At 34.0% G+C, this 70,357-nt stretch overlaps 6 protein-coding genes, 2 long non-coding RNA genes and 1 pseudogene across 14 annotated transcripts; 4 read left to right on the top strand and 5 right to left on the bottom strand.

The window, feature by feature from the left end:
* Positions 1-15,530: 15,530 nt before the first annotated feature.
* LOC120190713 (dof zinc finger protein DOF2.1-like) lies at positions 15,531-17,809 on the top strand. Of its 2 annotated transcripts, none has more exons than XM_039193760.1 (2): positions 15,531-16,038; positions 16,329-17,630. In XM_039193760.1, exon 2 carries the CDS (start codon positions 16,524-16,526, stop codon positions 17,487-17,489), a length of 966 nt encoding a protein of 321 aa, XP_039049691.1. In that variant the 5' UTR covers positions 15,531-16,038; positions 16,329-16,523; the 3' UTR covers positions 17,490-17,630. The 2 variants fall into 2 exon arrangements, with proteins under 2 accessions (XP_039049691.1, XP_039049690.1); XM_039193759.1 differs by lacking the exon at positions 15,531-16,038 and adding an exon at positions 17,640-17,809 and having other exon boundaries at positions 16,282-17,525.
* Positions 17,810-25,300: 7,491 nt separating this feature from the next.
* On the bottom strand, positions 25,301-27,095 carry LOC120190714 (annotated as a pseudogene).
* Positions 27,096-33,530: 6,435 nt separating this feature from the next.
* Positions 33,531-37,778, bottom strand: LOC120190210 (PHD finger protein ALFIN-LIKE 7-like). The gene is made up of 5 exons (XM_039193322.1): positions 37,342-37,778; positions 37,198-37,230; positions 35,680-35,908; positions 34,034-34,160; positions 33,531-33,952 (listed from the first exon to the last, which is right to left on the bottom strand). Exons 1-5 carry the CDS (start codon positions 37,436-37,438, stop codon positions 33,689-33,691), a joined length of 750 nt encoding a protein of 249 aa, XP_039049253.1. The 5' UTR covers positions 37,439-37,778; the 3' UTR covers positions 33,531-33,688.
* LOC120190212 lies at positions 34,810-52,817 on the top strand. The gene is made up of 3 exons (XR_005522600.1): positions 34,810-34,939; positions 41,940-41,949; positions 52,807-52,817. It is a non-coding gene; the product is annotated as an uncharacterized LOC120190212 (long non-coding RNA).
* On the bottom strand, positions 39,737-42,018 carry LOC120190211 (START domain-containing protein 10-like). Its single transcript, XM_039193323.1, has 5 exons — positions 41,661-42,018; positions 41,283-41,562; positions 40,633-40,791; positions 40,398-40,547; positions 39,737-39,929 (listed from the first exon to the last, which is right to left on the bottom strand). The coding sequence occupies exons 1-5, from the start codon at positions 41,696-41,698 to the stop codon at positions 39,813-39,815; spliced, it is 744 nt and encodes a 247-aa protein (XP_039049254.1). The 5' UTR covers positions 41,699-42,018; the 3' UTR covers positions 39,737-39,812.
* On the bottom strand, positions 43,495-49,905 carry LOC120190209 (probable leucine-rich repeat receptor-like protein kinase At5g49770). 2 transcript variants are annotated; one of them, XM_039193320.1, is made up of 19 exons: positions 49,434-49,905; positions 49,056-49,176; positions 48,893-48,964; positions 48,630-48,704; positions 48,460-48,531; positions 48,074-48,238; positions 47,911-47,985; positions 47,617-47,688; positions 47,456-47,527; positions 47,281-47,349; positions 47,074-47,148; positions 46,866-46,937; positions 46,610-46,747; positions 45,948-46,432; positions 45,699-45,854; positions 45,482-45,618; positions 44,828-45,047; positions 44,459-44,694; positions 43,495-44,195 (listed from the first exon to the last, which is right to left on the bottom strand). In XM_039193320.1, exons 1-19 carry the CDS (start codon positions 49,513-49,515, stop codon positions 43,716-43,718), a joined length of 2,874 nt encoding a protein of 957 aa, XP_039049251.1. In that variant the 5' UTR covers positions 49,516-49,905; the 3' UTR covers positions 43,495-43,715. The 2 variants fall into 2 exon arrangements, with proteins under 2 accessions (XP_039049251.1, XP_039049252.1); XM_039193321.1 differs by lacking the exon at positions 48,460-48,531 and having other exon boundaries at positions 43,496-44,195; positions 49,434-49,904.
* Positions 52,818-54,660: 1,843 nt separating the features above from the next.
* Positions 54,661-63,054, top strand: LOC120190588 (citrate synthase, mitochondrial-like). Of its 3 annotated transcripts, none has more exons than XM_039193631.1 (20): positions 54,661-54,743; positions 55,159-55,215; positions 55,312-55,374; positions 55,649-55,690; positions 55,953-56,018; positions 56,255-56,320; positions 56,447-56,560; positions 56,654-56,717; positions 56,832-56,914; positions 57,562-57,611; positions 57,699-57,776; positions 58,338-58,466; positions 58,649-58,691; positions 58,875-58,961; positions 59,669-59,770; positions 60,681-60,788; positions 60,894-60,944; positions 62,565-62,638; positions 62,763-62,814; positions 62,904-63,054. In XM_039193631.1, exons 2-20 carry the CDS (start codon positions 55,165-55,167, stop codon positions 63,000-63,002), a joined length of 1,422 nt encoding a protein of 473 aa, XP_039049562.1. In that variant the 5' UTR covers positions 54,661-54,743; positions 55,159-55,164; the 3' UTR covers positions 63,003-63,054. The 3 variants fall into 3 exon arrangements, with proteins under 3 accessions (XP_039049562.1, XP_039049564.1, XP_039049563.1); XM_039193633.1 differs by lacking the exon at positions 54,661-54,743 and adding an exon at positions 54,856-54,940; XM_039193632.1 differs by lacking the exon at positions 54,661-54,743 and having other exon boundaries at positions 54,996-55,215.
* Positions 63,055-64,162: 1,108 nt separating this feature from the next.
* Positions 64,163-66,808, bottom strand: LOC120190052 (NADH dehydrogenase [ubiquinone] 1 beta subcomplex subunit 3-B-like). 3 transcript variants are annotated; one of them, XM_039193180.1, is made up of 2 exons: positions 66,508-66,808; positions 64,163-64,354 (listed from the first exon to the last, which is right to left on the bottom strand). In XM_039193180.1, exon 1 carries the CDS (start codon positions 66,733-66,735, stop codon positions 66,514-66,516), a length of 222 nt encoding a protein of 73 aa, XP_039049111.1. In that variant the 5' UTR covers positions 66,736-66,808; the 3' UTR covers positions 64,163-64,354; positions 66,508-66,513. The 3 variants fall into 3 exon arrangements, with proteins under 3 accessions (XP_039049111.1, XP_039049110.1, XP_039049109.1); XM_039193179.1 differs by having other exon boundaries at positions 64,163-64,350; XM_039193178.1 differs by having other exon boundaries at positions 64,163-64,338.
* Positions 66,809-67,642: 834 nt separating this feature from the next.
* On the top strand, positions 67,643-68,610 carry LOC120190441. Its single transcript, XR_005522617.1, has 3 exons — positions 67,643-67,738; positions 68,364-68,436; positions 68,506-68,610. It is a non-coding gene; the product is annotated as an uncharacterized LOC120190441 (long non-coding RNA).
* The last annotated feature ends 1,747 nt before the right edge of the window (positions 68,611-70,357 follow it).

Raw genomic sequence — 70,357 nt, 5'->3', positions numbered from 1 at the left:
TTGGAATGTATATTTAATCAAATTGTCCTTATTATATATTTGTATAATATTACAAGTTGTAAAATATTTATATATTTTCTTTAAAAAATTAAATTCATAATATTTCTATAACTTTTTTTACAAAATTAAAAATATAAAAAAAGTTTAATGAAAGGGTAAAATTTTATTTTAACCCCTGAGCTTCATATAAAATTTTAATTATAGATTTTTTTTGTAAATCTAAAGTAATTTAAGGATAAATTTGTAATTTAACCTTCGTAGAATTTTTATTATTCAATGACAGAATAATGTTATTTTTGAAAAAAATAAAAATTTAAGGGCATTTTAGTCCAAAACACCGATAATGTTACAATATCTAAGGGACGGGAAGTAATGACATTCCCGATAATATACCCTAAAAAATTTACTATTAATAATAAAACATTATCGGGAATATGGATTGTAATGCTTGTAGTGAGTCCATGTGTGAGAAAAGAGGCAAGTGCTGCAGAAGGTGGGTCTGGAGAGAGAAAAGGCAAAATCAACCAATGGAAGCGGCCTAAAACAAAACAAGCCCAGAGGAAGACATATTGGCCCATTCAACTCACAAGACTCAAGTCTCAAAGGTAAAAGGAAAACAAAGGTTGACACAAAAGTGGAGGCTAGAGGAGCAGTTGTAACCTCTTTAGTTCCACTTCCATCACGTTATTGTATTTATTTCTAGACTTGTCAATAATTTCCCTTAGTAAAGTCATCACGAAATTGTGAGATAAATAATTAATTCCGCCTACTGAGTTAATGTAAGTTTATTTTGGTGATTAATTTAAGGGTTTATCAAATGAGATGAATTTACTATTTCTTTCTTTTTAACGGAAACCGTTAGTTTTTAAAAAGAAAAAAATCAAAATTATAATTAATGTTTATAATTGTAACTATAAACTAAATACATAATCAGAATATTTTCTTATAACTTATAACACTAGAAACTAGTCAATTGAGATTGTAGACACCCGTTTTTGTCCGGGTCTTTTCTATCTAATTATTATTATTATTATTATTATTATTATTACTATCTAATTATTATTATTATTATTATGCTTATTTTTATTAACATATTAATACAATTTTTGCAGGCCAATTATTGAGGCCCGATCAGCTAACCTACCCATGAGCCCAATTACAACATTTTCCAGGCCCAGTACAATGACCAGAAGCCCACTTGGATGGCCCAGTAACTAACCCTAACTCTAGGGTTTCTCCTTCTCTGCTTCAGCCGTCCCTCTCACCAGCCGTTGGATCTGGACCTAAATCAATGGTCCAGATCAGGAGATATTTAGGGTTTCAACCCTAATCCCCTAACTACTCAGCCACCGCCTTGAATTCCTCAATTCCCAGCCGCCGCTCAAGCCAGATTCCCATTACCGAGCCGTCGTCGAGTTCCCGAGTCACCAAGCCGAGCCTCCCTTCCGATCGTATCTGATGAACGCATCAACAACAGTGACCAAAATCCGAACGCATCAACAACAGTGACCAAAATCCCTCAAACAGTGAAAATGGACATAAAATCAAAAAAAAATCCAAAAGAAATCTTATCCTAATTCTAGGATATTATAACCCTACGAAAATCAATCGTCCATCAAATATTAGCTACGCATGCAAGACTAAGAGGAAGACCATAAATTGAAAGAAAAAACGAAAAAGGAAGACGGGGAGGAGATTCGGAAAAAAAAAACGATATTCGAAAAAAAGAAAATAACATATAGAGAAAGAAAAGGGGAAGTCTTACCCTTGTAGATCTATCCCTTATCAACCTCACCAGAGCTTGAAAAACCCTGAATCGAAGGTAAAACGTTCTTTTTTCTTGAATCTAGGTTTGGATTAAAAGGGGTTCTCGGTTTTTTTGGTGGGGTGAAGGGTTGGGTTTTCAAAGGAAATGAGGAAGAAAGAGGATTGAGGGTCTTTAGGGGTCGGTTTGCTCCCCATGGCCACCGATACGGTGGCCGGGGAGCCTCTGTTTTGTTGTTGCGGCGAGGGAGAAGGGAGAGTAGAGAAAGGGAAAGGCAAAAGGAGGCTGAGAGAGGGGTTTGAAAATGATTTAGGGTTCGGTTGGTAACCCTTAAATTGGGATTATATCCCATCTTCAATACGGCGTCGTTTTAGGCCTAGGGAGGGAGACCAAGTGTTGGGTTTAAGGGTTAATGTCAACTTTGGTCCTCGTTATTTTGTAATCTCATATGCGTTTTTTTTCCATTTTTGGGGTAAATTACAGTTTAAGTACCTTGAGCTTTGTAATGCTTGTAATATGATCCTTAATGAAATTTCATCTTTCTAGTTCGATCTCTTTATTTATTTCGTGTTTCGTTTTAATCCTATATGATTAGTATTACATTTTCTAAGTGTTTAGATTTTTGGTTGCTTATTTTGTATAGTGTTCGTTTTAGTCATCATTTACATGTTTTATGTAATTATTTGACTTTGAGCCTTTATCTTTACACTGTTATAAACTAGTCACTATTCATGTTTTATATCATTTTGTCTATATTTGATTCTGGTTTTAATATTTTCAAATATTTCAATTTGATCACTGATTCAATGTATTTTATAATCTTTGTGTTATTCGAATTTGGCCACTACATTTGTAAATATTTTATTTTAGTCATTGTTTTAGTTTTTTTGTTTAATTATTTTTTAATTCTCCATGTTTCTGTGAAATTTCATTTTAGTCCTCTATATTATTTTTGGGTTATCTTCATTTTGATACATGTATTATTTAATATTTGTAATTCGGACTTTGGTTTTTTTACTGTTTAGTCCCATTAGTTTCTATTTCTTTATTTTGGTCCCTAAATTTCTTTTTCTTCTGTTTTTTAACCTATTCAATTTCTGTATTTGCTATTTACTCCCTTAAATTCTTGTATTTACTATTTTAGTACATCAAGTTTATGTTTTTCTTCCTTTTGATCCTTGTAATTACAAATATTTACCTTTTGATAATCTTATCTTGGTTTATAATATTTCTTTTTTATTTTAGTCATTTATGTATGATTTTATTGCACTTATTATTTGGTTATTTGTATTATGTAAATAATGTTCTTAATTTCATTTAATGTAAATATTTTATCTTGTATTTGCAATTACATTTGTTTATATTACGTTTTTATCCATGAATGATTATTGATTTTATTTTCAAGTACGTATGCGTAGAATGAGCGTGGAAAGTACCACTTGATCGAAGTGGTGTGATCCGGTACGGCATTTTAACGACATAAAAATTTGAAATAAGTCGAGTATATTTTGCTAATTAATTTGTTCAAACGATGCAATGTGTGTTATTTTAAGTGACAATTTATTTTATTTTATGTGAATGTAAATTTCAAATTTTTTAATTTGTATTCAATTCACGTTTAGTTAATCAATTTACTCGTATGTAAACATCGTTTTTAGTTATATTTGATTCGTATTTTTTTTACATAATCAATGGTAGAATATTCTTTTACAAATGAGAAATAGTTGAAATAGCTTTCCCGACGGAGGATTGCAAATTTCAAGATTTCTTATCGAGTTAAAAGATTTTCTTTAAATAGTTAACTCGAAGCAAATTAATTAAATTTCAATAAATGGATCGTAATTTAACTTTATATTCGATTTATAATTTCCACCATTTTACGACAACCTGTAAGCGACACAGTACCAATTTTGGGCGCTGTGGGGTGCTAATCCTTCCCCACACGTAACCGACTCCCGAACCTGTTTAAATCGAATCTTTGGTAAATGCATACTAGTTTTCGTCTTAAAAAACGATTTTTCTTAAAATTGTTTTAAAAAAGACATTTTTAGGTATTCGACCTACCTAACCCAAAGGTCGATGGCGACTCTATTCAATTTATTCCAAATTAATTCCAAATCACCAATTTTTCCAAAATTAAAGTCATAATCGTTTTAAAAATAATATTTAATTGTTTTTTTTGAAAAATGGTTATGACAGCTTGGCGACTCTGCTGGGGACTTTTTTTTAGAGAGTCAGACTGTATGTCGTTTACATATTGTCATCTTGGTGGAAATTATGATTTCTAGTTTTTAGTTAATTTATGATCCATTTATTGAAGTTTTTAATTGCTTCATTTTTAATTATCATACTAACATTTTATTTTATTTTATTTTTTGCTTTCAGCTCTGTCCAAGTTTTTGTCGAGTTTTTTTCTTTTCATTTTGAGTCAAAGGTAGGTATGTTCCTCCTCACACACATCACATCATGTACATAACATAAGCTCTAGACACGAGCTTCGATCCAAATTAGTCGGGGTGATTGCTTTACTCTCGTAAGAATTTATTCTTCGTATGAGTTTTAGCAAATAACCCATGGGATACATATCTTATACCTTCGTAGGGATTTATTCCTCGTATGGGTATAAGACATTGAATCCCCTCGAATTGAACTCGTTCCGTTAGAAACCTGTACTGGGTGAGGATCGAGGGTCTGGCATCCCAAGGGGGCACCGACATCAAGGACAATTCGAGTCCCTTTTTTCCGTTAGAGCCGAAACCAAGCATATAGTGAATCGTCGAACGATCACCCTAGGTATAGTCGTACCGAACCTTTGTCCGTTAGTAGGTACCCAAAATAGGTGTACACGAAGGAGGAACGATTCTAAACCTTAACCTTTTAAATTTGTAGAATATTTTTTTTCCGAATAAAGCATGCGAACTAGATACCATGCAGTTAGGACCAATTTCTTGAAAATAGATCATTTTGGGTAGATAGCATGTCCGGGTAGGATTGTTATTTAATTGAAAGCATGTTTGGGTAGATATCATGACGGGGTATGTGTTATATCCATCTCTGAATTACATTTTTATTTGTATCAATTATTTTACATGTACTAACTTATTTTTCTCTTTTGTTTGTGTATACTAACTTATTTCTTCTCTTTTGTTTGTGTCATTTTGTCATTTGCATTGCATTGCATTGCATCATCATAATGCAAAAGTGTTGATCCGTAAGGGGATATTCGAGAGAAAATTTTCACAAGAAGAGATAAAAGTTTTCAATCAAGCGATCGCATACACAGACATGCATCGAGGGCTAAAAAGAAGTCCAGAGTACAAGAATGAGATTTTCTCGAAGATCGTGCATCATTCGAGACTGATATGATAATCCACTGATCTAAGGAGTAATCCAGCAGTAGATTCTCATCCACAATTATTCCATCGTTAACCATCAGGGAGTGAAGCACAAACTTCAGCATAGCCGAGGTATTGATGGAGTTAGTTTACAGAGTATTGAGGGGCATCGGTTCCAAGTACAAAGATCCGAGACGAAGCAGTGAGCTCGAAGATCGTGCATCATTCAATACTGAGATGATGATCCACTGATTCAAGGAGTAATCTAGCAGTGGAGTCTTATCTACAATCATTTCATCGCTAGTTATCAAAGAGCGACACACCGACCTCATTACCACCGAGGCATTAACGGAGTCAGATTACAGAGCGCTTGAGGGGCATCATTATTGAGGACGAAGATCCGATATGAAGTAGTGATCCATTCCAGGCTCACCATCTAAGCGAAGACATGTTTGTAAATTGGATTGTCTTGTAATGTGAAAACTTTTATTTCTGGTGAAGACTATTCTAGGATATTCATCGTTGGGGTCAACATTTTTCCATCTGCATTTGCATTTTTTTATTTTGCATATATATTTTATTTTTAAGCATTTTCATATGCATCATTCATAAAAACATGAGATCAATTTGTGGAGAAGTCAGTGGAAGTAATCCTGATCACGTGACCATATTGAGAATATAAACAAGAAGCTGAAATCAACACGATAGAAGCTTGTTCGATTGAGTCTTCCAGGATGGTTTGAGAAAAGAGTCATCGTTCCCTGAGGTCTACGATGTTGATCCAGTGCACAATTCCCACCTAAGAAGCTCCAGACATTCCACCGAGAACTGCAAGACACTAAAGCACAAAATCCATAATATGATTTATTCAGGGGTATCCTAATACTAAGCCAGAGAAGTCATTGCATCAACCACTTGCATCCATAGAGATTGTTTTGTTTGAACTCGTTTTTGTTCTTTCTTCAATATTTGCTTAAATATTTTTAATCTTTGATGACTGAAATGATGCTACCTTCTAAGGTTAAATAATTGAACAAATTTTAATCTTTAGTTCTTTGAATATCGAATGAATTACATATCCTTTTAATTCTTCAAGAATTATAGATTTTTGACATATGGCAAGATTAGACCCTTTTTTATCATGTCTAAAACCCAAAATAAAATCTCTCGATTTTTTTACCCGAAATAATTCCTGGTCACTACCAAATAACCAATTTTTGACATTCTATCTCTTTGAGACCTTGAAATATTCTTTTCGACCTTGAAACATTCCCTCTCTTTGAGACCTTGAAATATTCTTTCCACCTTGAAACACTGTATTTATTTTTTGAGACACAAAAGTCATACCCATACCTTTCTTTGAGCCAATAAAGTCATCATCGTCTTCTTAGACGTAGAACCAACATTTTCTACCAATAAAACCTACAGACATTGAGTACAAGATGTTCACTTGAACATAAACCTTCCTACAAAGAAGACACAGTGTGGGGCATCTCGCATCAATTTTCTGAAGACGAGCATGAGCAATTGAGACATGTTGAGAGCAAGAAGCGACGAAAAAAATAGAATTCATTCAAAATAATTCTATCATGCATTAATTACTGTTTCCATTTAAATAAAAATTAATCCTGAAAATCTATCCCCCTGGGGATACCTCTTCTGCAAGGACTTCTGTGTATGAGATGATGAACGGCTTTCTTTCTTTATCCCTTCACAAAAGGAGAAAATATATCCATTGTGTCCCCTTTGAGCCTGAATGATATTTTCTTTTGATTCAACCCTAACCCAGGATCACCCTCCACACTGGGGGCAATGTGAAGGAAATCTGAGTGAAGAAAATTGCTCCAAATGAGATACCGAAAGGTGAACCAAATACATAGTGCAAAGATCATATTAAAGCGAAGAGAAAAGAAGAGCAAAGAGCAAAGAGAAAAATCAAAGCAAAAATCAAAGAAAAAAAGAGAAAGTGGACAAAGAGCACATACAAAGAGTCTCTCGACTCAAATGGCACATCAAGTTTCAAACTATGAGATTGATCCAGAATTAGTTCACCAGAAGATCATAGAACATCAAGAGAAAGACATGCGAGTAGATTCAAATTGAGCAAAACAAGATCGAAGGCATCAGAGTTAATTGATCCTTGGTTCAAATACCCTTAAAACACATGTTTGGGCCTTTTATCCCTTTCTTTCATAACCCTGAACCATGACCTACATTACGTGCCTTACAAGTCCCTTCTAATCATACATGGATTTCTAAGCGGAAGAGACTATCCTCATATTTCATCTCGCCTATCAGGATTAATATTTTACTTATAAAGGTTTTCTAAAATCTTTAATGCATAATAGAGAAAAATAACTAAGGGGGGTTCAAGACGTAAAATTCTGAGTAACGTCTTGAAACCAAAGGAGGATTCGAGTTGAAAACCTGAAAGGGCGGCTCGAATATGAAGATTATTACATAGGAGACGATTGCTCAAATCCCTTGATGAGGCATCACACAACATAAATGAGAACATGAGAGTTGGGAGTCAGAGAACACTTCCAATAACTGAGTACAGAAGCTACTCCATCAGATCAGAGAACATCAAATAAATGAGAACACTATACTTTTAACCAAAAATAACCACTTGAGACTTTTTTATCCTTCCTTACTTAACCATCTCTCAAAGATAGCACTGATCTTGACACTTGTCAAATAGCTATAATTTATTGAAGGATTACAATTGTAATTAATTCTTTGATATCCAATGAACTCTTGTTCTATGATTTGTCAATTGTGAAACCTTAAAAGGGGCAATATTTTCAAAACTTTTGATTAAACATTTTTCAAAACTATGGATATTTTCAGACTTTTGAAAATAAAAGAATAAGAAAAACATTTTTCAAACAAGATAATCTCTCTGGAGGCGTATTTTGGAATTCAAAAAAAAATATCTATATGAAGCTCAAGATCGAAGCTGGGGCAAGAGAAGCTAAATTTTAGGGCAAAATTTGATGGAATAAACAAATGGTCTCAGGTCAAGGTTTGTAAGAGTACACATTGGTGGAAATACAAACAAACTGAATCAATGATAGAGTGAAGACTGCTTTTGCAACTATTCTCCTTCCGGATCGAGAAAAACATACATATATACATACGTATATACACATACATACATAATACATAAAATTTGCATCAAACATTTATCATCATATATATTAAAGACATTTTTCTCCTCACTTGAGGACAAATTGGACAAAAAATCAAATAAATTTCATCTTGACATCCATCATAACATCCAATACAGTCAGTCAAAAATGCATCATTTTGATCTCTCAGGAAATCAAAGCTCGGAAATGACCAGATGTCTAACTTGCAGAAACAATGATTTGGGCTTCCTGAAGTCAACAATCAAGACATTTCCTCAACGTGCATGAACAAACAGACTTTTTATCGCCTTTGAGGGTGTTTTTCTTGAAACAAAATTTTGTCTCACTTGAGATATTTTTCCACAAATTTTGAGAATTTTAAAACAAATTGCGTCTCGCTTGAGACATTTTTCCTTTGAGATACAAATTTTGAATTTGATTCACTAAAAACAAAATTAATCTCACCTTAGATTCTTGTTTCTTTCAAAACAAATTTCGTCTCGCTTGAGACCTTTTCCCTTTGAGATCAAAATTTCGAATTTGTTTCACATTAAACAAAGTTGATCTCACTTGAGATCGTTTTCTCAAAAACAAACTTTGTCTCGCTTGAGACAATTGCTCTAAAAACAAATTTTGTCTCATTTGAGACTATATCTTAAAGCAAATTTCGTCTCGCTTGAGACATCATTTTCTCTCATAATACAAATTTCAAGGTTGTTGTACTTCAAGCAAAATTAATATCACTTGAGATTTTCAAAGCTGATTTGTCTCGCACGAGACATTTCCCCTCTTAAATCCTGAAATTGTTTCATTTGAAACAAAATAAACACTTTTGAAAACACCTTTGAGATTATTTCCATATAAACAAAATCGACAATATTTGAATCTTTTAAAACGATTTTTTATCTCTTAAAGACAATTTCTTTTGAAAAAATCTTTGAGTTTGTTCCTCTTGAAAAAAATCTTTGAGTTTGTTCCTTTTGAATAAAAATCTTGGAGTTTGTTCCTTTTGAATAAAAATCTTGGAGTTTGTTCCTTTTGAATAAAAATCTTGGAGTTTGTTCCTTTTGAATAAAAATCTTTGAGTTGTTTCGTTTGAAAAAAAAATCTTTGAGTCTATTTATTTTGAAACAAAGTTTTGTCTCTCTTGAGACAATTTTGTGAAAAAAATCTTTGAGTTTGTTTCTTTGGAAACAAAATTTTGTCTCTCTTAAGATAATTTCTTTTGAAACAAAAGTCTTTGAGTTTGTTTCTTTGGAAACAAAATTTTTTCTCTCTTAAAATAATTTCTTTTGAAAAAAAATCTTTGAATCTGTTTCTCTTAAAATGAATTTTGTATCTCTTGAGACCGTTTCTTTTGAAGTAAATCTTTGAATATGTTCATTTTGAAAATCTTTGAGTTTGTTTCTCTTAACAAAATCATCTTTGAGTCTATTTCTTTAAAAACAAATGTTGTCTCTCTTGAGACAGTTTCTAATGAAAAACTAACTTTTGAGATTGTTTCATTTGAAACAAATTTGGTCTCACTTAAGATGTGATCCATCTTTGAGTCTGTTTCTTTTGAAACAAAATTTTATCTCTTAAAGACAATTTCTTTTGAAAAAAATCTTTGAGTTTGTTTCCTTTGAAACAAAATTTTGTCTCTCGAGACAACTTCTTTTGAAAAAAAAAACAAAAAAAAACACCTTTGAGATCGTTTCTATTAAAACAAATTCTATCTCACATGAGATAGTTTCCTTTCAATGTCCTATTTGAGTCGTTTCCTTTGAAACGAATTTTGTCTCTTAAAACATTTTCTCTTAAAACAAGATCATCTTTGAGTTTGTTTCTCTGGAAACAAGGTTTTATCCCTTAAAACAGTTTCTTTTGAAGAAAAATCTGAGTCTATTTCTTTGGAAACAAAATTTTGTCTCACTAAGATACAATTTTATGAAAAACAAAGTTTTGTCTCTTATGACAATGTTTTAAAAAAGAAAAAGAAAAAAAATCATTGAATCTCTTCCTTTGGAAACGAAATTTTGTTTCTCTCGAGACAATTTCTTTTGAGAAAAATCTTTGAGTTTATTTCTTTGGAAACAAAATTTATCATCTTTGAATCTGTTTCCCTTGAAACAAACAAACATCTTTGAGATCGTTTCCCTTGAAATGAATTTTGTCTCATTTGAGACGGTTTCCCATGAAAAACCAATCTTTGAGAATGTTTCCCTTAAAAACAAATTTTGTCTCGCTTGAGACAATTCCCTTTAAACGTAATCTTTTGAGTTGTTTCATTTGAAATGAATTTTGTCTCTTTCGAGACAGTTGCTTTTGAAACACATTATCTTTGAGCTTGTTTTTCTTGAAACAAATCTTTAATTTGGTTTCTCTTGAAACCATAACTCCTAAAGATGGCCAGCCGTCCTCATCATGTAGGAACCGTGTCATCCCCAGACCAGATCTCCTCATCACGTAGGAGCCGTGTCAACCATAGATAACCAGCTGTCCTCATCACGTAGGAACCGTGTTATCACCTTTAGATGGCCAGAACTCTTCATCACGTATGAGCCGTGTCATTCCCAGACCAGATCTCCTTATCACGTAGGAGCCGTGTCAACCATAGATAACCAGCCGTCCTCATCACGTAGGAACCGTGTTATCACCTTTAGATGGCCAGAACTCTTCATCACGTATGAGCCGTGTCATTCCCCGACCAGATTTCCTCATCACGTAGGAACCGCGTTAACCTTAAAACGACCCGAACCCTTCATCACGTATGAGCAGTGTCGTCCCCACCAACAAAACTATCCATTTTTTTTAAAACCAAAAAGGGAGAAAACCAGACAAAAACGTGATGTCTTGTCATCTTTGCCCTATTCTTGTTAACACAAGAATGTGCAAAGAGGGGCAGCTGTAGACACCCGTTTTTGTCCGGGTCTTTTCTATCTAATTATTATTATTATTATTATTATTATTATTATTATTACTATCTAATTATTATTATTATTATGCTTATTTTTATTAACATATTAATACAATTTTTACAGGCCAATTATTGAGGCCCGATCAGCTAACCTACCCATGAGCCCAATTACAACATTTTCCAGGCCCAGTACAATGACCAGAAGCCCACTTGGATGGCCCATCAACTAACCCTAACTCTAGGGTTTCTCCTTCTCTGCTTCAGCCGTCCCTCTCACCAGCCGTTGGATCTGGACCTAAATCAATGGTCCAGATCAGGAGATATTTAGGGTTTCAACCCTAATCCCCTAACTACTCAGCCACCGCCTTGAATTCCTCAGTTCCCAGCCGCCGCTCAAGCCAGATTCCCATTACCGAGCCGTCGTCGAGTTCCCGAGTCACCAAGCCGAGCCTCCCTTCCGATCGTATCTGATGAACGCATCAACAACAGTGACCAAAATCCGAACGCATCAACAACAGTGACCAAAATCCCTCAAACAGTGAAAATGGACATAAAATCAAAAAAAAATCCAAAAGAAATCTTATCCTAATTCTAGGATATTATGACCCTACGAAAATCAATCGTCCATCAAATATTAGCTACGCATGCAAGACTAAGAGGAAGACCATAAATTGAAAGAAAAAACGAAAAAGGAAGACGGGGAGGAGATTCGGAAAAAAAAAACGATATTCGAAAAAAAGAAAATAACATAGAGAGAAAGAAAAGGGGAAGTCTTACCCTTGTAGATCTATCCCTTATCAACCTCACCAGAGCTTGAAAAACCCTGAATCGAAGGTAAAACGTTCTTTTTTCTTGAATCTAGGTTTGGATTAAAAGGGGTTCTCGGTTTTTTTGGTGGGGTGAAGGGTTGGGTTTTCAAAGGAAATGAGGAAGAAAGAGGATTGAGGGTCTTTAGGGGTCGGTTTGCTCCCCATGGCCACCGATACGGTGGCCGGGGAGCCTCTATTTTGTTGTTGCGGCGAGGGAGAAGGGAGAGTAGAGAAAGGGAAAGGCAAAAGGAGGCTGAGAGAGGGGTTTGAAAATGATTTAGGGTTCGGTTGGTAACCCTTAAATTGGGATTATATCCCAGCTTCAATACGGCGTCGTTTTAGGCCTAGGGAGGGAGACCAAGTGTTGGGTTTAAGGGTTAATGTCAACTTTGGTCCTCGTTATTTTGTAATCTCATATGCGTTTTTTTTCCATTTTGGGGTAAATTACAGTTTAAGTACCTTGAGCTTTGTAATGCTTGTAATATGATCCTTAATGAAATTTCATCTTTCTAGTTCGATCTCTTTATTTATTTCGTGTTTCGTTTTAATCCTATATGATTAGTATTACATTTTCTAAGTGTTTAGATTTTTGGTTGCTTATTTTGTATAGTGTTCGTTTTAGTCATCATTTACATGTTTTATGTAATTATTTGACTTTGAGCCTTTATCTTTACACTGTTATAAACTAGTCACTATTCATGTTTTATATCATTTTGTCTATATTTGATTCTGGTTTTAATATTTTCAAATATTTCAATTTGATCACTGATTCAATGTATTTTATAATCTTTGTGTTATTCGAATTTGGCCACTACATTTGTAAATATTTTATTTTAGTCATTGTTTTAGTTTTTTTGTTTAATTATTTTTTAATTCTCCATGTTTCTGTGAAATTTCATTTTAGTCCTCTATATTATTTTTGGGTTATCTTCATTTTGATACATGTATTATTTAATATTTGTAATTCGGACTTTGGTTTTTTTACTGTTTAGTCCCATTAGTTTCTATTTCTTTATTTTGGTCCCTAAATTTCTTTTTCTTCTGTTTTTTAACCTATTCAGTTTCTGTATTTGCTATTTACTCCCTTAAATTCTTGTATTTACTATTTTAGTACATCAAGTTTATGTTTTTCTTCCTTTTGATCCTTGTAATTACAAATATTTACCTTTTGATAATCTTATCTTGGTTTATAATATTTTCTTTTTTATTTTAGTCATTTATGTATGATTTTATTGCACTTATTATTTGGTTATTTGTATTATGTAAATAATGTTCTTAATTTCATTTAATGTAAATATTTTATCTTGTATTTGCAATTACATTTGTTTATATTACGTTTTTATCCATGAATGATTTTTGATTTTATTTTCAAGTACGTATGCGTAGAATGAGCGTGGAAAGTACCACTTGATCGAAGTGGTGTGATCCGGTACGGCATTTTAACGACATAAAAATTTGAAATAAGTCGAGTATATTTTGCTAATTAATTTGTTCAAACGATGCAATGTGTGTTATTTTAAGTGACAATTTATTTTATTTTATGTGAATGTAAATTTCAAATTTTTTAATTTGTATTCAATTCACGTTTAGTTAATCAATTTACTCGTATGTAAACATCGTTTTTAGTTATATTTGATTCGCATTTTTTTTACATAATCAATGGTAGAATATTCTTTTACAAATGAGAAATAGTTGAAATAGCTTTCCCGACGGAGGATTGCAAATTTCAAGATTTCTTATCGAGTTAAAAGATTTTCTTTAAATAGTTAACTCGAAGCAAATTAATTAAATTTCAATAAATGGATCGTAATTTAACTTTATATTCGATTTATAATTTCCACCATTTTACGACAACCTGTAAGCGACACAGTACCAATTTTGGGCGCTGTGGGGTGCTAATCCTTCCCCACGCGTAACCGACTCCCGAACCTGTTTAAATCGAATCTTTGGTAAATGCATACTAGTTTTCGTCTTAAAAAACGATTTTTCTTAAAATTGTTTTAAAAAAGACATTTTTAGGTATTCGACCTACCTAACCCAAAGGTCGATGGCGACTCTATTCAATTTATTCCAAATTAATTCCAAATCACCAATTTTTCCAAAATTAAAGTCATAATCGTTTTAAAAATAATATTTAATTGTTTTTTTTGAAAAATGGTTATGACAGAGATCATACAAGAACCATATAATAAAAAGGTTAAAAACTCAACCAAAATACTCTAATAAAGATAGATACGAACAAAATTGATTACATCAATAAACGAACCTCAAAAGGAGATAGATACTACTAAAAGACCACCGAAAAATTACATATTAAAGTCAAGTGACATTAGAGGCTATCCATGAGCGCAACCACATATCTCAATCCAATCTAAGGATCCAAAGCATAGAAAATCAACATGATAACAGATAAGCACCATATTAATCAGTCAAAGTGTCGCCAATTTCAACCCTAAGAATAAGATAAAAACGATAAGAACAGTCAAACGACCGAAACGTGCCATATGGCAGAAGAAATCATGTCATAAAGGGAAAAACGTGTCAGAGACATAATTATATAAAAACTGAAAATCAAAAGAAATGTAAATATGTAATATAAGAAAATAAGTGAAAAGTAAGAAGTACCGGCGGCCGACAACCAGTATTAAAGTCAGTGTCATCACCAACTAAGCAAAAATAGAAAAAGGAGTGAACGACGCAAGAAAAAAAACCTTAGATGAATTTACTCTTAACACAATAATCATGTCAGTAAATAATTAAACATCATATCTAAATAAATTTAGCGTAAAGTACAAAAATAGTCCCTCGATTATAGGGTGTTACTTTATTGAGTCTCCTACTATTAAAAATTACAAAATTATCCTTTAACTATAAGATGTTACTTTGTTGAGTCTCCCTACTATTAAAAGTTACAAAATGCTCACCTGACTATTCATATGTTTCAAACTCATTTTTTTGTTAAAAAAAATTGATGGAAGTCTAAGCTAGACGTTAACATGTTAATTGAAATATATTAAAAATTGATCTCAAAATCTCAAACGACTATCACATCTCAATCAGCATGCTAACGTCTAGCTTAGACAATCGTTAATTTTTTTTACTAAAAATGACGAATTTGGAACATATGGATAGTTGAGAGACTCAACAAAGTAATTTCATATAATCATGTGACTATTTTGTAACTTTTAATAATCGGTGACTCAACAAAATAAAACTCTATAGTCAGGGACCATTTATGTACTTTACCCATAAGTTTAAAAATAAAATATTTATTTTATTTTATTATTTTATATTGATATTATTAAATGTTGTAACTAAAATTAATAATTATAATTAAAAAGTAAAATAAAATCTAATTCAAATTAATAAGTACCGTGAGTCATAAATCATTTCAAGCACAAAGAAATAAAAGAGGGAGGCTGTCAAAGTTACCAACATACTCCTTCGATAAGGTAAAGAATTAATAACAGAAATAATAGAAATAAATAAATAATGCAAAATATGAATATGAAATTATGAATAGAATAATGGTAGTAGAGCATAGAAGACTCTTGCTAGAAAAAGATGAAGATAGAGAATGCAAGACCCAGGGGAGCGACATAGGAATTAGGAAAGTGGGATGAGAGAGAAAGACAAACGAAGTGAGAACAAAACGAAAGGAAACAGTAGACAGTTAAGCTGTCTGACACAGCCCACCACACCATTGCCGACCGCCACGGCACCCTTTGCTTTGGCCGCGGCGCCTATATGCCCACTGCTTACTGGTCCATTCCCTATCATATTGTCTCTCCTCTATCATTTCTCTTGAATTCCCTGTCCCTCCCTCCCTCCCTCTCTGTCTATCCCCCAAAAACGAACATTAAAGATGACTGAATCAAGGTTTCGCGTGCTGCTCTAATGACCTTGATGATGATCGATCAGGTGAAGCTAGCAACCAGTGCGTTTTGTTTGAGATGACTACTGAACTCAAACAAACCTATTCCTCTGTCTCTTAAAACATCTTTCACTTAGCTCTAGATTGAGACCTGGGGTTAGTGGACTTTTTCCACGCCCGACACTCGTACAGATTCCCTTCTGTTTCCTTCTCTCGTATAAGCAGGTCAGCCACTCCTCAGCTTTCTACACATTCGAAAGTGTATGTATAAATTTATCTATACATAAATAAATTATTAGTGGAGATGGAAATCTGGCAAGATTTTTCGTTGGGTTTTAAGGGGATACTTTTATAAATTCAGATTCTTGATTATCGTTTGCTTGTTTTTTTTTCTTAGAAAAAATTGAAAAAGTAATTGAGACTTGGGGAAGAGCATGGTTTTGTCGAGGCGGGTTGGTGGGTAGGGGTTATAGGCATTTACACAAGTAACGATCGCCGTGGTTTTGTTTGTACAGTGGAGATTCTCAGGAGCCAGAAATAGACACGTAGAGTTATTATAGGCTTTATATCTGAAACGCCTCTCTATCAATTTCAAGACTCATCTCAAGACCTACATGCACCCAGGTTAATCTCGGTTCAATATCAGATTAACGGAAAAGGGTTTTATAAATCAGTATCGGAAAGAAGAGCCCGCTTCAATAGATAGAGTGATGCAGCAAGATAGAGGAGGAAGAGGGAGTGAGCAAGGCATGAAGCAGAACCAACAGCAAGATCAGAGATTGAAGGCGTTGACGGGAGAGAATCAGCCGAATCCACCTGAAAAGTGTCCTCGTTGCGAGTCTCTTAATACAAAGTTTTGTTATTACAACAATTACAGTCTCTCGCAGCCTCGTTATTTCTGCAAGAATTGTCGAAGGTATTGGACCCAAGGTGGAACACTTAGGAACGTTCCCGTAGGAGGTGGTTGCAGGAAAGGGAAACGAACAAAGGTTTCTTCTCCCGGCGAAAACTCAAGGTCTCATCCACAGATACCTAAGCAGCAAGCAGCTCAGCAACACAACATGGCATCACCACAAAGTATGATCTCTTCTAACCCTATGATCAGTGTAAGTGCTGCTCTGAGAACCAAGGAAACCGGTAGTTTGGCTTCATCGTCTGCTATTTCTTCTGTGGGATCGTTTTATCCTGGTGCTGGATTCTTATCTTCTTTGGCTGCAATTCAGTCGATGAGCCAACCGCAACCGCAACTTTTTAATCAACCTCTCAATCAGGCTCTAAGCATCGGTGGTGAGCTGGGTGGTTCATCAAATTTGGGTCTTTTGCAAGAATATGGTGTCCCTTCTTTCGGGTCACATCAGCATCAGTCAATTCAGCTAACCCAATTCTTTGCTATGGGTGATAGAGATCAAAAGACTGTAAACATCTGCCCATCTGATGAAGAAAGGTTGATTCAGTCTAGCAGCTGGCCTTCTGCAGGTAACTCTTCTCAGCAGAATTGGCATCAAAGTTTCATCAACAACCATGACCCTACAGTTTCTGAAGCGGCTTTGTGGAGTATCAACAACCGCAACAGCAGCACAAGTAGCCATGGGAATACAAACACCAGCAACACTACGGATGCTTCTTTGAATCCAAACCAATGGCCTGATCTTCCAGGTTATGGCACTCCTCCATAATGATCTTTCGTCAGCCATTGCCGTAAACGTCCAAAGGTATACAACTTTAAAACTCTAAAATGGAAATTCATTTTTCGCCTTCTCTATGCAGAAAGCCATCGAACTTTCAGCCTCACATGTTGAAAATTGCATCTTTTATTGTCTGTCCAGCTGCTTTCGTTGGGTTGGTTTTAATCTGGTTCAACTTGAGGACACCAATTCAGAGAGAATCTTCTAGCGTGGGTTTTGATTCCTGTAAATGAAAGAACAGTACGGTCAATAGCCATTTGCTTTCTTTCTTTTTTTCTTCTTTCCAAATTACAGATCCTGGGTTGTGCTTTTACTTTAAACTTTCGACTTCGAGTATTCTTAGACGGAAACATCATCTGAGTTGGGTTTTGTTGATGTTCTTTTAAAACTTTTTGATAGTATTATAATAATGGGGAGTATATAGTTGAAAGCTCATGTTTGATCAGGGCTGAGCCTTTTTGTTTGATTGTTTCTTTACCTTGTGCGTTATTAGTTTCCATTACATTCCATTCAGAAACTGAAAAAAACAAGTGACAAAATAGTAACTTGCTTCTAGTGAAGTAGGGTTTGCAATTGGAAGAAGACATGGATATGGTGGAGCTGATGTCTTTTGTAGAAGTAGTTGAACTTAAACTAGATGTCTTAGTGCATGTGGATGTGGGTAGCTGAGACAAACAAGATCAATCACTCCTTTTAACAATTCCAAGTGCCATCTATCACTCTCTCTCTCCACTCTCTTACATCACATGCATCATATTGTTTTCATGATATGAAAGACAATATTATTATGTAATGGTACGGGGTTGAAATTGTCGATGTGATCCCTTCATCATCAACAGTCATGTATTTTGGATTTGGTGGACACACAGGTATAACAGCAACATTGAAAACACTGTTTCCAGTAAGCAGAGAATATGAAGCACTTTAATCTTTAAAGTGATTTTTTCCCGTCTTCAACCTTTGACCTTCCCTCCCCGATACGTAGACAGACTAATTATTCAATCAATAAGAAGGAAAATGATGATTAAATGAACGAATCCATCGGTGGGAGGAACTGGCTATGGTGGTTTCCAAGTAAACTAAATCTCTGTTCTGCCATTATATATCTCGCCAGAGAATATGAAGATTTTACATAGTGATGAACTCTTCGTTATACCCCTTAGAGGGTGTTTGATTCAAGGATTGTGGGATTTTCATGGGATGGAAATTCCACATTCCCATGTTTGATTGGCCGGTAATCTCATTCTCAGTAATGTTTTATTTACAATAGTAGATTTTTTGGGGTATATTATCGGGAATGTCATTACCTCCCTTCCCTTAGGTATTGTAACATTACCGGCGTTTTGGACTAAAATGCCTTTAAATTTTTATTTTTTTTCAAAAATATATTTCTTCTATCATTGAATAATAAAATTCTACGAAGGTTAAATTACAAATTTATCCTTAAATTATTTTAGATTTACAAAAAAAATTCTATAATTAAAATTTTATATAAAGTTAAGGGATTAAAAAAATTTACCCTTTCATTAAACCTTTTTTATATTTTTAATTTTGTAAAAAAATTTATATAAATATTATGAATTTAATTTTTTAAAGAAAATATATAAATATTTTACAATTTGTAATATTATACAAATATATAATAAGGACAATTTGGTCAAATATACATTCTAATAATCTTTTATTCCTTTAACCAAACACGGTAATCTTACATTCCTGCTAAACCAACCAAACACAAAATACAACATTCTCAATAATCATATTCCCTGATAATCTTTTATTCCCACTGGTAATCTTATATTCCATGAACCAAACGCACCCTTATAGGCTATTGCTTAGTTGCTGCCGTACACCGCACCACCATTCATTTTTTTTTAGTATTAGAAACATATTTAAATACTATAAATATAGGGCAAAGTACACCAAATATCATTGAATTCGGACGTTATATCATTTATATTATAGAATTTTAATTTTATCGATTATAATATTAAATTTTAATTTTTTTACTTCAATTATATTATTTGATTGTTAAATTTTAATAGCACAATGACATGAACATATCTCTCTGTTACTATAATGATCTGGATTAAATGTCCTTTTGGACGAAGATTATCGATATTCAAAACAATGTTATTTTATTAAATTATAGGGGTGTATTGATTTTGTAAGTAAAATTTTCAAACATATTACTTTTTTGGCATTGTACTTCTCGACCATCGTTAGTTGTCAGGGACGTAAGTTTATATTATGGGATAAATTTCTAAAATTTTAAAAAGTGGCGATCTTGTAAAATTCTAGAGGTTGAAAATAGATTTTTAATAGAAAAATATATGATAATTTTAAATTTCTAAGGAGTCAACTGTCCCCATTCGTCCTCCTCGATTCATCCATATCATCAGTTAATTATCATCACCACTGGTAATTTTTCTTGACAAAATCAGTACCAAACAATTCATCTTTCACTTTTTTTCTTCTTCTCATGGTTTGATTTTTCACAAAATCCACTTAAAATTAATAAAAATTTATTTGAAAGTTCGACGTATTAATCCTCTGTTCTCTTCCAATGACCATCCGATGAGCTAGTTTTGAGGTATGTTGTTTTGTTTTCTAAAAACAATGATTCTCATCGTTCGAATTTTTGAACAAACACCCCTCAAAATCTCGAAAATCTAAGAAATCCTCCAAACCCCTAAAATGATAGATTTTTCTGTTTAATTTCATCGATTTTGTGTGAGTTTCATAAAAAAAATCTTATGAGAAGAAAGAAGAGTGAAATATGAACGTTTTGATACCAAGTTCGCCGCATAAGACGACTAGTGACCAATGTTGATTGACTACTGACAACGACTGAAAAAATACAGTGTAAAAAATGAATATATTTAAAAGTCCAGTAGCAAAATCGGTATACCTTAAAGTTCAATGCCTAAAACGATGTCGTTTTATTCATGTATTCACACTGTTTGGATTTTAACGACCTAGTAGAATAACTGAAGCGAACATCAAAGTTTAATATTATAATTGACAAAAATAAAAGTTCAATAGTATAAACAATAAAACTCTAAAATTCATAAATATATTATAAATTTGAAATTTATATTATCTGCATGCACATTTATAGTGTGTTGTTTGTTTCGAGTACACACATTTGAAGTCGAGGTTCATTGGAGGTTTAACACAAATGCAGCGTCTAGATTTAACACCACATCGACATTTCAATGATGTCAAGTGCTGCTGTTGCTACTAGCCATTAGGTTTGGGGTCCCAGTTTAAAATTTTTTTTGACGATCATTTTGAATAGATTAGAAGCATGCATTAGTGGGTTACTCCACTTCATATCAAATATCGCATCGGTATATGGTATGGGGACTGAGAAGGACCCATTCATCGTCCATCTCTTGGTCAGTCGTTGTTCAACTGGACAAGTGGTCCTTGTGGACTACCCTTAGCCTTTGCTTTTCCTTTGCCAATTATCATCATTCTCCTCACCAAATAGCTTGATATGTCCCAGTCTTTCGCTATCTTTACTGGTAAAAAGATAGGTCAATGTCATTGCCACTTTCATGAGACTAACCTCTTTATAACCATATACACCCACATTTTATTTTTGGATAATAATGGTAGTAAACATATTGTATTTTACGTTAATATAATTAAATTAAGCAAATATATTTATTATTTTACGGCATGGCATCTTCTTGTGGATTATTGTTTAACAAATTATTGAAAGACTATTAGAAGTAATGATTTCAGTGGATTTGAAAAATATTCTCACCTACATCTATATCCATGTGTTCATACATGAGCTCTAACATGATTATATAAAAAGCTTTATGTTTACTGCATAAAATCTGGCAAAGTTCACGAAAAACTCTTTTTTACCCCATAAATAATAGATCCAGAAATCAATTGCATATATGAATTTTAATTCTATATATATATATATATATATATTACTTTAAAAAGACGATTTACTTCTCTTTTTCTGTCACTTATAATCCATGTATTATGTAATTAGTAAGAGCCAATATATAAGTATTTGATATATATTTTTATATATAAGGAAAATAAATTTGATGATAAAATAATCTTATTTGATGAGTATTTTTATTTAAAGAAATCCAATCATCAAGTAATATCTAACAATTACAACTATAAGTTAATTTTTTTAAAAAGACAAAAATTAATTTAATTACTAATTAAAGTCTGAATCAATATGTAATACCATGTATGTGCCTTTTCTACCTCTTCATTTCCCTTTCATTATATTTGGATGAGAATAAGAAGAAAAATGTTATATTTTGTAAACTTTAGGTTGAAGCAAAGCATTTTTCCTTAAATGGGGAACCAAGGGGAATAGCTTAGCAAAAAAGGCACTAAAGAGATGTGGCTGGTCCATGCATGCACATGCACATGCACCATCCCCCCTAGAAAACTGAAAATAATGAGTTATTTCTCTAGACCCCAAAGTCCCAAACTATTTTTTAATACGACAAAGTATTCAATTTCAAAGAAAATAAAATGAAATGAAAAGACCAGGGTCAAAAGCGCGTACGTAATTCTCGGCTAAAGACTGTGTGTGTGAATGTTTAAGAGTAACACAACAAAGTCCATAATCCTTGTCGATGTTTTGAAGAAGAAAGGTTGGCCGAAAATGAACAAGAAAAACCAGAAATCTTAGGGTCGTTGCTTGGAAATAAAGGGTTGACGCCATAATAAACCGTAAACGACCCCAAAATCACACGCATTCTTTGCCGAGTGATTATACGCAATAGACTGTGTCAAAGTTGGATAGGGATGGGAAATGAGATCAGCGACAACTGCCCATGTTTTTTCGTGGTATTGGCCTACTTGTCGTCTTCCCTATGGCTTCCAAAAGAATGATTTGGCCAGCCTTGCAATACAGTATTTGACAAGTTAAAATTAAATAATTGCTACATGGTAATGTAGTTAGTGGATTTTGGAACCTTTTGATTAAGACTGGTTTTGATTATTTAACGACGGAGCTCTCTTTGTCAATTAAAATTAGCGTAATTCACTGAGATCCTTACTCTAATTGTCTTCTTCTAATCATATCAGATGGTGGAGAAGCTTGTGTATAGCAACACAAAGGGAAATTTGTTGCAAACTGTTGGGCAATTGAAAAGATGATTTCAGGCAGGAAAAGTCTGCTGATTGGACCCCAATATAAATAATTGAAATTACATAAGATGTGTTTGATTCAATATTGGGCCAAGCGATAAGCCGACAGATGAGTTATGTTTTGAGAAAAGCCCATATTTCATTAAAAAAACACAATTTTGTTATAAATCCGTTTTGAATATGTTAAGGATAAATCAAGTTTTACATTTTTTTTTATGAATGATGATGTGGTACAATCTCATAGTGTCATGTCATATCCTTTAAGTTGTATACACATGAATGGATTCGGATACATAAAGCCACCAGGTGTTGTTATCCCTAACCGAAACAGATAAGTCTTGTCTATAAAACCCAAGCTTCGTTTTAGATTTACGACTGATTATTGCCTTTGATTTAACACTATTAATCTTGCACTTTATAGCTGGCTATGCTTTGAATAATTGGTTACAAGTTGCAAGTGAAGTTAATGCAGAGATGAGCTCAACCACAAACACTCAGCTGCTTTTTCTTTTAAGGATAAATTATCGTGGTTTTGTCAGACCATGGAATCTGAAACATGCAACTAAATCTTAAACTGAAATAATAGATTATAAGTTAAGGTGATAATGGGAGTAAGAGATTGGTCCCCCCAGACACTGTTTAAACTCCACACTACAAGTTGTGGACGAAAGCAAGGGAGCATGATGGCAGCCGCAGCACTGTCTTATTCTTTTCCCAGAGAGTAGCTACTCTACTCACCCCACTGGCCACTATAATGTAACATATCAAAATCGCTCACTCTGGGTTTCTTAGGCTCTAAATTTAAAAATTTCGCACCCAACACCATCCAGCCGCAGCACCTGAATTGATCCGAATTTAGAAAGATCTTATTCGACCCGAGATTGATTTAAATTTTAAGATAAAAATTCGTATCCATCCCAATCTGATACAAATATGAAAAAAAAGCTTATTTTTATTCAATAAAATATATAATTAAATGAAAACTTATATAGATAGAGGATATTATAGCAATTATCTCCAAATGTACATAATTTTTTTTTGGTATGACCAAATGTACATAAGAAAATTATACCAATGTCCCAAGTCGGGTCAGAGAATTTTTACCCTAAAATCAAACTCAATCGGGCACGATCTCATCTTTTATAAAACTCGACTCAATCCAATCCGAACACGATTTAATACAATCAAGATTAATTAAACTTTAACGATTAAATGAAATATGAATCACACGTTTATAATACTTAAATAATTATTTTTTATTTCATGATCATCTTCAAATTCAAATTATAAATAAATAAATTTTTAATATTAATATTAATATTTTCATTTTCATTTTTTATTTAATAATAGGTTCAAATAAACTTTTACATTTAATTTATTTGATGATTAATTAATATGGATCGTCCCCAACAGGACTCTGTAGATCAAATACCAATGATTAATTCAAAAAAATTAATTAATCTTAAATTTTAGTTCTATATTATATTTGTTTCGGATCTAACACCCCAACCTTAGAGCATGCTTTTCCCAATTAGCTACACAATATTCACCATAGTAAACCTATATATATTTATATATATATTAAAATTTCAAGTGCATGTACCGCTTTGTTTAGTTTACATAATTAAGCTGCAAGAGAAATCTTATATCTTTGGACACAACGCTTTGTGACAACCTAAACTGAAAAAAGCTGATTCAGGTATGAAGCATATATGTGATATAAGATGTAATGGTATTCCGTAAACATCGATCAACCTTTATGTCACAAAAAAAAAATTAGCTGACCCTTATTCCCATATGTAATGGGGTAGGGGGAGGCAAGATAGTAAGTTGTCCCCAACGTCAGGTTAAGAGCAGCTTCCGTAAGAGACCTCCAAATTATGAAATGCCTTCAGTAGCCCATAAGGATTTTTAATAGGATTTAGTGAAGCCATTATCATTATGCATTCAAAATCAAACTAGTAATCTACTATTACCACTTCCATGGCTTTCTTGGGCATGCTAATCAGGATCTAGCACTACTCCTATGGAAACGTGTTGAGAATCCTAAAGCGTATTGATGTTTGCAGCCTCGCCAACAAAATAAATATAAAATAGGTGAGTTCCAACAAGGGCAAAAACCATCACTAGATGGCATAGAAAATAGCTGAGTTCCTGAGCTATTATAATTACAAGTAAATCTAACATTTAGATTATAAAATTGAATTCCCGAGCCATATATAGGTTCAAAACAAGTTTTGTACAGAGGGGGAATTTGGATGCATCCAAGCAGCTAAAATCCAACAGTGGACCTAACTCTCGTTTGCTCAGTTGCTGTCCCATCCAAAACTCCCTGCCGTAACTCAACCGCTTCTTCATGTCTGTAGTCTTTACTCTTTAAATCGACTGTGCTGCTAAACCAGCACATGCACTAATGCCACCCTACTAAAATCCAATCCTTAAACGACATATATCATGTCCATTCCCAGTTTGCCTTGAATCTTAATGAATCCATCAGGTCTTACGTTAATTAATGTCCCCAACTTATAAAAAAAGACTTGACATTCATACAATAAATACGCACATACATTTCCATGCAAGGTTTAATGATATCATGAAATTTTTATTGTTTTCAAACAAACCAAAGCTCATATATGTATAAGAACTTCAGAAACAGACTCACCATGATAATAAGAGCTCAAATTGCAGTTTTCAGGTACAAATCCCCCTCTCTTTCTATACCATTGATTATACCCAACCCCCCTCCCCCTAAAAACCACATGTAAATCAAATGTAAACATAAAATAAAAAGTGAGAAAAATAAGTAGTTCCTCAATCCTCGCCCTAATCTTTTACTTAGGACTGGGACACCCTTATAGCCCATCCTGATAACTAATAACAATGCATTGGGGGGGGGGGGGAACGAAAGACATTTCATGCAATGTATACATACAAAATAGAAGCCAAACTTACTGATCTAAAAAATTGCTGTAAAAGGAGCTAAGCCTATCTCTTCAACACGGCAGCTTCAGATGACCATGACTGATGACTGATGAAGAAGATGATACCCATCAGCGATGAGATGAAGAGGATCCGAGGTTCCTCTCAGCGCAAATAGGGATTTTTCTCAACCTCTGATAATAAAACTTTAGGCTGAATTCTTGCAGCTGACATGATCCATCCGATCCAATCTTCTCACATCCATGCTTTAATACTAAACTTTAATTTATTATAGTTTTTTCACCTGTTCAATCCCACTCCATTAGGACTGTAAAATCTACCACCGACAGTAATAATCAACCGAAAAAAAGTACCTATAACCCCAAAAAAAAGACCCAACAAAGAGGGAGACGATCTGAAAAATTACTGATAAGAGTAGTCTTGTTTGCTAGAGCAGAGAAGTGACTGAGGATCCAATGTTCGCTGAATCATGCCAAGCACCGACGCTTGTTGTGTTCCAATAAACTGCAGGATCATATAAACCGATTTGATCGAGCTGATTCTGGCATGCCACATTCCATTCCATTCTGCTTTGCGCTTCTTCAACTTTGATACTTTTCATGGTTAGCCCATTTTCACCGTTACCTGTCATTTGAAGGTCTTGAAAAGGTTCTAAGGCGTGCAATTGGATAGGCAGTTGAATACTTTTAGCACCACCGTTCATGAACTTGTGTTGGTAAAGAGTCGAAGCTAACAAAGAAGCAATGGTTGGCGTGGTAGTGGTGCTAGAAGATGAGGATCCAAAGATGTTAGAGTAGCTTGAAAGGAGTGGATTTGAATTCAAGACATCCTGGATTTGCTTGCTTGGGTTAGTGTTAAAACCGTATCGATAATCAGTATCACTAGACACCATCACAGAAGAGAACCCTAATCCCAGAGCATTCAGATCAGGCTGGATATCATAGCCTGTCACGTTTTCCACATCTGGAACTCTTGAATTGAACCGAGGAAAGGGAAGATGGATATCAGATGGGGTATTAGCTAACCCATAAAACAAAGGGGTTGATATGATGAGTTGAGGTCGAAGAGACATCGATTTGAGGTTGATATATTGGAGTGTTAGTATTTGCACCAGATGTTGGAGAAGCTCCATCAATGGCAGAAGCCGCTGGTCTCTTCACACGCTTGTTCTTCCTACATCCACCGCCCACCGGAACATTCCTTAAGGAGCCACCCCGAGTCCAATAGCGTTTACAGGCCTTGCAGAAGTGTCTTGGCTGTGATAAACTGTAGTTGTTGTAGTAGCAAAACTTAGTGTTTGATGAATCACAACGAGGACACTTTAGGGCTTGCTGCTGCTGCTGCTCTTGGCTTGGTTTCTCCATAAGCCTAGCTGTTGACGCCATCAAGTCTTTCTCATCTATATGATTCTGCAACCAAAGTGATGCATGGCCAAAAGAGGGGAAAGAAATGAAAAAACAAAACAAAAAGAGTTAAATGAGTGTCCTTAGGGTAAAATAACAACACAAGATACATATTCTGTTCCAAAAGCAAAACAACAAAAATGGGGTCATGTTTTGTCGAATAATTGTTTGAGAGAGAAAGGTGGACAGAGAGAGAGAGTACTGAAAATGAAACCTGTGGCCATTCATTGTTAGAAGTTGAAGAGGAGAAAATCATCTTCTCGCAGTTACTCAACATTTTCTCCTATCAAAAAATCGTTGAAAACAAAGAGTAAACAGACAGAGCAGGTGGCGAGGCCGAGTCTTTGCTGATGGGATTCAAGTATTTTCTACGACTGACAGAGTGTATCATTTATGTTATGAGCATTACAATAATCTATCTAATTTGATTTATTAATCAATATTTTCACGTGCTAGATCTGGTCTTAACTGAGGAATTAAATAAGATTTGAGATTAAAAAAATGGGACAAAGAATATTTGTTTGAAGACAAATATTCAAAATTCAAGAAGACGACACAGAGGTAAAGCGGCAGAAGAGATGAATCTTGAGAAGTTCAAGAATAAGGGAAGAACATTATAACATGAGAGTTCTAGATCAGTTGATCTTTGTATTTTGTCGATATTCGTATTATCTTCAATATTATATCTGTATACAGAATATTATTAATTTATGTTATATTTTAATAAGGGTAAATTATCCGTTTAGCACATAAACTATTATTTTTATTCCGTTTTGATACCTAAACTTGATTTTTTTAAACATATACCTAAAGTTTAGTTTAGGTTTTATTTTGATACCACACCGTTAAAAACTTTACGGCGAGATACCAAAACAAAACAAAAATAATAATAATATATGACCATTTTTTTAACTTGAAATGCCCCAAAACGATGAATATTGTAATTTATAAAAAAAAAAGTGATACGTACAAAAGTTTTGTTAAATTTTTAGGCTATGGTATCAAAACGAAACAAAAAATAAATGTTATATATGATTTTGAAGAAAAAAAAAGTTTCAAAACGGAACAAAAATAATAGTTTAAATACTACACCTATAACTTAGCTTTTTAATAAATATAATATTAAAATTAATTATAATGTTTGTTTGAATATCATTTTAGTTTCTATTTTTAACACTTTAATCTTTAATGTTTTAAATTTTGATTTAAATAATTTAACTAAATGAAAATTATTAATCAATTAATGGTTCATACATATTATTGTTATTGACGTGATATTTTTATAATAAATTATTGTAAAAGGAAAAAGGAAAATATTTAAGTTTTATTACAAATTATCAAGTTATATTGCTATTTTTAAAATTTGTAGCAATTGCCACAATATTTTAAATTCAGTGATTTATGTTATCAAAATTTTAATATATTCGTAATTATTGTAATATAATATTTTGAAACTCAAATGAAAAATGTTTAGGTTTAATAAATTTTATAATAATTATTATAATATATTAAGATTTGATAATTTGTACTAATTGTTATCAAATGCTAAATTTATTATTTAATTATCATAATTATTAGTATATTTTAAAAATAAGGTAAAAATAATAAGACAACTGACATGATATTTTTTTTTATTTTTTTCAAAGATGACATGACATTATCTTATGGTGACACATCACTATCATCGTTAAGTTTTTAACGACGGTTACTAAAATAAAATCTAAACTAAACATTAGGTATACTTTTGAAACAAAATAAAATTTTAGTACCAAAATGAAGTAGAAGTAATAGTTTAGATACTAAACATGTAATGTATCCTTAAAAATATATCGAGTTTAATAACTTTTATAATAATCAATTACTGCAGCGGAATTCATTATCACATTATACTAGATCCTATCAACTGCAAATCTAAATTTGTATCCAGATCCGATGGCTCCAGATCAAAGCACCCTCTATCTCTCTGATGGGACATCATTATTTAGAATACTCATACCAATTGTTTTAATCCGGAATTTTACCAAAGTCACCGCCGATGACACCGGAAGATTGTCACTAGTTATTGAAACTTTTCATAAAATCTGGTTTCCGGTGAAAAGAGGCACTACATGGAGTCCGAGATTTTCTGAACTGGATCCTTCAATGTTTTCCTTGTTGATATGAGCCATGAATGGAACCCGAATCTCATTTTGTAAATTGTTTTCTGGCAATGAATCCAATTTTATGACCAAAAAAGAATCAAACAAATTTCACAATCATTACACCTTAATTTGTATATCAAATATTGGAGACTTTCTTTATATGCTTTTTGTGTTGTTGTCTAAATTATTACACGACTCTTAGTGCCGACAAAGGGATGGGGGTATTCTTACATACATACGGTGAAAAGGCTGGGAAAATAGGTCAAGAATCTGGAAATTCCAAGAGAAAGGGACAAGAAGGTTCCATGTGAAAATCTAGCCAAAGCAAAGAAAGCTCACCATGCCGGTGCCGGTGCCGGTGCCTACCTTTTATTCTCGAGGCTTGTTCATTTTGCTCTGCTCCATAGCTTTCCATTTCTTCTTCTTAAAAATAAACCAGAAAATTATATCTTAAGAACCCGTTAATGGTGTCAGACTAAAATAAGAGTTCCAGGGCCAAGTGGTGTCCAGCTCAAACTCATTATATATATATGTGCTTATTGTACTCGATTGAGAGGAGATATAATATCGACTCTTAAAATAATATTATAATTAAACATTTTTTAGTAAAATTTTAAAATAAAAAAGGGCCTGCAAAGTACAAGCTTAAGGGAACAATTGGATTTTGTAGTCTTTCAAGGGATTTTCTCATGTCCCTAACCATTGTTTTGAAAAATGGACATACCGGTTCAATCGAGAATCGTTGTCTAGTCTAGTTCAATCTAGATCAATTGAACCGTTATTAGTGAACCGGTCGGAACCGTTTGAACCGTTCAAATCGGATCGGCTGAAAACCGGGAAAGCCCGCTAATTTTGTTTTTTTTTTAAATTAAATCAAACGACGTCGTTTGTTAAACGAGTCAAGTCGAACTCGAGTATTGCTGAGCTCGACTCGAACTTGAAAAATTTAAAAGTAAGCTCAACTCGATTCAAACTCACGAACTAAAAATTATGAAGTTTAACTCGAACTCGAAATATAATATTGAAACTTGAACTCGAAAAGGCTTGAACTCAAAAAAAAAAATTAGAAGCTCGATTGAAGCCTAAAATTCGAGCTTGATTGAAGTGAAAAAATAATTCACTCAATGCTTACCAAAAGGCTCCATGATTTTGAATATCAAATTACCTCTATTATTTATAGAAGTTAGTTGGGATGATCTTCTATGTTTCTTAGCCATGTGAGATTGTTTTTAAAAAAAAATTAAACCAAACAATATCATTTTGTTATGATTTTTTTAGCCCCAAATTTATTTTTTAATTATAGTTATATAATTATATTTATTATTTAATATGTTTTACATTAAATATTATGTTGTAGTTAATTTGAATCATTTTGTTTCACTTAATTTTATGATTTTTAACTTATATATGTTATGACTTGCTTTGAATATGAATTGTGATATAAAAAATTATTTTTTATTAAATATTTTTGGTATTTTTATTTAATTTTTTTAAATAATTATGACGTCGTCCTGTTCTTCTGACTGATCAAACCGATTCGACCGATTGAACCAATAAACCGATAATATGACCGTTTCACTAACCGATCCGGTTCTAAAAACCATATCCCTAACAGCCCATCATTATTCTCTCGCAGCCTCTCTTTTTCTTAAAAACAAACAACTTTGACGCTCCGTTAATAAAATAAGAATTTGTACATTTAAATATAAGTTATTTTAATAATACTCTACTCTAATTTTTTCCATTTACAATAACTTTTACTTGGGGGTAATTAATCAGTTAAAAAATCACAGCTGTTGTTATTGGTAAACAAGTAATTAATTTCGGAGACTCCATTATTATTTGATAACACGGTATCTAATGGTCCATAACTCATGCACCTATTTGTCCTCAATAAGGTTTGAATCTCACTCTCCTTACTACATCAAAGTAACATCTAATTCTCCAAACCGGTCTTTTCATATTTGTTGAGATATTCTATTTATTGGCAAATTTGATTGTGCAGCCAAACTTACGAAGATATGCAGACCGGACAAGACGTGACACATTCCCAAGTTAACTTCCATCAGTAATTCAAAACATTCCACCATCTATTATTTAATTTGGGTTAATCCGGTTCTATTATTCCAACGTTGATTTCTAACATAGTGAAAAAGGAGAAACTGGAATATGGGGAATTTTATTGGCAAATTTGATTGTGCAGCCAAACTTACGAAGATATGCAGACCGGACAAGACGTGACACATTCCCAAGTTAACTTCCATCAGTAATTCAAAACATTCCACCATCTATTATTTAATTTGGGTTAATCCGGTTCTATTATTCCAACGTTGATTTCTAACATAGTGAAAAAGGAGAAACTGGAATATGGGGAATTGGGTCCTACCGACCCACCCACGATTAAGAGAATCGGTACGTCTGGACAAGAGATTCCAGTTTGAAGGAAACCCAACGCGCACGTTAGCCTATATCTTTTGAGCATCCAGTGAGACGAGGGCACTTGGGGACCAAACCATCAAATCAAAGCCAACTGTACCATCACCCAAACTATGTGCAGACAAATATCTCCCTCTCTACATTTTGTTTTCATTTTCCTTCTATTATACCATTATTCTTCTCTTATTTGGGCCACACCACTAACTTTGAGTTCAAGTGTTCAAAGATAAAAACAAAACTAAATTTCCCCTTTGCCCTCACAATAACCATCAATCATTTCATATATAAGGGTAAGATTGACATTTCGAATGACAGGAGCTAGGGATTAAAAACTCTCCATTGATATTACATTCTTCATAAAATATGTAGCCTAAAACTGCATTATTTTTTTAGTGTGGACGGTGATGACTGTTTAAAAAAACTTTCTTGTTCATGTGGGAACAAACTATCATATGCTAATGGCATGGTTCATGATGGCCCCATAGAGCTATAAGTTTATTCTTTAACATTTTCATAGAAACCGAGGTTTTTACGATTATTATGTCAATATTAATAATAATAATTATTAGTTGAATGGTTGGTTGGTATCATCCAAATTAAAGTTTTTTTTTATTAATATGGAGCAAGTACAAAATATTATTGGTTCAAAAATAACTTCAATCATTTGAGGTTGAACGCTCACATATCTAGTATTTATAATACTTTAACTTAATACCTCAAGAAATAACAATAATTTATTTATCATCAAGTCGATTGATCAGTAACATCCAAATTAAATTTGGATATAGGCATTGATAAAAGAGACATGGGTCAATAATATTTTTATTATTATTTTATTTGTTTATAGACATGGGGTAATAAAATAATGGGCCACTCGAACCGAAAACAGAGAAGGGAAGGAGGGAGAGTCAAACCTGGGAATTGGAGTAAGGCCATCCATGTCATGGGCAGTCTTTATAAAGAATCTTTCATTCCAAACATCCCAATCTTACTTGCATATTATTATATTTAAAAATATAGATATTGCTTTGCAAGAAGTATTCCTGGCCCGTAGCTCATGGAAGTTTATAGCGCCGACGAAGTGGGGAGGGGACATATCCATACTATGCACAACTTCCTAACCTAAGCATAAATTTAGAACTATTTAGTTATAGGAGGGGCCTGTTGGGTAGGAGATGGAGAAGAAGATTGATTAGAAATAGTATTATAAAACTGATTAATTAGAAAAATAATGGGTAATTCAGATAGTTTTGTAGCCGAAAGGTTCGTGCTACTTGATATGACGAATCGGCTAAGGATGGGATTCTTGTAGCTGACAGGCCTCTTAATCATGTGAACCAAAATATTATTGGTGTTCAATTATATCAGCCCATACAAGACATTGTGGAAGTCCAACGCACTCCAATTCAAACATTTGTCTACTCATCTAATCTGGTATCGGGTAGGAGGAAAAGAGGAACCAAATCCATAGTCGTACAGCCTGCGGTGTAGTGTGCCTTTCGGCAACCGGCTTAATGTAATACGGCTCGTGTAACCAAATATTATTGATTTGTTAACATTCTACTGTAATACGGCACTTTCAACAAATATCTCCAATTACATATAAGCTCCAGCAGCAAGCTATATTAGAATTTGTAAATTAGACATGGAAAAATTATTTCAATCAATCCATTTTGTTTTGATGACAAAAGTAGGAGGTTGTTCATGACCGTTTTTTGCGGCAATGAACGACCATACGGAGGACCGTATGGGTGGATGGTTGTAGGTTGGAGGAGATTAAAGAGCATGGGCGTAGATGTCTTTGATAGACGGGGTGGGGGAACTTTATGCTTCTTATGTCTTTCTCATGTGACGAGAATGAAAGAGCTCTCCCTTTTCAGGCCATAAAGTAGATTCTCGTTGACAGCATCAGTTTAGAACACAATGGCCAATAAAAATTAAACAAAGCGGGAGCAAAGAGTTGCAGAACATAAAAATCCAATCTGCAGTCAATGAAATTCATTCATCAACTAAAAAGGTGCGTGCAACCTCTGTTTTACTTCTAAACCGTAAAGAAAAAGGCTATAAAACCAACCTTGTCTCTTTCGTTTCAAATTGGTTTAAAGTCAAATTTCTGAACCTACTACTTTCAAACTCTAGCCCTCTTGCTATTGCAACTTGGACACTTATACTGCTTGATATTCTCGGCCTTTGCAGGTGTAATCTTCACACATTTGCCATGAAACCATCTCTCGCAAATATCACAGCAAATCCAGAATTCATCAGTTCCATAGCTATCCCCACAAGCCCCACAAGTGGCACCCTGTTCATCTTCCACGTCTTCTTCCCCACTCTCATCCTTGGATGGTGGAGCCACCTTTACCATCTTGCTCTGGGGTTCAGATTGACGAGACTGCAAACACCAAGGATATCAATGTGACATTAATTGAGATCACTGCATATAAAAAGGAAAACCCAAGAATTTACGTTTAACCTTAGCACTTGATTTGCTTTTGCCACTGCTGTTGTGATTAGCAGATTGGTCCTTTGATGGTTTAACGTTTCCTGTCACAACTTCGAATATGGTTGGAAGATCGTTAATCATCAGATAGAGTCTTTTCCTGCCAATTAAAAAAAAGAATTAGAATAACCTTAGTGATAGTTAAAACCTGTCATGAAGTACACTCTCCCATCCCCAACCCCCCTCAGACTCGGCTCAATTCCCTTATTTAGAGGAGAGCAGCAATGTGTTGCAAGTGTGACCAAATCCAGGTGTTCAGAAAAAGAAGGTTTTTACTGTTTTCTTTTACTCAATCTATTTACTCGTACTCAGATGTAAGTGTCAGAAATTGGTATGTGCCTCAAAAGCAAGTATGTTCAAATTTTCCTATGTTTTTCCATATATTTGGAGGATCCTTGGAGTGTCATATCCTCGTATTCCTGTTCAAATTTGTGTTGAACACAGGAAGAGTTGGAGCAATATAGTATTCACTAAAATGAAGTTGAGAGAACTGGATCCCTTTGTTCAATGATCGAAGATTGCTAAATAACTAAATGAGATGGACAACAATTATAGGGCTGAAACTAAGAAATGGCAGGCAAATTGGTATTTTTCTACATATTACCAGCAAACAGGGCTTTTGCTTTTCTCTCACAACTGCCTCTTGCTGTTTTAGTTTTTGTTCATATATCACGCAACTGCAACAATGGAAGTAAGGGCAAAATTTTGCTTCTTTCCAAAATTTCAAACTTCAAATCTTTGAGACGATCCCAAATTCCCAAATGCGTCAAATATTCCCTCCTAAAGCAAGTCCCGTACTAAAAAATATGAAACAATGTATATTCACATGCCCACTAGCAGACATCAAGTTATGGCTGAGCAGCACATCGCACCTTGGGGGTGAAATGGAAACATTCCTAATGGTGTAGACCAGAAAACATGTGCCCATCATATTGGAAGCCAAAGAATAAAATATCTGACCGAAGATCGAACTGTCCAGCCTACCAGTTCAACCAATTGAACTAACCAATCTGTTTTTTAACCATTTCTGTTGCTTAGACAGATGTATATGACAATCTTATATTTAACAAGAGTGCCAAAGCATTTAGGAAAATGTTTCATTGTATGGCATGCAAGACTTTAGCTAGTATTACATGATAAAAGTCAAACATCTCAATTAGCATTTTAGCATCCAGACTCAGCTTAAATTGTTCTCTCAAACTTGGCAAGGCATACAAAGTGAAAAAGGACATTCACTTCCTTGTTTGAATGCAAGACATAAACAAGTATGTCATGTCAGAAAAAATACCAATGAAAGTAACAGAATAGTCCCAAATTCATCTTACAAATTTAAAACAAAAGGTTTGCAGCATTAAAAATAGAAATGATTGGAAAAAAAAAAACTATCCACAATTTCTCACATGTAATATTGATTCATTTGAGCTATGCATCAGATTGGTAACTTTTTATAATTTAAAAATGAACTCATTCGAAGAGAACAAGGGTACTATTTCTCTATATTGCAAGATGCAAAGCGAATTATGCAGTTAGCAATAAAATCAACCAAGATACAGCAGCAACTAGGCTGTGCTATATGAGACTCAAACGTGTCACAAATGACACAGAAAAAGCAAACATACCGCTCATGCTTGTCAAACCCGAACCGTGCGCCAAAATAGAAAGCAACAGAAAGCAACCATGAATCACTGTGGACTGCAACCAATGATAGCCAGTCCTCCTCCTGCATTCCATCTCTAGCAAAGTTTATGCCCAGTGCAGGTTCTGGAAGCTCAGGAGGCACCTCCTCAACAGGCATGTTAACTTCCCATGTTTCATTTGGTAGTCCATACAAACATAAGTTCTCCTTCTCTGCAAATGTAAATTCAAAATTTTGAAAGACATAAGTTTTGCTGGAATGAATTGCGACAAACATACAGCACATTAACAACTTCTAAGTCATTTAGAAGGATTTATTGTAGATTCAAGAATTTCCAGTTAACGTATAAAATATAAGCAAATTTTCTTATTACTGTTAATGGGCCTACACTTTGGAGTTTTATGCAAGAAATCCTCAAAACAAAAGTGGCGTGTAAAGTGTAAACCAACAGCAGAAGTAATCATGTGTCACCAGACTATAAATCCCAACATCCACGGGAAATAGAACAAAATCTCAGCAACAATAAGAAATGAAGTTCCACTTCCAAAGAAAGAAATTTAAAAAATCCAGCTATTTCAGACACTAACTTGTGGCAGGTTACTTAGTGCAACAATTAGCCAAAAGCATGTCAATATCATGAAAGGGCAAAGGCTATAAGGAAAACAAGTTAGGCAACCGTTTGAAACATGCTTCTGGGTAGCTTTCATATCCGATATAAGTTTCAAGGAGCTGAGATAAACACTTGACTGAAAAGGTTAATTAGAAAACAGCCACTTTATCCAAAAAGAAATGCAGGTTCATTAATAGATTAAATAAAACCTGATGCTAACAGTATACTTGCAAAAAAAAAAAAAGTTCATTCATGTAACTTTTTGCAAATTCTATCCACCTTGCAGGCAAAGCAAGGATACTGTAGCAAATAAGCCAAGATTACATATCATCAAAAAGGAAAATGGGGATGATATGATAAATGATCTAAAGGACCAAAACCAGAAAGGTGAGCAGCGAATACAAGGCTTTTCACAATTGATGTGAATTGAATTTGGAGCCATTTAATGTGTGAACCACATAAGACATGTTGACAGAAACAACCATGAACCATTTGGGGATTGATAAGTGTAGACAAGGAAATCAAATAAAAAAATAAAGATAAAACTGCAAATTGAAAATTAAGAATTCAATCGCCAGACATTACAAAATTTATCTGATCTAGCAGCCAACGTGTAAGAAGACAATATTTAACTGCTTTCACTGAAATACATTTGACAATGCGATTTTCATTAGCTTTACAAAATAGTCAGCTGCTACGACATTCAGAACATAACAATATGTACAGAACTTTGACCAGAAAAACGAATAAACCATTTCGTACAGATATAGAAAAGTAACCCAAATGAAAGAAAGCGAACTTGAGGAAAAAAACAAACAAACAGATACGCAGTCAACGGTGCAGCTTCAACCCTCAGAAAGAAAATATACAAAAATCAGCAAAGTAACCAACCAGGATCACACTGTTGGTAGAACTTGCCAACATCTGCCATAAAAACCCAAATATAACAAAAAAAAACTCGTTAATTAAATCCAACGGTAATTCTGAAAGGAAAAAAGAAAAATCCAACAACGAAAGAAAGAAGGGGGAACGAACCAGTGGTGAGAGCCTTAATCAAGCCAGTGCGTCTGCCTTTAAAGTCGTTGAATACCTCATCTACCGTTCTCGGTATAGGGTGTGGTATCCCTTCCATTTGTTTTTTCTCAAACACCCCTTAAAATTCCCCCCCACTTACCCAGAATCCTTAATCGCTATATATATATATATATTGCAAATGGAAATATTAAATATGAAAATAGTATGTGGACAAAGCATTTACATGGAATTTTCAGAGTAACAAATCAGGAAATAAAGGAAAAGATGAATTAGGGTTTTCATTGTTGGGTTTGGTGGGATGGGGATTTACTTAAAATTTTAATTATATAAATATGCAGTTTGTGAAAGAGAGGAGGAGACGGATAATGGAAACTCTAAAAAGCCAATTTTAGACCAAAAGTTGAAGGGTGCTGGGGGGTTTTAAGTTAACTATTGCCCTCGTTTGTTTTTAAATTATAGTTTTGATTTACCTTGGATTTTGACGCGATGGATGGATCATGGATCTAGCTTAATCTCCACTATTAAAGTGAAGAAATTATTATTTTAAAATAAATTATATAATTAGTCGGTCAATAAAATTTGAGCAATATAGATGTTACAAAAATATTTAGAGATATATATTATTTATTTTATTACACCTAAAATTTGTTATAAGAAAATGACGAATTACATAAAATATTTATTAAAAAAATCTTTGTCTGACACTAAAGATGGAGACCTCTCTCAAGAAAGTTTGATGCATCCACAAGGGCTCAAACTAGAGACCACTTGCTTAAGCGACCATAATCTCTTCCACTAAGGCCAACCTTAGTTTGTTCAAACATTCTTATTTATTTTAAAAAAAATGCATGAATTATTTGACCAACAAAATTGTTAATAAACTAATTATTAACATACTTTTACTTTGCTCATGGAATTAAAACATTTTTAATTTAACTATTAATATTATAAAAAAATATTCTTTTTTATCTGTAACATTAAATAGTTAATAAAATTATAAATGTCTATTTTCATTTCACATAATAATAATTTGGGTAAATTATATATTTAATCACTCACTTATTACTTAGTTTCTATTTCTGTCATAAATTTTTTTTTAAATCATATCTAACAATATATTTTGGTCACCCGCCGTTAAAAAAATTAATAGTGATGCTGACATAATAATTTTTTAATCATTAAATATTGATGTGGCATTAACTTATGATGACACGTCAACATCACCGCTAATTTTTTAACGGTGAATGACCAAAAGTCCAAAACGTAGCATTAGGTATGATTTTGAAAACAACAATAGTTAAGTGGCCAAAACAGAAACTAAGTAATAAGTGGGTGAAAAAATAGATAGTTTGCCCTAATAATGTTGATTTTTAAATTTTTCACGTTTTATTAATCATTAATGCTGCAATTGTGCCTCGTGGTCCTCCAATTAGGGCTGAGCAACGAAACCGAAAAAATCGAAAAATCGACATGAATCGAGTAAAACGGTTCGATTCGGTTTGGTTTGGTTTTAAACGGTTCGGTTTTCGGTTCGGTTTAAAGGTTTTATTTTTTTGATTCGGTTCGGGTTTTCCATATGGAACCCATTTGTTCCATATTGAACCGAATAGACAATTTTTGTAAAAAAAATTATAGTTTCAAGTGATTTTTTAAATGAAAAACCGATAAACCAAACTGAACCGAAAAAACCCGAACCGTTAAAAAAACCGAACCGAACCGAAAAAACCGGTTTCGATTTTTTCGATTTTTTAACTATTTGGTTTCGATTTAAATATTGAAAATCCGTTTATTTCGGTTCGATTCAATTTTTGATAAAAAATCAAACCGAACCGAACCGAATACACTCCTACCTCTAATCCTGCAACCCCTTCTTCTACTACTAACATTGCTACGCCTAATTGCTCTGTTTTAAGCAACGGTGATTTGGCACTCAATGGTGACTGTCACTTGGCACCGGGCGGAACTGGAGGTCAGGGGCGGACTCAGGGGTTATCAGGGGTAGCCCGGGTAACCCCTCAAATTGTGAGGAATATTTATCAAATGATATTATTTTAGTATTTTTATATATATTTTTTGTGATTTTTAAGTAGAATTCCCATATTTCAGTTAAATTCTTATAGGAAAAAAATTTGTGCAATAAAATTGTCTACTTAGTGTTAATTTTTTTTAAAATTTTTTCTAATTAATACAAGTATCACCTTTAATATTGTGCAACCCCTAAAAAAATTTATAAAAATTTTTTTGTACTGAATTTTTATCCTGGGTCCGCCCGAGGTGATGGCGATGGAGCTCTCACTGAAGCTCACTTGAGTTTCAATTTATCGAAATCCTTTCAAACTTAAAAGAATATCATGAAAGTTTGGTCTCATTGGAAAGTAAAATTGAGAGATAATAATAGAGCAGAAAGTTGAACATAATATATACATATAATGGATATCGTATATGATAATAGTAAAAGTCTGTATGTACTATCAACCAGAATGTGGTTCAGTGGTTTGAACCAGTTTCCTGAGGTTTTCAATGATCATGACTAGCTTGGTGTTAAGCCTATTCACAAACCACTTGGGAAGCCATCCTGCAGGATCGAGCTGCACATTCAAATAAAAAACATCATAAATAAGCATTTAGAGCAAGTTTAGTTTTTTAATTTATCCAAAATTCAACTCACATGATTTACCAAATAAGGTAAAATTAGGCCAATAATACAAGCGGAATAATTAATTAGCAAAATAAGACATCTTCAAATTTATTTTGAGATCTAGGCCATTTGTTACGGTGTTTATGGAACTCGTCACGCCGACTTGACAAGTTTCATAAAATATATTAAAAATTATAACCCGTCATATGATATGGAACAAAATTGTATGAAATGGTAACGCACATATGACGATCCGTGACGAGTTTCACGTGCACCGTAACAAACGGCCTAGATCCCAAAATAATTCTCAATCACCCCATTTTTCAAAAAAAATTCCCACCTGTATTATTTTCCTAGTTTTGTCACATAATAATGCTACAACTATATATATATATATATGTGTGTATGTTTATATTACCTGAACAACATACGTAACAGTACATGAGTTAATATCTTCAAGCTTTTCCACGACCCATCCTGATTGCAGCAATAAGCCTCTAATTGCATTATGTTGCTGTGGAAGCAAACCAGCAGCAATTTCCTTGGGCAGTGAGGCCACTGCTACAACCTGCAAACTTAATTAATCTGTAAATTACTCTCAGTTTTGCATTAATCAAATAAAATTTATAGGTAGAATAAAACTTAAAGTATACCAAAGTGCCATCTTCCATGGTTTCACGTCGTTCATACACTATGAATTCTCGGTTTCTAAAGAGAGGTTTTGAGTTGTCGCCAAACCTAAGACGAATTATGCTCAAGTTATCTTCAAGATCTTTAATATATCTAGCTTCTACAAGCTCACTGTCCCATTGCTGTTCACAATAACAAAAACAAAAACTTGTTGAGTTTGAATCAACAATATACGTAGATGGTGGTTTACAGTGGTTCACCCTCATTAGATTAAACAAAGTCATTGAAAAAAAAACTATAATATGTGGTTAAATGGTTTAATTATCAAGCATAAAGGGGGGAAAGTTAGTTTGAATGACTTAGCCCTCCAATCACTAAAGCTTAAGAAAAACAAATCCGTTGTTGTGGTATCTGAAGTAATGAATAGCAAAAATATAGGAAACATTCTTAGATAGTAAAGTGGGAGTCCCTTTCCAGTTTAGTGTCAATCTTCTTGCAAGGAAAATCAACCACATATATTAGAGAATATATTCTGAACAAAACAAAGGACAGTGATTGCATTTGCAGACAAAAAAGTTCTTTTCCGCCCAACAAAGACAACTGTCTAGTCTAAACAACAATCGAACGATCAACATTCAACAAGGCTAAAGTAGAAACACAAATGAACCATCACCTTGGCAGCATCTATGGCGTTGGCGACAGTGATGAACTGCTGTGGCGAGACAGATCTGAGCACCCACCGGCTACGGAATATGTGAAGAGATCCAGACCTTCGCTTTGATATCTCTACTCCATTTTCAAAGGTCAGGATCTTCCACCCGTCACCGCCAATCCCCAACTTGTTCGTCTCCGAAACTGATGAAGTCGAGACCGAAGCCGACATTAACAGCTCCTGTATACAGCTTTCGCTTGCATATTGGACGTATCTTCTTAGCGAGTCGTCGCTGATGGACCTTTCAGAAACCAAAAACACAGGATAATATTAGTATTCGAGACACGTTGCTTCAATTATGGTTTCAAAACAGAAAGAAAAACATCTGTGAGAATTTACCAAGACTGGTGGCCGCAAGCTGCAGGACTGGTTTTCATTTGCAAGGTTCCAAAGTTTTGATTAATTGCTTTTTCGACTTTGAAAAAAGAATCAAATTAGGAGGTGGAGGTCATAAATACACACGCAAAGTAATCGGTGTGTGGATTTTCTTTTGATATCTGTTGAAATTTGAATGTTGGCATCCACAATTGTTTAGTGTAATTCAAATCCCACCAATGCTTCTTTTGTAAAAAGGGCAATGATTACGAGGGGAAGGGAAGAGAGTAGAATAATGGGGAGTGGGGGAGAGGTGATAGAAGCACATGAAGTGGCAGAAGAAGGTCCATGATTGTCTCTCTCTCTCTAAATATAGATAAAAGAAGATTCTTTAGTGGGCAAGACAGGAACAAGAAGCAAGGGTTAGGGAAGACGATGCACATGGAGTGTTGGCAGCTGTTCGAAAACAACATATAGAAATTAGAAAGTGACTAAAGACCAATGCCAGGTTAATGGGAAGCTGGCGAAATTAAGAACTCGATCAACACCTTATCTTCTAAACTCTCTAGGTCAATAAGTTGAATTAAATATTTTGCTTTAAATATCTTTCCATTCTTTATCAATTTAGAAGGTTAAACTCTATAAATTATCATTAAAGTATGATTAAATTTCTCTTTTCCCCGTTGATATTTTGAAAGTAGTGATTTAGTAGTTATTGTTAATTATTTATAAGGTCATTCGATTATCAAATGTTGTTTTTCTCAATAACAAAAGGTTGACGTGACAGTTAGACTGATTACTTACATTATTTGATCATATATATAAAAAAAAGGATGAGTCTACAACGAATTTCACACACCAAAATATAATAATACAAAGTAGGATAAAATTTATGATAAAATAATATTTTAGTCATTTAACTTTCAAAAGTTATAAAATGAACATTAAATTTTAGGTTTGGTTAAGGCTTGTATAACAAATAAGTACCTATAGTGTATCATTTTTTCATTTAAGTACCTAAAATATTTTTTTGGTCAAATAAGTATCCAAATTTATCTTTTTTGGTTAAAATATATACCTAAAGTATTTATTGGTTAAAATATATATACCCAAAGTATTCAATTTTTTTATCTAAATACATAAAGTATTATTTAATTAATGACATATGTCAACTTTTTTTTAGAATTTAGTGGTTAAGGAATTATTATTATTCCTTGAAATTTTGGGTTCAACACTACATATGCAGGGAGTGTATGAGTATTCAATATCAAATGGTGAAGAGTCTTTAAACAAATACTACCTTGTATGCGCCCTAGATTAATCATTGGATACATTTTTAAATAAAAATTTTATAGGCTTTTTCATAATTTTTTTAAAAAAAATTAAAATTTTTAATAAAATTTCAAAATTTTCTTTTTTTTATTACCTTTTCTAATTAAATACGTACTCTCAATCTAATTTTAAAAACTATAAGAAAAGTCAATGTATATTTTTTTCAATTATATATATATATATGTTTAGACTTGTAATATTACTGTAACTAAAAATAATAGAGTTTAGATTTAGAATAAGAATTGATTTTACATTTAGATTCTATAAGTGTCTAAAAGAATTATACAAAATTTCATAAAAAAATATTTGAAGAGAGATTAATTTATTCAAGCTCAAAATTAAGAGGACCTAAAAATTGTTTAAACCAAAATATTTAGTCACCAACAATAACTTTAATATTTTAAATTAAAACATTATTTTTTAAACGTGTAGATAGTAAACTATTGTTTTATAGTAAAAAAAGTTAAAATTAAGTTTTAAATATGAAGCAAAGATTAGAAAATATATATAATAGAGATGCCAAAATATTTCGAATCAACAGTTGAATTACCTATTTACATAAAACGAATCCTTCTAATTACAGTTTCATCATAATATTCATCAAACAAAAATAAGATCCCACATAATTAAGTTTGTCTGTCGCCCATTCCATGGGAAGGATAAAAAAGGAAAAAGAAGACAAAACAGAAGCAGCTCTCACTGTTGATAGGTTCATTGCTGATAAAACATGGTAAAAGAAACCCACATTCAATGGGGCTGTATCTTGGTAACAGAGACAGGGAAGGCTCCACTATAAGTAAAAGACTCGTCGCTGTACGGATGGATATCAGTTCCCTTAGCTGCATCCTCATATGTTGCCGAGCTTGCTGCCGATTCGGCGTTCGGGTTCATGCCGGACATCTGCATAATGTCTTCAATCTCCTTCACCACTTCGCCCATTGTAGGCCTGTCAGCTCCTGATTCTTCAACACACCTCATTGCCAGGTCTACAAACCTTTCCAGGCCTTTGGATGAAGTACCGAAACCAATAGATTGGTCCAGAATCTGTTGGAGATTATAAAGGCTTTTTGATTTGTCCATCGACATTCTCACCTCCCTTACTATATATTTCCCTCGCTCTATTGGTCTTCTTGAAGTTACTATTTCCAGCATCAGCACTCCAAAGCTATAAACATCGCTCTTCTCAGTTAACTGTTGGGACATGTAATATTCAGGATCCAAATAACCCTACAACAGAAACAAACTAATTCTTAGGGAGGATGGCATAGAAGGAGAAAATAACAGCAATTTCCGTGAAAGGAAAATGAACTAATTATCAACACAAAAAGAGCACAATTGGGACCAGCTGGCCCTTGTGCCTGAGCACCATCGGCACCAGCTGACCTTGGTGCCAGAGCAACATTGCTAACAGCTGAGCTTGTTGCTCAGGCTCTACCATTTCAAAAGGCTGTATTAATTGTATGCATGCGTCAGCGTATGGAAGAACCCACCATTGTACCCTTCACTTGAGTACTAACATGACTCTTCTCACCGTCACTCATAAGTTTGGAGAGGCCAAAATCAGCAACTTTAGCATTTAAGAGTTCATCTAATAAGATGTTATCGGACTTGATGTCCCTGTGAATTATGGGAGGATTCGCGAGCTCATGAAGATATGCCACTCCTCTAGCTGCACCAATGGCTATTTTAAGTCTCCTGCTCCAGTCCAATCTGATTCCCGACTTCCCTGCATTACATATATATACACATATATATATATATATATATTTTTGGTGAGATAAGGACATGTAAAATGCCGTTTAATTATTGATAATGTAACCCAATTTGGAGTAATGAAGTTAGGAAATAGAGGAAGGTACCTGACAGACTGTCACTAAGTGAGCCATTAGGAACATACTCATATATTAGCATTTGTTCACCTCGCTCAAAACAAAATCCCAATAGACTAACAACATTTTTATGATGAACTCTAGATAGAAGCTCAATCTCTGTTTTGAATTCGAGCCCCCCCTGCATAGATCCTTGCTGAGCTCGTTTGATGGCAACGAGCTCCCCAGTGGAGAGAGTTCCTCTATAAACCTGTAAATGAAGGAATTGAAATTATTTGGAAAAAAAAAATTTATAACTCACAATGACCATGCTAAAGAAATCTATCTCAGTAACACAAATAGTTACAGACAGACGAAGTAACAGATTATTCTTATTATTTGCATTACAACTTTTTAATCTATTTAAACCTTCCCTTCATTAAGGTAAAAAGGTCAATGCAAACACATAGCGTGCAAAAGGGGCTAGGGCTAGAGGCCTCAAATGAAACAATGAATAAAACCTATGCTACTCGAAGTTAGGTGTAAGTGTTGAACATGGGTATGTGTCCAACACATAGAGAGTCAGATTTTTCAAAATATTTCAATGTATTGGATAATCCGTAGAGGTCATATCTCCATACCTCTAGCATACATGTTTTTTATATGCACATAAGCAATACAGAGAGGATGAGAGTCAAAATAAACCTTTCCGAAACCCCCTGATCCGATATCATTGGCATCTGAAAAATTGTGCGTGTATTTCTTAAGCTCTTCAAAAGAGAAGCATCTTGCTCCTTTTAACTGAGGAATGCTACCACTGCTCTTCTTAGGATCCCAGTGTGCTATGTTTTCATGGAAGAGAATCAGTACCTCAGATATTCCACACGATCAACAGGAAAAGACTGAAAAATAATTATCCTACCAAAAGGGTTGCTTTCTAAGGTTGCTCTTTGTGCTCTCTTCCTCTGACGATAAGCATAAATCCCAGCAAACACTAATAGTACAAAAAGCACCGAAGCACCAGCTGCCGCTCCTATTGTGATGCCGGTACTTGATTTGCTTGAGTGTGCAGCTACATCTAGATAATACAACACATATGCAAGGGAAAAAAGATGAATCTATGTAAACAGAAATTTACAAATTCATTTTAGTTCTATTGCAGGCGCATTACCAGAAAAGTACTCATATGGGTCACCCCCAAAAACATAAGGTCCAAAGTACATGTCAGGTGGCTTGTAATCCTGGCTGCTAAAGGCAGATGCAATCTTAGAAACTGCACTTCTATTGAATCTATCTTGGCTGTATGGAAATAATTCAAGGTCCAAGAGAAGATACTGATATGGGTCCATCCGTGGATTTTTTAGTGAAACAGAATCCACAGGAAATTCAGGCATCTTGAAAAACTGTGTCAAGTTCTGCTCAAAACTTTCGAACGGAGTTCGGTTTCGCAAGTCGGAGAAGAAAAGGCCTCTGAATTGTAGTGTCCCTGAATATGGATAGGCACATCTGCACATGGGGCTGGAAATTTGACCAGAACTGCATGAATAAGGCTGACAGTTCATAGGAACGGTTGAATACAAAGGCACGGAATCTGGTGGCGGTAATGTACAGTAAGTGTTTGCTGCTCTTGTCGGGCACACTGGATTATCTACAAGTCTACAGAAAGTTTTAGAAAGAACTTCAGTGATGTTAAATGGTACACTAATAATCTTTAACATCAACTATATCTATATCTATCTGTAGAAAATCCATCTTCCAAGAGGACCAAGACGTATGAGAATACAAGCCTAGTAATTCAGCAAATAAAGGATAGACTAAAGAATTCCGGCTTACATCAGCTTGAATGTGTATGGTCCACCAGTGTCATTAAAATCTGTTATGAAATTACCCTGCAAATCTATGGTCTCCAGCTGGTTGCTAACTCCCGGGCCAATATCCAAGGTACCATTAAGGTCATTGTGTTTTAGTATCCTGTCAACGATACAACAGCAAAAGGGGGCAAAAATCCAACCAATCATTTCCCAAATGTGACTGTTTTTTGTCTAGGGCCCTCATTTCCATTATAATGTGTAGGGTCAAGTATACTTACACAGTTTCCAACTGTGGAAGATTCAAGAATGAGGCAGGAATTTGACCTGTAAGTTGAGTATCTTCCATCACTCTGCCACACAAATGAATTGATTACTCTCTCAACTACAGCAAAATACTTGTGAGAAAGAAGGTTATGATGTTACAGTTCCCGAACTAGCACCATCTTTAAGTAGAGAAAGAAAAAGAGGCAGTGAGAGAGGAAATACAATGTTGTTAAGGACGACAGAGTCGGAAACCATGAAGGAACGTCTGTTGAATTAAAACTATTATTACTGAAGTATCTGCACATTATGCGATAGAAAAAAGATTAGTGATAGTAATACAAAGGTGTAATGTTATTAAACAAAAAAGACGTCAGAGTGCAGTTTGAGAAGGCCAAAGACACACTAAACTCTAAAGCATTTGTGACTTACAAGGTGTTCAAACTGCTCATGCCAGTAAGGTTAGGAAGAGGGCCAGTCAGCTCATTGTTGGACAAAAACCTGAAAATCAGTACCAAATGTTCTTAACTAAGAGAGGATAATAGTTCCCTTCCATCCTAGAAAAACACGTACGGAAGACTATCAGCCTTTTATGCTCATTGCTTACAGATCGTGAACGCTTGTAAGATTGTTGAGATTCGATGGAAGTTCTCCATTCAGTGAATTGTTGTCAAAGCGTCTGTAGCAACACAATAAATGTATTAGTCATCGTCAACATTAAAAAAATCTCAACATTAATCCGGTCGAGTACTTGGTCTAAGTACTCACATCACCTCCAGAGTATTCACGAGCCCAAGGGTGGAAGGAAGAGCTCCAGAGAACCTGTTGCTTTCAAATAGCCTGAGAAAGAGATGGAAAAATAATTGTTTCAAATATACAGAACTCCATGCATGCAGAAGGAGAAAAACAAAATAACTCATTCCTGCATGTAGAGGGAAATTGTTGTTTATGGGAAAATTTTGTTGTGAAAATGTGCCTTCTTTTCTAGTTGCAAAGCTCTTTCCAGGTAAAATCAAGTAATAAGTTGCAGAAATTATTGATAGAAAACAGAATGGAACATACAAATGTATCAGAGTCATTTCTGAACTGAAAAGTTTAGATGGAATTGGACCAGAGAGTTGATTCTTCCCAAAATGGCTGTCAATAACGTAGAACATTGTTACCGTGTAAATAAAATAGAATCATGGCAACCAAAAAGACAAACTACAAAGAAAGTTTGACATACAAGTGCTTGGTATTAATCAACCAGTCAAGCCCTGGTGTAGTCGGTCCATCTGAAACTGGAATTTCTCCATCAAGCTGATTGTCAGCTAGATCTAACCAATAAAGGTTTGAAAGGTTACCAATGGACCGTGGAATAGACCCAGTGAAGCCATTAGAATTTAGAGATCTGTAGGTAATGCAGGCCAGCATGAAAGCACTCTGATTAAAAGATATAAAAGAATAACTAGTTGTAGAGAAGCCAAAACATCACACAGCCTACTATCAGGGAGCCTCAAATAGAAGTTTTACCAAGGTAATGTCCTTCACCTAATAGAAAGTACACAGAAAGAATCCAAATAGAATTGTTTGTCACTTGAGAGGTATAAAAATTAGAGGTCAAATTCTTACAAGTCCCTCAGCTGTGGCAAAGATCCTATCGTATCAGGAATTGGACCGAAGAATCGACAACCAACCAAGACCCTGCCATTGAGATATATATATATAAAAGATCTTTTAAGAAAATAGCAGAAAGAAATTTGCTTCCAGTTGATGCTTTGGCAGGAAATAGAACCCCTTACAACTTTATTAGCTTCTTTAAATTTCCAATCGCCGAGGGAAGAGATCCCGTGATACCTTCATTGTAAGATAGATCCCTGAAAAATGAAGCCAAATCAAATATGTTAAACTAACCATAACCATGAGCACAAGTGCCTCTAGAAAATCCAAAGAGCAAAGGAAGAAGAAAGAAAAAAAATTAATGTTTAGAAGGATTGTTCAGAAAATCCAATTGCACAATGACATCCATGAGCAATGGAAGCAGATAATAGGCAAAAGGACCTACAATTCTTGTAATTCAGATAGGCTGAAAACATCTCCTGTCAGCCGTCCCTCCAATTTCATGTTTGGCAGTTTCCTGAAACAGAAAGAAAAATGTCAGGAAGATCCCAAAGCTGAAACAACCAAACCAAACAAAGTATTAAAAGGAAGAAGCACCAGCAACTTACAATGAGATCACACGTGTGTCACTGCACTCAATTCCAACCCATTGATCATCACAAGGATCCCCACTCCCCCAATTAGATGGTAAATTTTTCCACTCACCCATGAGAGATCTTAGAGCACTTGCTGCACACAAACAGTTTCGGTTTCTCTTGATCAGAACCAGAGCTAAATTCTGAGGTAGCAATTCCAAATCATTGAACATAAATTTGCATGGAATGAAAGCAATCCCAAATCATTCATCATTTAAATAAGTTAAGAGTTAAGACCCTTGGATAGCATATACAAATAATCAATAACATATTCTTCAACGCAAACCTAAAGAACCAACAGAAACTATACTAAAAGAAAACAAAATAAGCAATGACTAGAGGCAAACTTACCATCATCAGGGTTAGTTGCAGCTGCTATGATATAGATATGAACAGAAACAACAAGCAAAAATAACCAAACCGCTGAACCCATTTTTGTGAGAGAAACCAAAAGCTTCAGAGTTCAAAGAGTCCAAGACCTGGAAACTATTTGGTTTCTGTTTCTAAATTTGCGTAACATAGAACAACATTCATTTAACATTAACGAGTTTCAATTCAGGAAGCAACTTCCTCGAATGCAAATGAGAACACAATCTATATCAAAAGCAAGAAACGGTAAGAAATGCGAGGCTTTGAATGGATTTAAAAGTGGCAAATTGCCCCAATATGATTAGAATAAAAAATCTTGGCTTTTCATGTCACCTCGTTGTTTCCTTCAACCGAGGTAGAAGATGTGAAAGTCAATGTTACTAAAGCTGGAATTTGATGGATGAGACCAAGAAAAAGGCTTACAAGCATAGCATGGGTTTGTAGCTGGAGCCCGCCAAGTGGTTTGCTGGTATATTAAAATAGCTGCAACCAAAGGCCGAACGCTATGAAAAGAGATGCAACAAACAATCTTCTCCTGTAAACTAAATGTCGTCTTCGAAGAAACATTCAAACCAATAAAGCAGCATAGAGAAAGTGGCAATACTTTAACTTTTATAAATGATAAATACTTAGAGGAAGAGAATCAAACCAACCGCTAATATCTCAAACTCTTAAGCCTGAGCTTTTAAAATATTCGGCCGTTCCCATAAGCGTTGGATTCATCGTTCGTCTTCTTCCTGCAGAATTGTCAAAGACAATGGCACTGTCGATGGTCAATGATCATGTGACGTACGAAATACGTCGGCAACGCCAAACAGTGGTGGGTTTACCGTTTACGTCTTAAAAATCTTCATGAAGTTCAAGGGGGAAAAAGGATGAACCAAACTTAAGACACATCACCATGAGACAGTGCCAATGTCACTCTTATTGATTGATACAGGTTCATAAATCATAATTATCGCTCTTAACAATATTCACTTCAAAATTTAAATTTGATTTTTTTTCGAGAATATAATGTATCTTGTCATTGCATCGAATATTTGTTTATATATAAATAATTCTTTTATTTCAAAATTTTAATAAATTAATTAAAAATATAAGAAAAGTTGAAAGGAATAAAATTTACAATTATCTACTTTAAAGGGAAAACGAAAAAGAGCTTATGACAGAGATTAGTTGTATCCCTACCAAATTAACATAAAAAACATTGCCTCTTGACGTAGCCATAAGATTTTTATGTTGCATAATATAGATGGTTGACTTTAATTTTTATTTATTCTATTTTTTATATATAAAACGTGTTTTCTTTTATAAAAATCACCAAAAAAAACATTTAGGTCGGAAATTATCGAAATCATTCCAAAAAGTTTAATACAAAAACAAATGTTTAAATTATATCTTAAATTAATTTTAAGTATCTAAAAAAATTCCGTTTAAATATCAATATTTTTTTCTATTATATTTTTAAGTGTCTATGTCATAATCACCGTTAAAAAATTATTAATTAACACATGTCACATTTATATTTTAAAAAAATACAAATATTTAAAAATAATAATCCGTCTTCCACCTCTCTCCCACGTCAATAAAAGTAACAAGAGGCCATAAAATAATCCGATAAAAAGCAGGATAGATATGATGCTGCACTTCATCTTTATCCTACAGCAAGAAAGCATTGTTAAAGAATTAATCCTAAAATACAACCTTAACCACGATGAAGCAAATAGAAGCAGATTATACAAAATCTCCAAATACCATAGTGCTCTTGAAAAAGGGAGACCAAGGTTTCACGATGTGTAAGTTTTTTAAAGAAAATATTTTCAAAAAAACAATAAAAATAATGTGAAACATATTACCTAACGATTATTTTTAACGACTATTACGACGTAAACATTTCGAATTGTAACGGAAAAAACGTTAAACACCTATTTTTAACGAAAATTTTTTTAGATATAATTTAAACACTTATTTTACATTAAACTTTTTTTAAAAAATAACCGCTTTACATGAAAAATTTTAAAACTTATAACAAATAAAATAACACTCGATCGGTCGACATTGCGTGGGTGGACCAAATTATAATGAGGCTAAAGACGATTGGTTTGATCAAGCAAATCAATTGAAAAGTCTGATCAATATTAAATAGTTAATAGAATATGAATTTAACTTGATGGTATGGAATTTAATATTTATACTATATAATGTTCTTAATTGAAGTATTATCATTTCATTCCACTAGCCACACCAACTCTACTTTAAAATTGACTAAGGATCAAATTATAAAATAATTTCTTAAAATATAATGAGAATATTAAATTTAATTATAAAAATATATAAATATTAATATAAAATAAATATTTCCATATCTTATAATATATAAATAATGAAGTGAATTCGAGATTGGCTAAAAATTTAATTTGTGAATCTTTTTTTATTTTATGAAAACTTTGTCGCATACTTTAAATATTTGAGTGTCACACAATCGCATACATATAGGAGGAGATGTTATTCTCGTAATCAACCTAGTTTAAATATCGAGATATTTTATAATAAAAATTAAATTTAAATATATATTTTAAAATTTTAAATTTAATAAAATTGTTTCAAAATGATTAACTTTACCCGTTACAAAAATAGCAAATGACCAATTCCCTACACAATTATTTAACGACCACGACCACGACCAAGACCACGACCACGACCCGACCCGAGGCGGCGGCGGCGGCGGCGCGCGAGAGTCCCCCTTGTTCTCTATCACTCAACAAGGAAGTGGGAAAGTCAAGCCTTAAATACCATTCCTAATAGTGTTTCCAATACTATGTGAGATTGAGCATTACCAATATTTGTTCCCAATACTGTGGGATTGAGCCTTAAATAGTGATATTATTTTTGAATGTTTTGCTTAAAATTGTAATAATCGCGATTGATTGTAGATTGACTTTTAATTATGATATATTTAATCGTATAATACTAATGCAATTGGTTGCTGATTCAGTTGTTTTAAGGTGCATGATTGTTAATTGTTTCCTGAATAATCACATTGTATTAGAAACAAGTGTTGGTAATGCTCAATCCCACATAGTATTGGAAATACTATTGGGAATGGTATTTAAGGTTTGGTTTTTCCACTTCCTTGTTGAGTGATAGAGAACAAGGGGGACTCTCGCGCGTCGCCGTCCGTCTCGTCTCGTCTCGTCTCGTCTCGGGTCGTGGTCGTGGTAATACGTGTCTTCGACACGTCCGCGCGAATACTATATTTTTAGAGAAAATTCTTAAGAATCAAATACAATACCACCAGTCGTTACGATTTTGGACTATCGCAACGAATTTGGAATAAATCGCAACGCGAACTTAGACTATCGCAACGAATTTGGAATAAATCGCAAACGCGAACTTCGACTATCGCAATGCGAATATGTAAATTGCATTGCGATAGTCTAAGTTCGCATTGCGATAGTAAGTTCGCATTGCGATAGTCGAAGTTCGCGTTGTAAATCTGAAAACTGATTTGCGATACGCGAGATCGCGTTGCGAATTATCGATCGCATTGCGATTTAGTTGGTCATTTTGACAAATCCAAAAAAAAATTAATTAAAATCATATATTATAAGACATTTTTGATCACTCAGATTATTTTCTCATAATTTTAAAGGTTTATTTTACGAAATATTTAATATCCATACACAGATGAGAGAGCAAATAGAGTAGGCAATTGAAAAAAGCAATGATTGTAGCATGTAGGGCAGACTTTTCTTTTTTTTCAGCTACATTTATTATAATAAAATAAATATTAAAGGGATCTTCAACATATTCAAAGCAAAGAAACGTGAAGAGATGGTATACACATTGTCTTAGCATACAAAGTTGGAGAAGAGGTCCACTGTTGGCTAAATCTTGAGTCGGCAAAGCAAAGTAAATTCAACAGATCCAAAAGAGGAGTGATGAATCCACCCCAGAACCAAAGCTTTTTCTTTTTCCTTCGAAACTCCTCAGAAACCGGTGACCTTTGTACTCCACCACCCGGTAAGAATCTTCCCCTTTCTGTATTTTCCGCGTGTATTTTGCTTCTCCCCCCTTGCCAATGGTGTTACATGTAATATTTATAGTAAAATAATTTACTATTTTAGGCTAAATAGAGTCCTAATCGAACTCTAATTCTTGTTTCGTTGGTTGTGGAGGAGTCTCGTGGAACCACGTTGATGGCGTCGTGAAGATCGATTGTGGACTCAGGTTTGGAGAAACGACGCTTGGAGTGTTCTTGGGCTGCCTGTGTGAAATGGAGCATTGTTGGGCCATTTGTATTAGGTCTGTAACAAGAAAAATAAAAATGTGTAAATAATATATATATATATATATATATATTATATAATCACATATTTAGGACGAAATATAGTGTCTATAACGATCAAGAACTTTTTTATTACTTGTTGAAGGTAAACGATGACGTGATAAAAAATAAATAACTTAGATTTTGATTAATTTTATAATTCTATCATTTAAGTTAGTATAAATCAAAAAGAAAATCATTAGTGATAGTCGTGTTTTTAGTTGTCTTTCTCTTTTCCTTATTTTATTTAACAAAAAACGTAACAATCTTGACATTTGACGAGGCCTAGATAAAAATAATTTATTATCATATTGATATTTTTTGTTTTTAACTTCATATTGAATTTCATTATGCTATTTATGTTCGTAGATACATTTATGATGCTCAAATTTGAGTCCTCAAGGAATAATAACAATTCATTTACCACGGAGGTTACTTGATCCGTGCTTAATGATTATATTTGAAGAAAAAAAGTTAATACAAATCAAACATAGTTAAGTTTAATATCACAATCAAACTCCATTAAAATTGTAATAATATCTATACTTTAATTAACAATAATTTGTAATCTATGATCTCTTACACACAGGATATTATCTTAAAATTATTTTACCCTTTTAATAAAAACATTCACATAATCTATATAAATTCGACTAATGAAATAATTATAAAATTTGATTTAAAAAAAGTACAATCAGAATAATATTCTTTATATATATATATATATATATACTTTTAAGATGGCAATCAGAATAATATTCTAGAGAAGAGAAAATGGCCGTTGAGTATTGACTAGTTGGCATCCAGGGCAGGTATTTTAAAGATGAAGTACAAAGAAGGGTACTAACGGAATTTGATAAAACCCCGAATAAATTCACATAATTGCAGTACACAACGTAAAGCGAAAATAGAACTCCAAAACCTGCGTGCACCACTTTCCATCCTCCGCAGTACTTCTCAGACCGGTATGCTTATTTTCTTATGCAACTTAATCCAGGATCATTTAATTTCGCCGTTATGTTTGATTTTTTTTTCTGTTTACTCTTTGTAAGTCGTCTAATTATAATTTAATTCTGTATCATCTCTGTTTCTTCTGCCGCCGAGTTGTTTTGGGATCTCATTGCCATTAATAAATCTTTGGAGAGGGTAGCATTAGTTACCGGCAGTTTCCTTCTTTTATTTTGCAGATCAAGTCTTTTGATAGTGTATATTCATTTTATTTTGTATATATTGTTTTGTTTAGTTATTATTGATTCTTATATGTTTGTCAAATAATCGAAAATTTGTAGTACTCTAATCTAATGAAGATCCTACAGCTGAAGAAGAAAGAGTATGGTCTGGAGTTTTCTATTCTAATTTTTGATTTGTTTTCTTTTGCAGTCCGCGATGGTGTTTTTGAAGGGTGTATCAGCGCTATCTAGGCTAACGTCCCGTGTGGTAAGTTCATGCTACTGTGAGATTTGCCATGTAATTTTTCTCTCACAGTAAGCAGTGTGCTTAAGTTCTTATATATTGGATTTCTTTATGCTGCAGAAACAGCATTCCAGTCTCAGCAACTCTGTCAGATGGCTTCAAACTCAAACCTCTTCCGATATTGTGAGTTATTTTTCTATTCTCTTGCTACTTTTTTAATTATTGGTGATGAGAGGAGGCAAGAACGTGTAATAGTGGCCAGTGGCCACAGTGGCACGTTGTGGCTGCTATTTAAATCCTTGCCCAACAGTGACAATCTTATCCTTACTATTTAATTGTACATTTCGACTTCAAAATGGTTGAATTACTTCATGTTTTTCCCATTTGGTCTTTTTAGCTTTTGCTTGTATTCATCATTGCTTATTTTCGTTAATTAACTTCTTTGGAGACATTGCAGGATCTTCATTCGCAGTTAAAGGAATTGATTCCAGAACAACAGGTCTGTTTTGCTTATCTCAATGGAGTTCCATTTGTCCTTTTAAGATGCTGCAGATATAGTTACTATTTGAGTCAGCACTGCCTTTTTTTAATCCATGCTACTCCATTGATAAGCTGTTGAAGATTCTCAATGTTTTCTTTCAATCCTTTATCCCAATTTTCTCCAGCTGACGGATTCTGTCATCTGTGTGATTCCTCCGATGATCATATATCATAGCCAGTTTCAAATTTTCCTTCACTAAATGCTTTCTTGATTTTTCCAGGAACGCCTGAAGAAACTTAGGGCAGAACATGGAAAAGTGCAACTTGGGACTATCACTGTTGATATGGTACATCATATATGTTTCTAGTGTTGCAGTAGTGAAAATTTCGTCTGTGTTTTGTTTCTCGATTCAAAGTTGGAAATTTTTGGGTGACTTTTTTTTTTTGATAAAAATTGGAGATCTCATTAAAAAACCCCTTCATAACCATCAAGCTACTAAAATAGCTCGACGGACATTGGAAGGGGTGACTTGTAATTATGTTTGGGTTTCTCATTAACTGATTTCTGCACCATGTTTGAAAGGTCATTGGTGGAATGAGAGGAATGACAGGGCTGCTTTGGGAAACCTCGTTACTTGACCCAGATGAGGTATGGTTCATTCACTTACCATCAGAAACAGGGTTTTGGGCAGATTTTTGTACATAGTTGCAATAATTACTGGAGCATAAAGTAACATTTATCTGATAGTTCTAAAAGGCGATTTTCCTTTTTTAGGGAATTCGCTTTAGAGGTTTGTCAATTCCTGAGTGTCAAAAGCTTTTACCGGCTGCAAAGCCTGATGGAGAACCTTTGCCCGAGGGTCTTTTATGGCTTCTTTTGACTGGAAAGGTGTGCAATTGTGCATGAGGTTCTAGTAATGAAAGGGTATTCTGTTTTGGCCTATAGCAGTTGATGATGTACCCCTTTTCTCCTTTACCTTAGGTGCCAAGCAAAGTTCAGGTGGATGCTTTATCTCAGGAATTGCGTGACCGTGCTGTTGTTCCAGGTTTGTAGCTTCTGCACTACTCTTTGCAGATGTAAACATTAAACCATTCCTACCTCTCTCTTGGCTCAAACAGTGCAATTCTTACTTTTCTTGGATTTCTCTTTTTGGTTATAGATTACGTGTTCAAGGCCATTGATGCTCTACCTGTCTCAGCTCATCCAATGACTCAATTTGCAACTGGTGTTATGGCACTCCAGGTTAAAAAAGTTGATGTTATGTGTTCTTTAGTTTCATACATAAGATAAACTTGGAGGAATTGCAATTCCTTAGTCCTATTGTTTTTGATAACTTGTTAATCATCTTCTTTGGTGAGATGAACAAGATGACCTTTGACAATAGCTGTTGTTCTTCAAAAGTTCACAAGCTCATGTTGGTTTAATGCATTCAATTTTAGTATTTTAAAACTCATTACCTATGTTTGAACTATTTTATATTTGAAAATCCCTACATGTATTCTTTAAATCACAAATTTCATTTTAGGTTAGATGTCCTCTTTTTTCATCTCTTGGTAATCAGAAAACACCACTTTCTAATAACAATATAGCATCTGAGAATTAACTGGATAATCTTTATGTATATCTTTTTTAGTTTCTCTGGTAAATGTCTATATTTGCTTTTATGGTTCTATCATCTTCTTCCTTTCCTTCCATTATTCTCTTTCTCCTATACGTTACAGACTCTATAGGAGATAGACTTCTTTATCCTAGCTTTATCTTCAGGGTGTAAATGTAGTGCTTTAAATCTATGGTGGCACCTGTAGGCATAAAGAGTGCGTAACTGATTTCAAGTTTGTATTATTAAAATCATAGGCATGTATCTACATTGAATAACTTTAATCTTTCAGGTTCAAAGTGAATTTCAGAAAGCATATGAGAAAGGAATTTCAAAGACAAAGTAAGGCCTTCTAAGAAGTTATATTATGATGCCATAACTAAATTTTCTACTGATCATGCATCCTTTTATTTATTATATTTCTTTCAGGTACTGGGAGCCAACATATGAAGATGCTCTTAGTTTGATTGCCCGTGTGCCATTGGTGGCTTCTTATGTTTATAGAAGGTTAGTGAATACCTTGTCTATAGTGTACAGATAAGTTGTTGGTTGACTTTAGTTTGTGAAATTTTCTTTTAGAGTTCTGAAATCTTGCAGATAAGTTTGTGTACTTTTGAGTGATGTAGAACAAGAAGAGTGAAAGAGGCAGGAAATGTTGAATCTAGGAATTTTAGGGAGATAAGAAATAGAGAGGAATGACTTGAGAAACAAGTTGAACCTGAGAGAACAAATGGAGGAAATCTGAATACTAGAAATTTCAATAATCCAAACCTCAGTTAAAAACACACCCAACAAATTTATTCACAGATGTTGCAACATTTGGACGTAAATTTGCAATACTAAATATCTAGCCCAAATTAGATACTAGTCTAAAGTGGTCCTTCATCAATGTATTGGCTGTTGATCTGACGTTCAGTTTAATTCGGTTTTGGCCTGGCCCGCAATAAGCTTGTTATTTCAATGTTATGAATCAATGTGTGGGTGACCTATCTGACTATGACAGCATTTCCTTGTAATCCTTGTTTGATAAGGTTGTCTCTTAAATTATGTTCCCTTTGATTTTTGAAGGATGTATAAAGATGGAAAATTTATTCCCATGGATGACTCGCTGGATTATGGAGGAAATTTTTCGCACATGCTGGGATTTAGTAGTCCCCAAATGCACGAGCTTATGAGGCTTTATGTCACCATCCATAGGTTTGTTTTTGTTAATCTCCTATAGAACATATTATTTATGGGATAGTCATACACAATTTAAGTTGTGTATTTACTTTTAATTTTTACCATTATGACATCTTCTAATTTATCATATTTGTCATCATCTTTGGTCAAATAATACGTGTCACTTTAATGATGTGGTTTACAATCTTGTGCTTCAGTGATCATGAAGGTGGAAATGTTAGTGCCCATACTGGCCACTTGGTAAGTTGCAAATGGTTATAACCTTTTTTAGTGTCTCTGATTATCAGTTTATTACTACCTCATATAGTCATATCGAGGTCTTTTTTTAAGCTCTCAAACACATTGATAATTTTTCAAGCTTATGCTTATCTGACCAATGCTCTGTTTTTTTTTTAATTTGTTTAATTGATGATGTGAATTCAGGTTGGTAGTGCCCTTTCAGATCCTTATCTTTCGTTTGCAGCTGCGCTGAATGGGTTAGCCGGGCCACTTCATGGTCTGGCTAATCAGGTATTAGATCTTTCAGACTTTGAGTTACCTGTCATTATTGTGATTTAATTTTTCTATAACTAGGTTTCAGCAAATATTATGTCTTGTGTACAGAAACATGCTTTTTTGTTTTTAGAACTTAATTTTGCGAACTTTGTCCATAACTTCTTAAGTTTTTATTTGGTGTTTACCTGATTGTAATGGTTATAAATTTCAAGCGAGTCAGACTTTGCGCAGTCTTTTAGGCAGTAGTTAAAAGCTCAGTCAAAAGTTCTTGAGGGGAAGATAATAGTTATATTTATTATCCATGAACTTCCTGAATTCTTGTAGATGGGTTCATTCTGTCTCAAACCCCTTCCACATTGGAGTCTTTGGAGTCTTGTTGTTCCTAGGGGCTTTCCATGCAATTACTGTCCTTACATTACTCACAGAAGCAGCTAGTCTTGCTTCAAATGTTCATATTGTTTGTGTATCTTGCTACTCCCAATGCAATCAAAACTTTATAAATTTGTTACTCTTTGGAAAACCACTATTGCAGCTTGGAATCATCTAATTTCCTAGACGAAAACAATGAACTTTCAGCATAGACACCTCCTGGTTATTGCCATCATATTAGTCTTTACCCATTTAGTTTGGTTAATGTATCATCACTGATATTCCTGAGCTTGAATCTGAAATTATGGGCAAGTCTGCATCCTGGTGACTAGTTGCTACATTTTTCATTGCAGGAAGTGTTACTTTGGATCAAATCTGTGGTAGATGAGTGTGGAGAAAACATATCCAAAGACCAGCTTAAAAACTATGTCTGGAAAACACTGAATAGTGGCAAGGTATTGTCTGAAGTTTATTTGAATATAAGATTTAATTTAAAGATGATTTATGAAAATTCTTCTGACTCAGACATTTGCTACAGTACCTGTCCATCTGGTGATATTTTAAATCAGAAACACTTGGTAGATGTGTAAATTTCGTTCCTATTCCATCATTATCATTTTTTGTTGCTGTGTTAGGATCCCTTGTACTGGATCTAGCTATGGGTCTATCTAACAAGGGAATGGGCTGTGAAGATGAAGGGAGCAAGGGGTTGTTCTTCTTTTGACCTATGATTGCAAATTGTTCAGGCTATAAGGAGGGAACCTGATGATCTCTTGAGACTAAGTTCTCAAAGTGTTTAATGAATTCTCCAGCATAACTTTTCTTTATTAATTTCTGATGTCCTATATATAGATGATAAATTGATCCTAAGAGTGGAGGAGCACCCTCCTAAAAAGTAGAAAACACAACTAACAAAATCTAAAGTGGAGGAACTGCCTCCCATAAGACAGGAAACATAACTTCATAGAAAACACCTAAAGTAAAAGACTCCTAAAAATCATATAACTAAATTATTTTCCAGCCTGCTCTTGTCCACGAGTGTAGCACTTGTATACTTGATGTGGCTCGCTAACATGCTGCATCTGATCTAATACTCTTATTTACCTTAGAAGTAAGGCGATTCAGTGCTCTTAAGCATCTTGTGGGTGCCTTTGAAATTTCTGTGTTTTGAGCTCTTTTTCTGCTTTCCTTGAAGTTGTACTAAGATAGCATTTTACCTTTCGAGATCCTCGATTTTGGATCAGTGAAAAGGGTTTTTTAACATCCTTCATATGACCAATAGCACTTTTTACTTTCAGTTCTTATTAGAAGCTCAATTAGATTATCTTTAATGTCGGCTTAGTTCAATGTCCTTTCGGTCTGCAGGTTGTCCCAGGATTTGGTCATGGAGTGCTGCGTAAAACTGATCCAAGATACATGTGTCAGAGGGAGTTTGCATTAAAGCACTTGCCTGATGATCCCCTATTCAAGCTGGTTCTCACTTATGCCTTGATAATTGAATGTTAATGATTGTCATTTGTCTGCGACTGTTTACACATCTAGTTTATTGCTAAGGAGACATAATTTTCATCATTGCAGGTTTCACAACTTTATGAGGTGGTGCCTCCTATTCTTACTGAGTTAGGCAAGGTAATTCTGATTTACATTCTTTGAGCAGAAATCTTTCAAAGTATTTGCATATCCTGCATGTTTTAACACATCACACGAGAACTGCTTTGAGTGCAGTGGTAAAGTTCAGAAGACATGTAAGTCTATAGTTAATGGATAGGAGCTGGAATCATTGTTGGCTTGGTTTATTACTTGAAATAAATGGTAAAATTGGGAAAAACGGATAAGGAAAGCTAGGAATCCCCATGGTCTCATGGATTATAGTCATTATTGCCTATGTTACTTGAACTCAGGTGAGTTTCAGGTATGGGTATGTGTTTGGCATGAATATGTTCAGATTTTTTTATAAAGTCATCTATAATTGCGTGGGATGAGTTAGTTCCAAGATCTTTCATATGGAAGTTTATCCCTAGGGCTGTGTTGTGGTCGGTTTGGAAATGTAGGAATGAGGTGATTTTCCAGCAAGGGAAGGTTGATTCTGCGTTGTTGTTCTTCATTACAAGGTTCAGAATTGTTTCGTGGTTTGGAACTTCATTTAAGGATGTCCATTTTCCTTTCGATTCCTTGATGGGGGACTTAAAATTAGCAGACTGTAATGGTAATTTGAATAAGAGGAATCCTCCTCCTTCTAGTTGGAGTCCTCCTCCGGAAGGTTTTTTAAAAGTAAATGTTGATGGTGCAATGGTCAAAGGTTGGGATAAGGGGGGAATTGGTGGATTGATTAGGGATGGGAGTGGTTCGGTGCTTGGGTCGTTTTCAGAGAAGGTAGGGGGAGGTCCTCCTTTACTTGCAGAGCTTTTGGCGATCAAAAGAGGGTTGATTCTTAATGAGGAAGTTGGTTACAGTCCAAGCCAGAGGATTATTTTGGAATCAGATTCGACTAATGCTCTAAAGTGGATTAAAAATCCGGACCTTAGTACTCCTTTGTTTAAATCCTTGGTGACGGATATAGCTACTCGTGTGGAAATGAAGGGTATTATTACAAGGCATATTCCGAGAGCTGCAAATTGGGAAGCGGATGAATTAGCAAAAGCTGGTATAGGTTGATTTTTGGGTTTCTATTGTGGTTAGAGGTGTTATATCTTGGCTGTTTTTTAAGGGAGTTATTAGGGTGCGTTATGTATCCACAGTTGTGGCTTAAAGGTTATGTTGTTAGTAGTTAGTCATGTAGGTGTGGAGGTGTATTATGGTTCTCATTAATAAAAGTTAGGCACCCTTTTCCTTCTTCCTATGCCCTTCATGTTATGTTTATATTATAACATGTAGGGTATGACGGAGGTTTTTAATGAGGCCATTATCAAAAAAAAAAAAAGTCATCTATAATTTTGATCATACCTCCATACCCATATCCGTTGTTGGACACGGGTTCTTCAAGTAAACTTATGATTTGACCTATTTAATTTGTATGTTTTTAAGTTTGTGCTTTTCATTTGTATAACTCATCTCTCTCTCTCTTTCTTTTTTCTTATATCAAAATTACCAATTTATTATAAATTTTATATTGTTTCATTGAATATTAGGATATTATTTGGCAACTAAACTGACCACTTCATTGTGAATAAGTTAGCTAATCGATACATTGTTTCTATCTTGTTAAATTGGAATTCAAAGCTTGCATTTGTAATCTTGGGATGCTTGTAGGTTAAAAACCCCTGGCCAAATGTTGATGCACACAGTGGAGTGCTGCTGAACTATTTTGGTTTGACCGAAGCAAGGTACCATTTGAAGCTTTTCTGTCATATAGCATGGACATTTATTACTGTTCATTTTTTGGGGGAAGCATGAATAGTTGTTGTGATCTAGTAATTCTTAATATTTTTTTTATAACTCCGTGTGCAGATACTATACCGTTCTTTTTGGTGTATCAAGGAGTATTGGAATTTGTTCACAGGTTTGTTTCTCCTGCAATATTTCATCTGCATTTGTGTGAATCACCAGATGATGTGTTGAGTTCAAATATGTTGTTTTCTGTTGGTTCAGCTTATATGGGACCGAGCACTAGGATTGCCCCTCGAAAGGCCAAAAAGTGTTACAATGGATTGGCTAGAAAATTACTGCAAGAAAGCAAAAGCAGCTTAAATTTGGAGGATGGACTTGAATTTTTTGCTAGTAGCAAATGAACTACTTAGCACAATAATTTCTCACATGGTTTGGTTTTGTGACCATTGGAGCAGCTATGTACAATGTGGTCAATTGCACGTTGTTTCGTCTTTTTTTTTTCCTGAGAAAGAAACGCCTGATTCGTTGGGTAGTTGAGTTTCAATACAGTTTGCCAAGTTCTAGGCTTGGGTATAAGAAATAAACGTAACCATTGCTGGTTCTGCAATGTTTGTAGTATGGATTACGATTGATTTTGGTATATACAATTCTCCGGTAGATTTAATACCAACAGAACTTGCGGAAACTCAGGAATATGATCGACTATATGAAATTGTTCTTAAAACATACTACTATTCCATATCAGTCTTTACCATTACCAATGCCCTTAAAAAGTGAGCACATCGCGTCTATTAGCAATTTAGAATGTGTTGTGTGATACCTTCAACCAAAAGTAAAGTGAGGAAAAAATATATGTAAGGATCAATTCAAACATTAAGTATTAAAAATATAAAATAAAAAATAAAAAAAATTATTATCATGTGTAGCGTCTATTCAACGTCTTATACACGACGAGGGCTATGGACAAAAGGAAAAGCAAATACTAGAACTCGAAACTACAGATATGCAAATTATGGATCAAGCAATAAAATGATAAATAACATCGATTCCACATATATATCAGTTTTTACATCTTTCATCGATGTTTTTTGTTTGAAAAAAATTGAATTGGCTCAAATTAATTTAATCCAATTTGACTTGGAGTCAATCTAGCCCACTTAATTAATAAATTTAATTTACATATGTATTTAAATAAATTTTGGCATTAATATTTTATTTAATATAAATTTGATTCAATCATTCGCCGAGTCATGCATATGTATCTTTTGTCATATTATTTTTTCAACATTTACTCATGACGTTATACCTAAACATAAATTATTTTGTATCCATACATATTTAGGATCTGTTGAAATGCCTTGAACAACTTAACATCGGGTATAAACTAGTTAACAAAGCAAAACACTGCATAGGCTAAAGTAATAAATCTTGACAAAACTATTTAAAATGATTTATTTAAAGTTTTCAAAAACCTTTAATGAGAATTTTAAAAAATGTATCCACATTTGAACATAACAACATGAACAGGAAACATATAAAGATTATAGAGAATAGCTCCAGTACAAGGTTCAATAATCAAACTTGAAGCAAGTCCGTTTTATGTCAGTACGAGTACGAAGCTTATTACAGCAAACTACAGACGGAAACTGAAACATGGCAATGTCCAAACTATGTTCTTCCCATTGAGCATCCACACCTGCAACATTGACTATCTGATGAAAATCAGTTTGCAGACCAAGTGTATCAGCAAAACTCAAGAGAATAGAGCATTTATAGTATCTTTCGCATGCATCACCAAACTAGCAAATGCCATTTTTTTTATAAAAAAAAAATTCAAGGCCTTGACAGAAAGAGATAAACATGTAAAATTAGATGCCTCTAAACAAAACATTCATAAAAGCTAATAACTTACTTGATGTGCTTTTGATAGAAATTTAGACAAAGCACAAGAATAAAAGCCGCAGCAAGAGAGAATGCTAGCCTTTGCACATTAAATTTTCTACGTTATTAGGCTCTATTTGTTTCATGAAATAAGCTCTCGGAAAATAGAAGTTTCGTGGGGAGTATTTTATGGGAAGCTAATCTTATATATATTTGGATGATGCTACATTAAAACTTTGTGCTGTTTGTGAAAAATATTTGCAGATTTGAAATTAATGTCAGCATCTGCCAATTACTTTCAAAACAAATATTTCTAAGAAATCAAATAAAATTTGCTAATACCGCAATCCTGAAAGAATATCATAAATAATACCCAATTACATACAATATCAACCAACGTACATCTTAGAAATATAACAAAATATGGAAAGAAAATAAAAGAAACCAAACTATCAACAGGATTATCACGATCATTTTTCCCCATTCCATTTTCTCCTACGACCTATGAACACAACCTTTTACAGGTATCACCTTACCCTAGAGAACTTAAACTTTAATATATTAAAAACCTAAAATCTTTTATCATATCTTTGAAAAGGTAAATTGTTTTAGGTACATATTAAGTATTGGAATCTAAATAGTTACTTGGTGAAGCGTAGCATTCCTAAATTGGTTATCTTGATATGCCTTTCTCCAAGTTCTATGTTATATTTTCGTTAATGGTTAGCAATTATGCTTATGTTTAATTAAGTGGTCGTGTGACTGGCATGTGATCTTCCAATTACTTTGAATGGCTTAGACAAGGAAGTGAGTATTTGTACAAAACCACTACTATCAACAGCTGCCATAACACTAGTATAAATAGTCCTTTAAACAAATTAAACTTGGACATTATGGCTAGAGGTCTAACAAAATCTAAAGCCCAGTTATTTTTGGCTCCAATTTCCATTTAACATCAATTCTAGCTCGCTCTGGACTTCTTCAGAGTGTTTCAAATGTCCCTTTATTCAGCTCTACATGTAACAAATTAATATAATTCTGAGAAGAAAATTGTAACAAATTTAAAGACCAAATATGAAAACATAAACAATAGCAGATACGATAATTTACACTTAAAATACTAAACAAAATAAAAGGGTTTCTGCTACATGGTGACAATGTATTTTCACCCATGCCAAATAAAAGTTTTTAATGGCAAGATAACATTCATTCATCTACTTAATGTAGAAGATGAAAATTGCAACTAGTGAAAATATTGTAAGGTCAGGGATGAAGATGAGTTTTTGTTGTAAGTTGGACAGGCTTATGTTTAATTAACACTTTTTAATCAGGATGATAACAATCTCACTCTTATACTAACTGGTAATCAACTTTACAGGAAACTAACAGATATCTCAGATCAGCCATCTATGGAATATGGATTAAACAGCAATTTCAAACAACACGGGGGAAAATAGTTGTGGCTTTAGAGAACAAGCTTGGAGTCAATGCCTTCAATGGAGTCAATAAAGCTTATGCAAATGATACAACGTTAGTAGAAGTAATACTTGCAACAAACAACCCGTTACAGCTTTGAATTCCCCTATTCAGATTCCAAAACCACTCCCAAAACGTAAGCATCAAAGTCGTTCTCTAAGTTAACGGTGATAGGGGGAAAAAGCAAAGGGATTGGCATGATTAGCCTTTACCAAACCATATTTCCAAAGTTTCCAAACCATAAAACCAGTTTCACATATTTCCCATATCCTAATGCCCTAAAATTTTAAAATAAGTAGCAAAATCAATTCAAGATTTGAAATTCTTAAAATTGAAAGGAACCCAATTATGAGAAATTTAATTTTCTTTCACAACCGAATGTGGAAATTGAAAAATTCTATACCTTTCATGAAAAGCATAAAAACAAAAACCTGGATATCAGTTTTGATTACAAAACAGAAATGATCTGAATCTCAAAGTATTAATGAAAGACAGGAGAAGGAAAGACCTGATCTCAATGAGAGTGAGAAGAAGATTGTTGCTGATGATTGTGAGAGGAGGAAGGAGCATAAACCCTATTGTAGACCTGTTCCCCGACCAGATAAATGCCAAAGGCGACGAGGGCGATGCCTAGCCCAGGGGTTGCGTGGCGGAGCTGATTGCCGAGCATCGGATGCTTCCTCCACTCGTCCCTCCTCTTGAAGAATTCCCCTGTCGGTCCAAGCGTCTTCCCCATTCTCTCAAGTCTCTCCCTGCTCTGTTCGGCGTTTTCAGATTTTGGGCTACCCACTGCCCTCACCCTCGATTATGTCACCCTAATATATTGGGTTACTTCCCTACTCTGCCTTGTTCAGTTATCACCTCTTGCTCAAAATATTGGACTGGATTGACTAATTCACCTATGGTTCAATGAGAGCCCAGAATATTGGTAAAATGTATATACAAGTCCTGATATTATAAGTACGTAAAATTGTTACAAAATATATCATTTTTTAAGGATTTTGTATTTGATCTCCAATAATTAACTTCTTAAGATATGTTGAAAGATATAAATATATATTTTAAATAATTATTATTTGATAAAAAAATAATTTTATAAGAAGTGTTCAAATATTATTTGAAGCATGTTTTAAAATATAAAAACCAAATAATTAAACAATTGATACCATTCAAATATTTTAAATAATATAAATGCTTTTTAATTTTATATTTTTATCATGTGATAATTTTGATAGTATCATATGATATTTTTTAATTGTACTATATCATATTAATGAAAGAATTAAAAGATCAAAAGTGATTTCAGAATTATAAGTTAAGTACTTAATTCAATAAAAATAATAATGTGTATGTGTGACTCTAAAAGACAGTATAGTTTGTGGACTTACTGTTGAATTAACTCGAAAGTTTTCTCTAAACAAAAATTCGTTTACTTCACAATACAAAATTATGGCCCGAATTGGATCTGGAGCCCAATTACTAACCCCTGGAGCACGCTCTAAGAGAAGCGCGTGGAGAAGAAACAATTAGATTCCCATATGATCGGCAATCCAAATGGAAAAAGATGAATAGAGATCAAGACTCCGTTAAAAAAGCCGCATACCGACGCAATGCATCTGTCAACCCCAGCCGCATTTCCACTAGCCGATAAAGCGTCAAAAGCTCCGATAAGGAAGCCGACGACGACGACGTTGAGGAAGAAGGAGAAGAGGAATTGCATGTGTCTTCGAAACGAAACGGTTATTATAAATAAACCAATCGATTTTTCATTAAATTAATTCAGAACGTTAATAATTTATGCATGACGATGATGATGATAACACTGTTTCAGCTTTATGACATTTGATTTCTCTGAAGGAGATTAAATATTTGAATGTTTTAAAGTCATGAATTTTAAGTTGTGACCTGAATGACCTTAGTGTTAAGAGTAGAAAATTATATAAATAAATAATTTCTCTACGTGGGAGGCAAGGTATATAGATTTGTGTGCACTTATTCAACAACTAGACTGGTTTTCAGTTGAGCCCAAGTACCTCCTCAGCTTTAAGATATTGTTATCATTATGCAAATATGCAGTACTTCTGACACGTCTCTTTCTTAGGTGATTGATGCGTATTGTTGTAGTATCAGGTGAATTGGTCTATCTTTAACTTGTTCCTGCTGTACTGTTCTGAGGCAGCAGTGCAGGTGCCCCAATTTATTCTCTCTTTACTTGGGTTTGCTAATTCTTTTTAGGGTCCAGATTATAAGGAAACGAAATGGAAAGACTCAACTTTTATAGGATCTGGTTACATGTTATTTCATAGTGTGATCAGAAATTGTGGTTATTTCTTGTCACCTGGATAGCGTTTTTCTTCCATGTAGGCGCTAGTAATATTATGAAGTCCAAGGAGCATGATGAACACCCAGAATCAGATCCGTTAAGTGCTCCTCGAAGGTCTTAAATCAGAATACCCTCTAAAACCCTTTATTTAGGAGAGAGTAATGCTAGTTCCATATTCTGTAGTCTTCCAAATGAGCCATTAGCAACTGAAAGGGAGGATTTACGCACAAACTATGAGGGTTCCAAGTAATCCAATATCTGGCAAAAGGCCTGCAAAGGGAAAGGCAATTCAAGAATGTGGTTTGAAGCAAAATATTAAGCAAATGTGCATGCAAACAGAGGTGGAAAAATATGGCAAATTCCATCAGAGAGGTGGGCAAAAACGCCATTGGGTTGTCGACAGGAAAGGTCAAGGAACATAAAGAATCGTTGTGGTGGAACGACGAAGTCCAAACTAAGGTGAAAACAAAGCAAACTTGCTTCAAGGAGTTGCTACAATGCAATGACGGCGAAGAAAGATCGAGAGCTAAACAAAGATACAAGGAGGCAAAGCGAGAAGCCAAGAAAACAGTGGCTCAAGTAAAGGATAAGGCATACGAGGAAATGTACAAGAGATTAGACACCAAGGAAGGACAAAAAGGCATCTTCAGGCTTGCAAAATCCAGAGAGAATAGGAAAAATGATCTAGGTAGCATTATGTTTATAAAAGACAACAATGGTGTTCTTTTAGTGAAAGTGTAACACCCCGAACTCATATTCGACCCGAATACAAGTCCGAGATGTCACATTGACTTTTCAAACTTTGATTCTTAAAGAAAAATCCTGGGAATTTAAAACTTTCATTAAAACAAAATACTTTAATTTACATAAAAGAGACCACTTAATACAAAATCGATCAGAGCATTCGTAATTAACCACTTATTACATACCAACACTTTATACACAACAAAATACCTACTTTGTCAATTACTTCTGATCTGATTTCTTAGTAATGTTGTTGTCCGTGCCACTTCTATTCTGAATCTTCTTATTTCTTGGTACCTACGTGTAAATCACTTACACGCTAAGTCATAGACTTAGTGAGGCAATAAATGAATATGCAACAATATCTTCATGAATATGCATTCTTACCATTTCCTTCATAACATTTCAATATGCATGTATATATTACATAATAACATATATAATCATATCATGCATGTATAAAACTTACCTTCTTGTACCACTTTCACTTTACTTTGTATTTCAATTGCCCATGTATATTATTGGGAATAGAGGTATGTGAGTACATTAAGGTTGTGCACTAATGTTGTCACCACAGCTCGTATCAATTTCCTCATGGGGCACCGAACCTTAGTTCAGTATTCGACCTGAAGGACTGTCATATATGTCCCGTAGGATAACTACATCCCGAAGGACTACGTCCCAAAGGACTATTATACCCTCGACTATTATACCATCGACTCTTAGCATGCCAATTACACCTATATCTCCCATATCGTATACTATGGGCATTATTCTTATATTTCATATGTTCATGTACTCATGTCATTTCTCTTGTGATCATGTAGTTCATGTCATTTCTCTTGTGATCATGTAGCTCATGTCATTTCTCTTGTGATCATGTAGCTCATGTCATGTTCTCATATCACATATCATATCACATGTGTATTTGAATCTATTCATATATATACATCATTTATCCAATCACTGAACATATATATGCCTTATGCATGTATTACAATAATTATCATGTATGCATGTTCACAACTATTGTACTATGAAAATCAATATAGGAATTAGACTTATCACAAGTCTTATTCCATTATACTATACATATAGTATGCACTCACCTTAGCTTAGCTTTGCTTTGATTCGATTCTAATCCTTTGATCGTTCCGGAATAAGCTTACTTTTAGGATCTACATAATCATACATGTATCTATATCAGTATTATAGCTAATATACTCTAATGGTTCACTCTTTAGATTAAGATAAATGCCAATTTTCTCTTTTAATGAAGGTATGCATCGAT

This window comes from Hibiscus syriacus, unplaced genomic scaffold (genome assembly GCF_006381635.1).
Source record: "Hibiscus syriacus cultivar Baekdansim isolate YM2019G1 unplaced genomic scaffold, ASM638163v2 tig00116962_pilon, whole genome shotgun sequence".
NCBI lineage: Eukaryota > Viridiplantae > Streptophyta > Magnoliopsida > Malvales > Malvaceae > Hibiscus > Hibiscus syriacus.
The sequence above is the reverse complement of the archived record's forward strand: the minus strand, read 5'-3'. Positions and strand labels throughout refer to the sequence as shown.

What these genes read in the sequence shown, in the direction of transcription:
- LOC120190209 (XM_039193320.1), bottom strand. Translation starts at nt 49,515, where the DNA reads ATGGGTTCAGCGGTTTGGTTATTTTTGCTTGTTGTTTCTGTTCATATC. An exon ending in CTTCCACAGTTGGAAACTGT is followed by an intron (nt 46,748 to 46,865) that starts GTAAGTATACTT and finishes TATCGTTGACAG; the next exon opens with GATACTAAAACACAATGACC. An exon ending in CTCAAGTGAAGGGTACAATG is followed by an intron (nt 44,196 to 44,458) that starts GTGGGTTCTTCC and finishes TTTCTGTTGTAG; the next exon opens with GGTTATTTGGATCCTGAATA.
- LOC120190211 (XM_039193323.1), bottom strand. Translation starts at nt 41,698, where the DNA reads ATGAAAACCAGTCCTGCAGCTTGCGGCCACCAGTCTTG. An exon ending in CCATGGAAGATGGCACTTTG is followed by an intron (nt 40,548 to 40,632) that starts GTATACTTTAAG and finishes TTAAGTTTGCAG; the next exon opens with GTTGTAGCAGTGGCCTCACT. An exon ending in CTGTTACGTATGTTGTTCAG is followed by an intron (nt 39,930 to 40,397) that starts GTAATATAAACA and finishes TTGAATGTGCAG; the next exon opens with CTCGATCCTGCAGGATGGCT.
- LOC120190210 (XM_039193322.1), bottom strand. Translation starts at nt 37,438, where the DNA reads ATGGAAGGGATACCACACCCTATACCGAGAACGGTAGATGAGGTATTC. An exon ending in GATTAAGGCTCTCACCACTG is followed by an intron (nt 37,231 to 37,341) that starts GTTCGTTCCCCC and finishes TTTTTATGGCAG; the next exon opens with ATGTTGGCAAGTTCTACCAA. An exon ending in GGGTTTGACAAGCATGAGCG is followed by an intron (nt 34,161 to 35,679) that starts GTATGTTTGCTT and finishes TTTAATTGGCAG; the next exon opens with GAAAAGACTCTATCTGATGA.
- LOC120190052 (XM_039193180.1), bottom strand. Translation starts at nt 66,735, where the DNA reads ATGGGGAAGACGCTTGGACCGACAGGGGAATTCTTCAAGAGGAGGGAC.
- LOC120190588 (XM_039193631.1), top strand. Translation starts at nt 55,165, where the DNA reads ATGGTGTTTTTGAAGGGTGTATCAGCGCTATCTAGGCTAACGTCCCGT. An exon ending in GGCTTCTTTTGACTGGAAAG is followed by an intron (nt 56,561 to 56,653) that starts GTGTGCAATTGT and finishes CCTTTACCTTAG; the next exon opens with GTGCCAAGCAAAGTTCAGGT. An exon ending in GCTTCTTATGTTTATAGAAG is followed by an intron (nt 57,777 to 58,337) that starts GTTAGTGAATAC and finishes TGATTTTTGAAG; the next exon opens with GATGTATAAAGATGGAAAAT.
- LOC120190713 (XM_039193759.1), top strand. Translation starts at nt 16,524, where the DNA reads ATGCAGCAAGATAGAGGAGGAAGAGGGAGTGAGCAAGGCATGAAGCAG.